The sequence below is a fragment of the Blennius ocellaris genome, assembly GCF_963422515.1.
Source record: "Blennius ocellaris genome assembly, chromosome: 10".
In the NCBI taxonomy this organism is placed as follows: Eukaryota; Metazoa; Chordata; class Actinopteri; order Blenniiformes; family Blenniidae; genus Blennius; species Blennius ocellaris.
In genome coordinates, this window is record NC_137659.1 from 13,677,673 (window position 1) to 13,741,063 (window position 63,391).

General features: G+C 43.8%; 4 protein-coding genes across 5 annotated transcripts; 2 read left to right on the plus strand and 2 right to left on the minus strand.

Annotated features, from left to right (window-relative positions):
* Positions 1 to 269: 269 nt before the first annotated feature.
* On the plus strand, positions 270 to 21,731 carry LOC308135654 (TSC22 domain family protein 2-like). 2 transcript variants are annotated; one of them, XM_080503733.1, is made up of 4 exons: positions 270 to 1,196; positions 1,400 to 2,175; positions 18,861 to 18,912; positions 19,576 to 21,731. In XM_080503733.1, the coding sequence occupies exons 1-4, from the start codon at positions 345 to 347 to the stop codon at positions 20,014 to 20,016; spliced, it is 2,121 nt and encodes a 706-aa protein (XP_080359859.1). In that variant the 5' UTR covers positions 270 to 344; the 3' UTR covers positions 20,017 to 21,731. The 2 variants fall into 2 exon arrangements, with proteins under 2 accessions (XP_080359859.1, XP_080359860.1); XM_080503734.1 differs by having other exon boundaries at positions 1,403 to 2,175.
* Positions 21,732 to 21,853: 122 nt separating this feature from the next.
* On the minus strand, positions 21,854 to 26,597 carry LOC308135661 (UAP56-interacting factor-like). Its single transcript, XM_080503743.1, has 9 exons — positions 26,413 to 26,597; positions 26,151 to 26,276; positions 25,508 to 25,671; positions 23,661 to 23,809; positions 23,429 to 23,501; positions 23,081 to 23,136; positions 22,806 to 22,880; positions 22,583 to 22,709; positions 21,854 to 22,408 (listed from the first exon to the last, which is right to left on the minus strand). Exons 1-9 carry the CDS (start codon positions 26,483 to 26,485, stop codon positions 22,307 to 22,309), a joined length of 945 nt encoding a protein of 314 aa, XP_080359869.1. The 5' UTR covers positions 26,486 to 26,597; the 3' UTR covers positions 21,854 to 22,306.
* Positions 26,550 to 32,269, plus strand: cpdp (CPD photolyase). Its single transcript, XM_080503737.1, has 10 exons — positions 26,550 to 26,687; positions 27,201 to 27,565; positions 27,667 to 27,815; positions 28,542 to 28,724; positions 28,908 to 29,066; positions 29,705 to 29,903; positions 30,974 to 31,126; positions 31,406 to 31,527; positions 31,644 to 31,803; positions 31,884 to 32,269. The coding sequence occupies exons 2-10, from the start codon at positions 27,301 to 27,303 to the stop codon at positions 32,030 to 32,032; spliced, it is 1,539 nt and encodes a 512-aa protein (XP_080359863.1). The 5' UTR covers positions 26,550 to 26,687; positions 27,201 to 27,300; the 3' UTR covers positions 32,033 to 32,269.
* A 5,817-nt stretch (positions 32,270 to 38,086) lies between these two features.
* Positions 38,087 to 40,303, minus strand: LOC308135173 (neuromedin-U receptor 1-like; the record flags this gene model as incomplete). The annotated part of the gene is made up of 3 exons (XM_080503048.1): positions 38,087 to 38,397; positions 38,904 to 39,131; positions 39,592 to 40,303. The coding sequence occupies 3 exons, from the start codon at positions 40,301 to 40,303 to the stop codon at positions 38,087 to 38,089; spliced, it is 1,251 nt and encodes a 416-aa protein (XP_080359174.1).
* Positions 40,304 to 63,391: the final 23,088 nt, after the last annotated feature.

Here is a 63,391-nt window from a genome sequence, read left to right on the forward strand (position 1 = left end):
CGGGACGTTCGCGGGCCGGGCCGGACCTCTTCCTCCTCGCGCAGGCTGCTGCTTTGAACAGTTTGAAGTTTGAAGCCGTTACTGCTGGACGAGACGCCACGAAGAGTGGCGGAGCGTTATGAGGTGGTGAAACGCAACAGGAGACCGAGAGAGGAAGAAGGTTGTTAGGCTGGGGGGGGGGGGGGGGGGGGGGGTGAAAAAAAGCCCTGCTTTCTTTTAGTATGATCTGAGCTTTTCTTTTCTTCTTTTTTTTTTCTTTTTTTTTAAGCGGCGACCAGAACGTCCCCCCCCCCCCCAACGGAGGATAAACAGAGCCATACGGGGCTTGGAATCAGGCCGCCAATATGTCGAAAATGCCGGCCAAGAAAAAGAGCTGCTTTCAAATCACCAGTGTGACTCAGGCCCAGGTGGCGGTAATGGGTGCAACCGACGACACGGAGAGTCTGGATGACCCGGACGAGTCCCGGACTGAGGATGTGTCGTCGGAGATCTACGACATGTCCCGGGCTGAGTACGAGCCTGCGTGTGACAGAAGTTCATCTGAAGAGGCCTTGAATAACGTCGGGGAGCCGGAGGGGATGGCGGCGTCCAACGCACCACTGGCCGGTCAGTTGTCTGGGCTGTCAAACAGTCGGAAAGTGGGAGTGTCGAGCTCGGCTCAGCAGCCGACGGGCACTGGCGTCGCACCCGCGGTACCCCTGGTGTCTCAGCCTGGAGGTGTGCAACAGCAGCAGCAGCAGCAGCAGCAGCAGCCCCCCTCCGCAGCGAATGTGTCAGTGAACACATCCCGGCCAGCTGCAGTGACCAATGCGGCCGCCCCTCCCGCCACCTCCACAGTGAGCTCCACTTCACGGTTCAGGGTAATTAAACTCGATCATGGTACTGGGGAATCTTTTCGAAGAGGCAGATGGACGTGTACAGAGTTTTATGAGAAAGACTCTGAGGGCTCTGTTGCCAGTAGGACTGTAGATGGCATAAGGCATGCTGGTGGGTTGCTGGATGCTGCTGCAGATAGAGACAGTGGGATTGGGCTGACGGGAGGGTCTGTGCTTGCTCCCTCGGCCCTCTCAGGTCAGGGTTTGGGTTCCACGGTGGACCCTTCGATATCCTCAACCCGAATGCATTCAGTGGAGCCTCAACCGCAGCAGCAGCAGCAGCAAATCCATCATCAAAGCTACACCACTCTGCAGCAAGGGGTGAGTGGCTCTGTCACACACAGTCCTTTCTCCATCATCAAACCTACAGCCGTCCAGCTCAAACACACGCGGGGAGTCTTCAGCCTCCTGCTACACATAATGTGTTGCCTGTTGGTCAAAATGGCCTGCCTCAATCTAATGCCCATATACAGAAGTCTCCAATCATGCCTCCCTCAGCCCAGTCCATTGTTTATCCTCCACAGCAGCAGCCACAGGTTCCTGGGAGCCACCACCTGACCACTCAGTCACCTGGCTTGAAGCAGAACCAGACAGAGTACTATCAGCAGCAACAGTCTACTTCCATGCCGCCAGGGCATGCAACCGGCCAGGCCCTCCCCGTGTCCAGCCTGTCTACAGTCCCGCAGCCCGTGGGACAAGGACCCACCTCCGCAATGCCTCCAGCTTCTGGAGGGGCTTTGATGCCAAGCCAGATTGGAGACGTAGGAGTGGGAGCATCTGGTAGTAAACCAGCTCCATCCGTCTTGCAGCAGCAGACTGGTGGGATCGGAGGTGCTGGAGGCTCCATGCTCGTTGGTGGAGCCGCTTTGCAGCAGCAGACTGTGGGTGCGTATGCCACCACGGGACAGCCTCAACCCCATGGTCACCCTGCATCCTCTGGTGTACAAAACGTGCCTGCCTTCACAGTGAGCTCCAGTGTCCCTGCCACTGTGCCCACTGCTGTGCCCAGTGCCTCCAGTGCAGCCATGCCAAATGTGACAACCTCCAGTTTGCCTCAAGGTCAGACACCCCACAGCAAGACCCCAGTGGCTTTTGGGATGCAGGGGCTCCCAGTGACTGGATTTGGACTGATGGAAGCGGTTGGTGGAAGGAAGTCGGAGGGTCTCATCAACATGCAGTCGCCTGCTGTGTTTGGGAAGGAACCAGTGAAGCCCCTGATGCCTGAGAGCCTGCAGCTCACTACTCCCACTGTCAACAGCCTATTTGGTATCCACATACCTGTCGACGGGGAGGAGGACAGGTAATACTTTTCTCTTTCTTTGTGTGTTAACATTCCTATCCCCATCAAGCTTCACAGCATCACTGTCATTTCTGTGCAGGATTACCCCATAATGCACACGTGAGAGCTCGCTGTCTATTTTGCTGTTAGTTTGGGAGAATGTAGCCATTTGCTATGATCACAGGAAGGTGAAGGACAAAGTGGAGTCATGCGTCCTGTCGTTCTAGTCAATCAGATGGACTGGGTTTTCCCCTCAATTTCAGGGAAGTGTGGTGGAAGGGGAGCAGATACCGAGGAGGAAGACAGTATTGGTGCACAGGAAGGAAATACAATGTTTGTTGTTTCTTATTAGGGCCTACAGAAGTAAGTGAAGTGCAGCTGACGAGGCATTCATGGCTTCCCCAGCACAAGCAAAAACTTGTTAAAACACACATATGACTCCAGTATTACTGACTCCTTGTGTGTATTTGTTTGTCCGTAGAAGTACTTTGTCTGAAAGTCTGTAAAGTTTACTCCTACTTTATCATCCTGTAAGAGTGTGTGTGTGTGTGTGTAGATGGCCTGGGCCTCGAGCATCAAAGTACTGCTGCTCATTGCTACCGTGCAGAGCAAGTCGTCTGTTAGCTTGCAGCTCCGAGTGGCTAGCCTGTAAACAAGGTGATGCTTGACCTTTTAACAACTCATTTCCTGCTCTGGAAAATACTTTCAAACACAAACACAGTTGAGGCTTTTAATTTTGTGTTGCTGCATTGATGACATTGTGGCTTTTCATTCACAGCCTCTTCCAATACTGCTCATTGAAGTATGTGTACAGGAGTGGAGTGCTTTTAAAAGGAGCAAACTTTGCTTCATGACGTTTCTCTGGATTGCAACTACTGTAAATGTGAGAGTAGTTATTTGTTTGCAGCATATTATTTAAATATGACTGCATGTTGATGCTACGCATGAGGGGAAATGATACAGTGCCTGAAATCTGTGGTTTTCAATTGCAGTTTATGCATGCATCCAGGTGGTTTGTGTGACTGTTTTCTTTGAGTGGCGTCTTACTTCAACTTGTCAATATGTCACATGCAGCTCAGACAAGTTTTTACAGCTCTTATCACAAGTTTTTGTTTGTCCATCCTGTGCCTTCAAGCAAACGATCTCCTATTGTTCAAATTATTACCCATGCATAAGGTAGTCTTTGAGTCCCCCCCCCCCCAAGGGTCTCACCCGTTCAATCCAGACTACACCCCACTTAAATATGATTCTCTATAAGGTTTAGTGACGTCTATAAAAAAATCGACACATCAGTAAATGGAATAGAATGTTTTAAACCAACAAGGATTTATTTTCCACTGCCTCCAAGTAGTTTATTGCCGAGTGCCACAACAATAAGCAGTTTGCACCAATGGGTCGAATACAATGGCAAATATCAGCCTGTGCCTGTCACCTTTCATCTCATGTGGTGTCTCTGCCTTTTGATTTTCTCCTGCTGTCCCTCCCATAATTCTCCTCCTTTGGGAAGGCGTGCCTATAGAACTGGCTTCCGAACTGACCTTCAGTCTGTTTTTGAAGTGCCCGCTTTGAACTGTTAAAAATCCGTGCTCTCCTCCTCACCTGGTCTGTATGTTTCTGTTGTTAAAACCAGACCAAATAGTTTGCATCCAGTCTTTGTCTTCCCGTTAATCACTTTGCCAGGCTTAAGATGTGACAATGCTCACTGGCTTCAGGCTGTGTGTTTCCGGATCACCTTCATTTACTAGAAGACAGAGCTCCCATGCTGATAAAAGCCGGGGTCTCTTACGACAGCTGAGTCCTATCAGACATTGAGCAGTAGTCTTTCCACTGTGCCCTTATCCCGCCGATAAGAGCCCTGACAGTGGGGTGTGTCGACTGTGCTCGTTGTCGCGTCACTTGCTCTTCTCTTGTGCAATGATAGGCTAAATTACAGTGCTTTTGTTTATGGTCTGCAGATGTGGTCAAATCCACCCACCAGTTAGACTCGCGCTGTTAATTCATTCAGATCCCTAACTGACTGCTGCTGGTTTAAAGTGTCCCAGTCCCCCCCCCCCTCTAATTTCTGGTGCAGCATCATTGTAGTGTGTGTTTCTTTCTAACAATCTACCCCCCCTTTGACTAGCAGACAAGGAATGACAGTTGCTCATGTACAAATGAAGTGCTGAATGATCTTTCTTTGCTGCACCAACTGAGGTGGAGGAAGCTCTGGAGTGAAACTTTCTGTGCCTCTCTTCCAAAGGCATTTTAGCAATGCTCGATGCCCCCGGGCCCCCTCTCTTCGAGTTTTTTTTTTTTTTTTTTTGGTCATCTTTTACGTTATCTTTTTTCTGTTCAAATCTATTCTTCTGGCACCACTTCCCAGTAGCTAAATATAGAATAATGTACGAAAGCAACATTACTTTGAGGCCTTTCTGCAACAACTGATGCTGGAGATCAAGTGTCTTGGTCAGAGGGCAGTAGTGACACGTCAGCTGTGGGATTCAAACCTATGATATCCTAATCCCAAGTCTGCTTCTCTAACCTCTCCACCGCCACTGCTTGCATAAACACTAACTTGGGTTAACAGCTCGTTAGTTTAACCCAGAGTTTTTTCTTCAGGCTCAGTGTGCGTTCACGTGAACTGTGTGGAGTTTGCAGCATCTGACCAATCACACACACGTGGAGAAACCCTGCAGAGCAGCATATTTTACCATAGAGGTGCCATTATTCTCTGAAAATGTGAAGAATTAAAACACATCCACCAGCCTAAGAGCAACACAGTTGCTGCGTCCAAAGCCTGAAAACTGCCGACGTGTTATTGTGTGACTTGTTGAGATTATACGATAACGATATAAATTAATTGGACAGTGTAAACTGTCGGCACTGCACTGTGATCACTCATTTTCACTCTATAACTGCAGAAATGTTTCAGGCAGAGCCTCATCACTGCTTTTCTTTTAGTGTATATTTTTACATCGTGTTGTTTCTTCTCTGTGTGTGTGTGTGTGTGTGTGTGTACACGTTTTGTGTTAGAATATTATTTCCTCACCGTGACGACAGGAGTAGATGTGCGCTCCATAAATTCTTGTTTCTGCAGTTCTCTTCGGGGTGACCATTGTTATCAACCTCATTATTTCAGATGCGACCCTTGTGGAGCTAAACAGACTTGGGAACAAGTCAAGAACAAAAAAACACAATTCGAGCCTCAGTGATGAGGCTTTATTTTATCATGTCAAAAAGATTGCTCTAAAAACAGTTTCTCCTCTCTGCTCCGCTGCGCTCGGCTCTAAAACTGTGTTGTTTGATGAATTCAAGATGAATTCAATTGAAACAGTGCACCACTCAGGATCATTTCAGAATGGGCAGGTCATTTCCCAAGAGATCTGGTTGGTCAGGAGGCCGAGTTTTTATACTTGCTGTGATCTTATCCAGAACATAACCTGGGCTGGAGTAGATTAGAAATCCAGGGTCAATTACCAGGGTGATTTATCCCAGTAAGAGGTGAATGAGCGTTGCAGTACGGGAAACCCAGGATTAATCCTGAAGTTGTTTTAATAAGAGAACATCGAGAGTCGTTGTGTAATTTGTTATGATTCTCCAGGGTCTCTGAGGTCTTTTCATATGTTTTATTCGTTGATTGATCCTTTATTCATCTCGTAGATGGAGAAATGTACTCTTGTCTTTAGCTTTACTTTAGCTTTGCAAGTTCCACATGGCACTGTTTGTTGCTGTGAATTGATTTCACGGGGTGTGTAAACTGTTTCAATACACATAGTGACAGTCTTGTTAACTTTGCATAGCTGCATGTGTAAGTAATGGACCCCATGTTGGATTTCATAGCTTCATAGCTTACACACCTCAAATATATGAGAATTTGTTTGGTCCGAATATCTGTCTACTTCATATTTCACCACTGTACTTTTTTTCTATAGTAAAACAATAAAGCTGTAGACTAGAAACAGAAGATGTTTCTACTCTACAGCTTTATTGTTTTACTATAGACATGTTGTTCTCACGCCGGGGTTATGGTTCGCTCAGTTTAATTTTTCCCAGATGGCTTCAATGACCGAACCCGTGAAACGCCGGTGGATTGTCATAATGTTCTTGTGTTACTCCCACAGACGTTGCTTCTATTTGGTGCCATCATTTGCATAAACATATTGCATCTGTAGTCTGTGTGGAATTGAAGTCTCACTGGGAGGTACGGTTTATCGTACTCGCATAATGGGAGCTTATGCATGATTGACCTCCTTTAGGAGGCAGGACAGACGAGGGAGTCCAGATCTGCAGTGTGGTCTCTGCCACTGTGAATCAAAACACTGTGTGTGTGTGGGTGGATGGAAGGGGGCGTGTCTTCAAGGGGATGGGTCAACTATGTGTGCGCAAGTGTCCACGTCAATGGGGACACTTGCTGAGGAAAGTACTGTGGCAATACCCTCTTGGACAAACTCCTTATCAACACTCCTGTTTTTGTAGTGGTGCTGGGCATCTGGGTGCAAGGTGTGTGTGTGTGTGTGTGTGTGTGTGTGTGTGTGTGTGTGTGTGTGTGTGTGTGTGTGTGTGTGTGTGTGTGTGTGTGTGTGTGTGTGTGTGTGTGTGTGTGTGTGTGTGTGTGTGTGTGTGTGTGTGTGTGTGTGTGTGTGTGTGTGTGTGTCACATGGGGAAAACATGTACCACAGTCTTTCCCTCCCGTCAGTGACCTCTGGTTTACTACCGTATCCTGTTTTTTTCAGAGTTCCCCATACTGCTTCTCCACCTTCTATTCATTTTATATTCCTTGGCTCACTCTGGGCTTCCGCACCAGGGCTCTGTGGCCATATCATATGACATTTGGTTGGCACATTATATAGAGAACGCTTCACAGAGTTCAGCTTTTTTTTAATTTAATTTTTTTATTTTTTAACCTTGGTAGCAATAACAATAGAATAAGTCAGATACTTAGATGTAAGAACTTCTCTTTCTGATCTAAGCTGTTTAATCACAGATTATGCATGGAAGCTCTGACCCTGCCCACCGATCAGCCTTTTTTTTTTTTTTTTTTTTTTTAAAGAAAAAGCCCCATTGTTCTGGGTTGACTAACGCTACTGCTCAGTGTGTCTGTAGACTTTGCTTCAGTCATCACCTCCAGGTATGGAGGCCCTCCATTGTTCCGACAGGAGAACGTCACCAGCAGTCCAAGGCTTTAATGGCCTGTTTAACTGGGGAGGTGCTGCACTGTGGTGGAGATAAGCTCGGCTCAGAGAATGTTTGTTATCTTGCTTTTGGTGGAAGAAAGTGGAACCTAAGTGACTCTGAAGGATTAATGAGGCTCACTTTTACAACTACTTTAACTTCTGTCTTTTTACCCACAATGCGGGAAAACGTAGTTCAAGGTATTTGCATTCGTCTTGATGAATGTTTTAACTATCCATTCAAATCTTGAAGAAGTGGAGTCCTTTTTCTTTTCTGCTCAAGTAGTTACCTGCTTGCTTCAGCAGATAGCCTGAGGTAAATTCCTGTCACTGCTGCTGTCAGTTTTTTTTTCTCTTTCTTCATATATATAATCCACATAAAAATGTAGGTAATTCACTGAGATTAGCAGGGTTATATAGGTGTTAGGGTCTAAACTACCAGCTTATTTGGACTCAAGGATCATAGTCATAAGTGATTTGTTGCTTCACCTGGTAGTGACTCACTGAATAGAAAACCTGTAGGGTAAAATGTATTTGAAGTAAACATTACCCGAACTGCAGCAGCACTACAGTTGATAAACTCAAAGTCAGATGTGTTTTACTGGTGGTTTCTAATCTAGTGTCGAGCCACTTGATCACACTGGCCTTCAGATGAAGATCAAAACACTTCTAAATCAGTGACTGGAGTTGTCACCTTAACCAAAGAAATCTGACAGACGTTTTTTTCCCCCTGATTGTTCATCGGTGTAGTTTTGATGAAACTCCTCTTTAATCCATAATTGAAGTGAATACATTGGAAGATAAAAGATTTATAGAATTCATCTCCCTTGTCTTGCTCATTTAGTTTCATTAAAAAAACAGAACTGGGTTCATGTGGTCACCATAGGGAGGAAGTTCCCGCTTTTTCCGAAGCACTGGCCGACATTAGCACCCAGTTGTCCCATTGCCTGGGGGGGGCGTGCTGTAATGGTGCAGTTGCTCCGGGTCTCCCTGTATTCCATCTTGCACAGCTCCAGCCCAGAACCTGCAGAAAGAAACCCCAGTGGGGGGCCGCTGAAATCTAAATAGTTTTGACCTACTTCTGCTCTGTGGAGATATATAGATGTGGCTGAGAACCTGACTCCTAATGCGGCCCAACAGGCAGCGCTTTCATCACCCTCATTTTAGCCTCTCCCCTCTCCCCTCTGCAACCCGGGCCTCCCAATTACTATACCTGTCCATCTACTGCCACTCCCACTTTGATTGTAATCCCTCAGCCTTCTCCCCTGCACCTCAACACACCAAAGCTGTGCGTGAGTAGCTGAGTAAGTTAGAATTGAGGTGATCTGCCGTGCACCTCGTTGCCCCTGTTGTTTCAACATAGTAGCATCGCAGCTCAAGTAGCCCTTTTCTGCAGCAACGTTTCGGTGCATCTGTTTGAAAGTGAAAGTCACTGAGGCGGGACGCCTCCGCGACACTTCAGGAGAAATGTAATTGACACAGTTTCTGTGTGCAGGTCCCGCGTGTCGCTCTTTTACTCAAAATTCTCTCCTGACAACCCCACTGGTGTGTTTTCACATTTCTTCAGGGTGTTGTGGGTTTTTCACATGCTCAGTGAGCGAGCAGGGTTATTAAGAGGTTCAGCGTTGTGAAATTGAACCTCTGGCATGGCCACTGGTTTGCAAAAAAAAGAAAGGTGGAGGGGAAAAACCCATATGTCATGCTCCAACAAGACGTGTGACATCAACCAGCAAAAATGCACGAAAAGGTTATTTTCGTCCGCCGCCATATTGTGCATTTGCTTTAGGGCAGTATCTGGCTATGCGTGACCATGCAGGGCTATGGATGGTTTTGGTCAGGTTAGCTTATGGGCTTTAAGAGAGGTTTAGCAAAAGAACGGGACAGATTTCTTGTCTCCACATATCAGTCCTCCTCATGCTCAGTACTTGGGGTGTATAAAGTGGACTGCACTTTCTTCATCGCTGCAAGTATTGACTCAATGGTTTTTACAAAGAGGGGCTTTCATAAATGGATATTGACATGTAACATTTTCGACTTACAAAGAGAGCCATTCAGAGCCGAGTGTTTGCTACTTGAAAACAGGGAATGATGACTCCTCTGGTTCTTACCTCATTCTTGGAGAGGTTGCCAGACTCCAAAGTCATCTGACCTTGTTGATATCGACCGACAGTAGGGTTGTGCAGAGCCCAAGACTTTCAGTCGTTAAAAACAAATGTTTTCTGCGGAGGTGTGTGTGCTTGCCACACGCGTGCATGTGCAGCGACTGCCTGCCAAGTAATTCTGAGCAAAGCCATAGGAGGAGGGTTTGCGAGAGTGTTTAGTCATGAGGTAATGTGACAAAGAAAGGCTGTGCCAGAGATTTCTAGGAAAAGAGCCTTTGCTCCTTTAATATTCACACACATGCTGTAAATCAACGGCTCATTCCCCTGTGCATTGTGTGCACAAGTGTGTCCAAAGCGTCGTGCATTTAACACGTGTGTCTGCGTACTCGAGAAGCAGTTAGTTTTGAAAAGCACAAACTGGATGCAGGAGTTTTTGCGCGTATGGGCGTCTATGCAAGTGTGTGTAGAGGTCAACGTGGGGGTTTCCTTTCCCTTTCCCGACACACATAACTTGGCACAGAACACGGTGTACTTGTTGCTAATCGCCAGGAATATTGAAGGTAGTGTTGAATTCCTTATTGTCAACCAAAATAGGGGGATAGCAACACAGAGAGATACATTGTGAATATGATCAAATGTGTAGGGAAGTAATGTTTGGGGGTGAAAAAACTTTTTGGTTTTTTTGGACTTCCCATAAAAGAGTTAAATGTGATCCATATGAATGCATTATTAGTTGCTACAAAAAAAACTACCGAAGCATGCATGGTGAGCAGCATACTGAAGGTAAATGGCCTGAGGTAGGCCCTTCGACTTTGAGGCTGTCCCCACCTATACACACACATTCCTGTGTTCAGAATCAAGTCTCCCTTTGCCCAGCCCCTTCTGAATGGCTCAAAGACTTACGAGTACATGGTGCTGTTGAGCAAGGCTGCGTGATATGAAGAGGCATACTTTACAGTTTGGTCACTTCACAACTATTCACGAAAGGGGCAGAATGCAATACGATGCCGTTGCAGGCCAATCAAGTGGCATGTGGTGGTATGTTGCAGCGACGCCCACGAGTTATCTCTCCAACATGTTCACCCCCCCCCCCCCCCCAACCGTGCGTGCGCGCGTTTGTAGGGTTGCATAAGAGGGAAGCATTTCTAGGAATGGAGCGATTGGCAATGTTTCAGCTCTTCACTGTCTCTGTCTTTTCTCTTTTCCCCTCAATGTTGTGGATGCAGGAACCCCTCCAAGGCCTTCTACCAGGCCTTCCAATCTGACAGCAGATTAAGAGGCTCAAAGGCGCACAGTGATAGGTACAGTACTGGACTGGATTGGACTGGACAGGCCTGCAAGAGTGCAACAGTGTGTGTGCAGTGTTCAGTAGCAGCAGGCTTTGCTTTCTACCCCGTGCATGGATTGAGTTTGGAAACAAAAGCGCAGGATTGGCAAATAGACGACATCATCTGTGTTTCTTTGTTGTTTCTCCCTTAAACTCTTCTCCGGTGTCTTGAAACATGTCTATCTCCCCGTTTACTGCCTTGACTTCCATCGAGACCACCATCGTGTTCGTATGATGTAATATTATTAGTGCTGAGAATTTTTGCTGCATAGACAAACGATTTAGCAAAGTCCAATAGGGCAAACCAAGTGGTCAGACACTTAATCAGATTATAAACAAGTTTAACACAGTTAGGGCCACAACTAATCACAAACTGATTTAATTTGAATGCTTGGAGACAGTTTGATCAGTAGTGCAATATCACAAAGGAGCCCCCCCAAAAAAAATCCTGAGATGATTTTAGTCTAAATGTCTGTAAAATGAATTCTTGTTACATACTGTCTTTTATTAATGAACTTGGAATTTGAGTGTGAAGCTGGCTGAGACCCAAAGCATTTGTTCAGACAAACTGACCTAATAAAATAATTGAACCAGAATGTATTGATATTGAACCGACTATTGCTTCAGTTTTAACTGTAAGTGTGAACGTACTGTAATTTACTAGAAAAAAAAATTGATGGATTCGTCTAACTGCCATGCAAATATATCTGTTCAGCATTAGCTTCTTTAATGTAAGTATGTTTATATAGCTACATACTGTATTTTGGATCTGAAGTAAGTGACATTTTCTGGTGTACAAAAGTTGAACCAAGTTCCGATACAATGCATTTTCATCTTTATTTGTGTTTAATCACAGGATGGGTTTTCAGTTGTGAAATAGCTTGCAAACATCACAAAGTTCCAATTTGTTCTCTATGTGTGTTAAGTACATTAAAAATGTCCAGAAAACAAAACTGCTTGGCAGCGTTCAAACCAATCAAGCGTGTGTGCATGCTGCCTGTAACACGGATGTGAAACATGGAACCTGCGGACAGTCGGGTTTCCATCGCACTCTCGCCACCATGTCACTGTTTTTGTGAAATGGTTTTCGATCGTGAAGTCATCCCGGCAGGTAATTCACAACGAAGCCTGTGGAAGGCCTGGTGCCAGTTACAAAAAAAAAAAAAAAAAAAATGAAAAGAGAAGTGCATGAAGGCATAACAGGGCGACAGGAAATGAAACTGTTTGTAGAGAAAGATAAAGCTGACACACCATCACCAGCCACTGAGATCAAACTACACACTCACAGTAATGTCAACAGAAGGCAGGAATGGCACAAATATGTTATGAGACTCATGATTTACTTCTATTTTCACATGTCGTGTTGCAATGGTTTATTGTTGCCACAGCAGCAGATTAGAAAGGATTTAAAAGAGTTTAGTTTTTTTGTGAGCTCCTGCTGACGTTTGATTGCTTCATTCAGCTTTGTTAGAAAGGGAGTCATGTGATGCTGATGTTTTGGCCATCGCATGAACATATATTAGTCGAGGAGACCATGAATAACAACTCCATGTAATGCAACTTTGGTGCTCAATCAAGTAACTTTTGGACAAGCAGAATTTATTACAGCCGCTCCCACTGGATCAGTGGGGATTGTACAGATGTACCTGGTGAAGTGAGTGTGTATTTTAAGCTTGACCAACTACCCCACAGTAGAACTGTGTCAGACTGCAGAGGACTGTGTGGTCAGAATGAAAGTTCCCCATTTGGACATCCTCATGGTTCACTTGGCTCTTGTTCCTGGCAGAGGGCCTCATGTAGTGTGTCATCCTCCTTGGCCCCCAGTTTATCAATCTTTTCTCTCTCTCTTTTTTTTTTTTTTGTTGTTGTTGCAAAAACTCAAACCTTTATCCTGCCCCCCAAAGTGCCCATAATAAGGTCGTATACAAAAACCTCTATTGCTGATCTCCTTCATATTCATACCGAAGTCCTGCTCATGACTTTTCATGTTTGCTTTTAGGACTTTATCATTTATAGTGCAGGCCTCACGAGACCAAACGATGCATCCGAGTGTGAAAAAGTCATTGTTTTAGTGTGCACGTATCCAAATAGAAAATGTAGGTTTTTGCCTTCACATGTGTATGTGACAAGTGACTAGGAAAGAAGTAAGACTGCAGCCATGCACCTGTTGTCCTTGGGCATGATCTGGCCTCGCCTCCAAAGCGCTGAACTTGTCTTATCATGTCCCAGACAGGCAATGGCCAGCTTTGTTTTGCGAGTGAAGGAAGCCTAGCGCTCCGAAACATGCCAGTTAGTTCAGCCACAGGCAAGGAATGACAAGCATTTGATGACTTATTTACCCGCACTGCTCCACTTTGCCCACGCTACATGAGACTGTAAACTTTCTGCCTCTAATGGACTTTTTATTGACATTCTCTACTTTACGGCTCGGGCTGCGTGGGGGGACGCCGGGCGCTAGCCGGAGCTAATAAACGTCAGGCCCCGTTAACGTAGACGGTGAAGTTTACAGAAGTGCCGGTTGCATAATCAGTGGCAGGCCAAGTTCAAACCCTCATTAGCATTCCGTTTCATCTCGGCTCGGCCCCCCCTGCCTTCAGGGCTTGACCCTCCATACATCCGTCTTTATGCAGTGTTTGCCTTGTGATGCTGAAAAGACCTGGGTACAGTGAATTGGACATGTTTTGTTTTGAAGTCGGCTGCTTAAACTAGTTCTTGGCTTTGACATGATATCCAGAGGCTTAAACAAGATCATATGTGTCGGGAGAGGCGCTCAACACAAAGCTCCCAAACGGCTCTCACTCATATTGCGAGTTCCAAAATACCCCCCCCCCCCCCTCCTCCCAATAGCCAGTTGTTCTTGGAAATTCTCCTTCGGGTACCAGATGGTGTCCTAATATGGTTTTATATTGACTGTTATGCCTGCTTGATTCTCTATAACTTGCACATTTGCAGCTGAAGTGAAGCGTCGCCGCCTAAAACCATCATGACTGAGCACAATCGGTGAGCTCAGTTTGACTCTTAAGAAGCAGAACTTGCAGCTCTTCGGCCAAATCGAAACGCCACGATTGTGTTCTTGATGTTATCCGGTCTCCATCGTTACAGATCCCGTCACGTGTCCCGCTGACGATGGGTGTTTTGAATTTTCCTCTCGTCTTTATCCCCTGGTGTGATTAGTCGTCTCACTCCACCTCACTGCTGCCTTCACTGAAACCAGCTGCAGGAAAAACCTCGGGAGGAATCGCTTCATACCCCCAGCTTTTATGGCAGTGAGGTCATTGGGAGTCATTAGGACCGGGAATCACTGACCAGCGTCACTTTGAAGCCGAGAGGACGACGAGCGCTGAAAGCGCCGGAGGAGAATTCGACCGGCAGGAGATTAAACCCGCAGCAGGTTTTGATAACTCATTAACAGATTTCCCCACCTTGATATCATTCGGCCGCGAAGCCTCCGTGTGAGCTGTCAAATGAGATTTGGGCCCCTCGTGCACTCATCCTCAGACTTTGTGATGTCTTCCATTTTTTTCTGACGATCCAAAAAGCATCCGCCCCAAGTGGCAAAAGTTCACAAACGCCGTCTCCAGGGCAGCCGCCTCGTACACGCCTTTGTCATTGCACACGTTTTCTCCATCTGTATCAATCACTCATGACTTATGGCAGCAACTTAAAGATGTCTGTGATCTGAAGCACTTCATCAATTTACCGTGCCTCTGGAGCTCGCTGCAACCGTTTCTGCTGAGGGAAACTTATTGCTGCTTTTCTGTATTGGGATATGCTGGTGCTTAATGTGTCAAATGTAACCAAATCAGCAAATATTGGGTTAAGACAGTGTATCAGTCTGTGGTGTGGGACTGTCTGCGTGGGAAGCGACACACAGAAATCACAAAGGGATTTAAACGATGCATCTTTTACATAAAAAAGACTCTGAACCAGGCATGAGAAGTTGCCCTTTTCTGTTATTTTTAAAGGCTCCTACTTTGTCGTGGTTGTGAGAGCGAGCATGGCCGCCGGCGCTCCACTTGGCTCTTGTTCCACCCCTCCTACTGTCCCGAAGGCAGCCCCGGCCTGCCTGCTAGAAACTGGGAGGGTCTTCAGCTAATGCAGCTCAACTGGTCCATCAAGGCGCCATCAGAATCGCCAGAGGGGCCTCTTCTCTCGTATCGTGCATGTCTGTCGCAGTTCCAACTTGTAGTGATTTAAATAAATCTCTGGCTTTTCAGTTACTTTTCTTGCTTCATTTCCACCGTATCATCTGTATTCATTGTACACAAAGTGCATCTAAGGCAGTGTTCTGTGGTTAAACATTTACTGTATTGATATATATGTGTGTGTTTTGTTCAGTCCTTTATCACACACAACTATTATACGTAGTATAATGTGTAGTGAAATCTTTAATTACATGTTCCGCTCTGAAACAACAGTTTTATAGGATGGAAGAAGAACATTTTTGAATTTAAAACAAAGAACATAGCACACCGTATTACAATATTACTGCTAATAAAGTAAAATAAAATAAGGCACATAAAAGAAATGATAAATGTATATATTGTAAATAAAAGAAAGTCTACCGTATTATACTATCATAAATGGCATCTGGAGCCATGTAAGCATTAACAAAAAGTTTAGCAACTTCCACTTTCCATTACCTTGTTAATAAAAGCATCCTAAATAGAACTTTTTAACTTTTCTTTTGAGCCATTTTAGATTTTGTTTTAAACCAACTGGGTATATATATATATATATATATATATATATATATATATATATATAAAAAAGCATCACATTTAAGTTTATATTCTATCTGTGTTCAAGATTTATTCAGCACATCACTTCAAACTGAAAAATGAGCATATTGATGGATTACAACCCGAGTGGCAATATCGAGCAAAACTAAACTTTATTACCTTTGAAAAGTAAAATCACATTTTTTTGAACTGCTGTACTAGATCACATTAAATGGTACGATTATACCTGATGAGGTGACAACTCAACCCACGAATGGAAATCGGCTATTTATAGGAATGAAATAAAACTGGTCCAAGTATTTTTATTTTTTTATTTATTTTTTTACATTTTCCAGAAGTTTCGCAGACAGTCAATGCAATACATGGTTAATTTTATCAAGATGACATCAGTGCTTTCCAGCCTCTGGCGTCTTAAAAAAACAAAGAAATGTGTAGCTGTAATCAAGTGCCCTCGAGGTCTTTAGCTTCTCCCCTGACAAATATACAAAAACTTGAAAAAATGGGATGTATAGGCATGTAATATATACTGTAAATATAAAGTGATCAGAATTGGACCTCCTTCCATCTTTACTTTCACCACATTTCACAATTTTCACGTGTTTGACTTTGTTTGCTCTGATCCTGTTAATGAAGCTGCGTGTTTTTGTTTTTGTGTGTCGTCTGAAGCCATTGGTGAGGCAACAAGGGTGTAACTTTAAAAGTCCGCTCACACTCTGTGTTTTATAGAGCGATGCATTTCTTTTGGCCTATTGTAAACTCCTGTGAGGGCGGAACCTGTAGGAGGGCCAGTGTGTGAGACGCCTCGTCTAAATTAAAGACACATTTGGTGTTGGGTGAAATTGTTTTAAGTGGCTTTTTCTCTTTTCTTTTCTTTTTTTTTTTTCCCCACTCCTCAGTTGTTTGTTTTTCTGAGTTCTGTAACTACTTGCCGGTGGGAGGCGTAGGTCTCGTAAAAAAAAACCGTCTCTCAGGGCAAGAGAGATACTAATGAGTGATGAAGTGGTTGTAATTTATTTCTTGGAGGGATGGGTGTGCGCCTGCCTGCTCGGGCTGACTTGACGCCGACGACGTTCAAACACATGAACATTGTTCATTGTGTGTGATGTGCTGGCATGTAGCTCATGTTCGACATTGACAGATCTGAGGCTGGAGCAGAAGGAGGGGGGGGGGGGAGTGACGGCGTCTCATGGTGGCAGAGGTATGGGTACATTCCTTCCCAAAGTACAGCCTGCTGATAACAATCAGATGAGTGCTTCCGCCGGCCTCGCACACACACACACACACACACACACACACACACACACACACACACACACACACACACACACACACACACACACACACACACACACACACACACACACACACACACACACACATCACACTGGATGGTGCGGGGAAACAGAACATCGTGTCCTCAGGGGAGCAGAACCTTGTTTCTTGAACTTCATACCTAATATTGACATTGATCTTAAAACTTAAGGTCGTTGATTTCCACCAGTATTTGATGCAGAGATAAACTCCAGTCATAATCTGTATGCGGGATTATTTTACCGTTTCCTTTTTTCTTCTTCTTCTTCTTTACGTCAAAACTACATTTAGTCGACATTTGAAAATTCAGATGGATTTCTCATAATTCACAATTTTCAAATATTAATGAGGATTTCTTGAATTCGTTCACAAAGTTCTGCATCAAATAGAGTTTGTCATCACCCTCTGCTGGCAAAAGTCTGAACTTGTTGAACCCTTCATAATACCTGGGAGCCATCCTGTCTGTACTGTACTTTCATAAAGTGAGTATAGAAGATCAGTGTTTTATTTTTTATTATTATAATACAACAGTGGGCGTGTACAATACTGATCAAACATGAAAGCCATCTTTATTGTCTGTTGTTTGTGGTTGTTTACCATCTGTTATTTTATAGTTCTTGATCTTCTTTTTTTTTTTTTTATGTATTTTTGTGATAGCTTTATGTTCATTTACTCTTTGGTACTTTTGTGGGTGTTATGTTTGTCTTTGCAGTTGCTTAAAAAAAACATTTTCTGGTCTTGTAATTGCTCTCGTCTGTTAGCAATTTTGCGTTTTATTTTCCATGGTAATTTGTGTCTGTTTATGGCATTTTCTTTCCTATTCTGTGTTTTTCTGGTGGTACATTTCTGGTGGTTTTGTTGGTTGCTGATGACTTTCCCTCAATGGTCATTGATTGTCTTTTTTTTTGTGTATGTCCCTTTAAGTGTTTGTGGCTCTCAGCGATAATTTTCAATACCTTGGTTCCTGGAATGAGCGTAACAATAAGCAAAATAATGCCATAAATGAGAAGTCCCAGAGGAATGTGTGGCGTTGTAAAGTGCTTCCTGCTGCAATGCAGCTGCTTTTTATCGCACAACAATGTGCTTTGCTATAGACTTCGCTTGACGGCCTTTAACTTCATGCACGAGCTCCTGCAACATGCGCTTGTCTTCACTTTTTCCATTTCATTCAAATAAATAAATAAATCAAAACGCCCCCCAAAATTGTTGTTCTGAGAGTTTCCCCCTCCCACATTGCTGCTCCTGCAGCTCTCGGTTAGAGTAATGCACATGAAGTGGGCGGGGTCAGTGTGGATTGTCCCCACCCCTCCTGGCGGCTCGCGGAGAGAGGAGGGGGGGCTCCTCGCCCCCGACGCTTCATGTTTCATCTTTCTAAATGCGGCCACGCTTCCCCCACTGACCGGCTGTCCGTCCGTCCGTCCGTCCGCCGCTCCCCGTGTGGCTGGAGCTGCCGCTGCGGTGGGCACCATGCCGTGCACGTTCTCCTTCAAGCCGCCGGGCTGCCCCGGAGACCCCAGCTGGCCCCCGCTGCGCCCCTACCGCCCGTACCGCAGGTAAATCCCGCACCGAGAGGCGACCCGCTGGATTTCGCCGGCGGGTGGGAGGACTTGCGGGGTCGATCACGGCTCGCATCGGTGGCAACACGTACATGTGGGGTCACACTGAAAGTGCAGCATGCGTTTTACCTGTTGATCTGCTTGTAGAGGCGCTTCATATTCCTCCTGTTGAGCTGACCTACTTTCCAACTGTAATCTAGTCTCATGCAGTGATGACAGGTCATCTTCCTCTCATGATGGTTTAATTTAATTTAATGAGCAGCATCTTTTTCTTTTTTTTCTTTTTTTTTCTTTTTTGGCTTTTAATATTGATGGACCAGTGATTTTGTGTGTGTTGTATATTGGGACTGCACACCTCAGTGTTTCCTGCCCGTGCCATCTGTTAAGGAAAAGCAGAAAAAGGGCGGAAAGCCCCCCCCCCCCCCCCCCCTCCTCCCTCCCTCCAGGTGGATTTACATCCTGAAATGTGTGTGATTCACTCTTAACATGACTGCGTCTGTCCTGTGTTTGTGTTGCAGTGCCTCTGGAACCAATGTTGTTGCCATTGATAATAAAATTGAACAGGCAATGGTGAGTGATCTGCATCATTCTTATCTTCATTGTGAAACGTATTGAATAGATTTGTTGTCATACATGGGCGCATGACCAAAATTGATACGCTAGATTAGAAATAATCCATTTCAATGTACATGTAAAGTAAAACTATTAAAAGTTACAAGATATGCTGTAAGAGGCAAGAATCGACTAAAAACCAACACAATGGAATATATGTGGGCAGATTTCAAGTAAGCAGGACTGGAACCATTAACAGTAACAGTTGTTTCCGTGACATGTGGTAAAAGCTGTTTGTTAGCTTGTTTGTCCTGCATTTTAAGGATCGGGGTCTTCTCTATAAAAGGCAGTTAAATACAGAAGTGGTGACAGGATCCACAGTATGTCTTCCCCGGCCTCATGTTACTGGATCCAATCATCCCGGATCAGATTTTCTCAATGTACTTTCCATAAAGTGACCGAACGAACAGTTTTTACATCCTGTACATTAATAAACTAAACATAAACATAAAAAAAAACCATAGTAAAACATGAACTTTTGCTGAATACAAAGCTAGAAATAGATTTCCGATCAATCGCTGCCTCGAGCTTCAGTCTGACGTCTTTGTTTGCTTGCATGTCACAGTGAGACAGTCCCGCTGCCTCCTCGTAGTCCTTCTCACAGCCTCTCCTCTCCTTCAGGACCTGGTGAAAAGCCATCTGATGTATGCAGTGCGTGAAGAGGTGGAGGTCTTAAAGGAGCAGATCAAGGAGCTGTTCGAGAGGAACTCTGTGCTGGAGAGGGAGAACGCAGTGCTGAAGTCCCTGGCCAACAACGAGCAGCTGTCTCAGCTGTCCACCCAGTCAGGCGGCGGCTCCGGCGCCACGCCTCCGCAGCAAGGACTCAGCCAGCCTCAGCCTCAGCAGCAGCAGCAGCAGCAGCAGCAGCAGCAGCAACTACAACAACAGCAACAACAACAGCAGCAGCAGCCGCTGCCGCCGCTTCAAGTGCAGCCGCCGCCGCCTCAATCGCAGTCACATCCTCAGCTCCAGCATCACCCCAAACCCCAGCAGCCCCAGACTCAGCCGCAACTCGACCCCAGCCAACAGCAACAACTGCAACCTAATGTCACCTCCGCTTGAAGCGCGTCTGCCCGACAACACACAGGGCAGGGGGGGGGGAGAAAAAAATAATCTAATAAAGAGCATCTTTACAGTTTATTACGATTAGTGTATGTGAAATTAAAAAGAAGAAAGAAAAAAAAAAACTTTTGTCTTCTATGCCACCAGCTTGACCACAAAGTACAGTGCTTGTGTGCGTGTGTATGTGTGTGTGTGTGTGCCAGGGTGTGTGTCAGGGTGTGTTTGCAAGCAAGCGAGACTGTGAATTGGTGTTGGAATGGACATGTGTATGCATCTGTACTGTGGGCCTTTCCAGTGTTAATGCAATCATCAAGAGCGAACGAGAGGAAGAGGGGAAAAGAAAGGCGAGAGACTTCAAAGTTGTACGTGTGTGTGTCAGAGGGCGGAGCATCAGGGAAGGTCTGGCTGGTTGCAGGGTGTATTTAACCCCCCCCCCTCCCCAAACCCCCCAAAAAACCCTCATATCTTGGCTGTGTTCCCGGACATGTAGACTGCTGGATCTGAGCTTGTGGAAGAAGACATGTTTTCTGGGAGCAGGCCTGCACCCGACAGACCTGCCACCTGACCTGAGAGGAGGAGGAGGAAGTGGAGAGTTCACCTCGTATAAGGGAGAGACGCAAGAGTGATTGTCAAAAGAGAGCGATTATTTTTTTAAATGAGATAAGCGAGTGGGTAAAAGGGTATTTTTAGCCTTGCTGTTTCAAGTTGTAAAATAAGAACGAGAGAGAGAGAGTCTTTTTTTTCCGGAGCGCCACACCGCTGCCGTTACTTTTTACATCAAGTCCAACCTTTGCATTAAGTCTCTTTGAGTTCGACTTTCAAGTGTTTTATTTATTACAGGGCTGCTTTTTTTTTTTCTCCCTGGGCTGCCCGTCGACTTGTTTTTTTCTTTCTTTTACAGTGTTTCAGCAGATTGACTACACTTTGCAGGCAATGCTTTATATTTGTTAAATGTAGGCAAAAACAACAAAAAAAATCCTGACAATGTTTAACACTAAAAAAAAAAAAATTCAGAAATTCAGATTTCACGCTGCAATTGCCAATTCATAGCTTGAGTCGAGATCCAGTTTGAATGTACATTTGTGTATAGTATAAAGTATTAAGAGCCTCGATAGGCAACTCTTTGCCTCTTGACATCAAATCTTATCGTTAGCCTGCACGGGGCAGTTGATGAGGATTAAATTCTGTCGGTAGTTGATCTAAAAGTGAATTAGTATTGCTACATACCCCCTCTTATACTTGCATTTTGTTCTCCATAGTTTTTTCCCGAGAGAGGGGGGAGGCTGGGAGGAGGGAGGGAAGGGGGCGCGCGTGGGAGAAGCTGTGAAATCATCCAACTTTGTAACCAAAGATGCAAAGCTGTGTAAAATTGATTATTTTGAAATGCACATGTGTATTTTTTTTTTCCTTTTTTTTTTTTTGTACTTCCTCCTTCACAAATATTTTTGTTGCTGTTCGGCATGTTCTGCATGATCTGTAATCTTCAAACCACTTTCTTACCTCATTTTTATTCAGCACTCTTATTGTAAGATAGTCTGTGAACAGTGTAAATGGGGGCGGGGGCGGGGAAACGACGCAGAGCGGCAAGTCAAGAAAAAAAACAACCTAGTGTTACTGACACTAGTCACAGAAAAATGAAGTGAGCCATGTTTTGTTCATTTAAATGGTGTTTGAATTTCATATGCCAATAGTTTTGTTACATTGCAAATTTTAATGTATTTAAATAAAAGCAATATTCAGATTCCACAACATGGCAACGTTTCGTTTGTTTGAATAAAGGGTCGGAAAGATGTTTTACTCGTACGAATGTCTTAAAGTGATGACCGTGAGACACAAATGTAGACACAAGCTCTTTATTTCATAAAATTTTTACAAAACGCTCAGAAAAAAGGACACAAAAAAAATCGGGTCATTCAAGTTAAAAGAAAAACAACAAAAAAACTTAACATTGACGGTTCAAGTCCAAATGAGTGGAGAGAGAAAAAAGCCACCAAAAAAAAACAAAACACTCTTTCCCAGTACAGGACATCCACATTACAAACAACCGAGTATAATATGGACAAAGAATAGAACCTAAGTTTTTAATGCTTTCATAACCACTGGGGTTCCCACAGTCGAGCAGTTGTGCGCGTTGTTCTCGTTTGTCCTGCGCTCTTAAAAGTCAAGTCAGCGATTGAGCACTGTCCCCTTCGTCTTCTGAAGGTGGGCGTCCCCGTGCATGCTGCGGCAGGACAGAGCGTCTGAACCGTCTCTCTCTCTCTCTCTCTCTCTCTCTCTTGTTGTCTGCCGGTTATCCCACGGTGACAAACCTGCTGCCTTTACTCGTCTGTGCCGTGGCGGTGCGCCGGTCCTTCAGGATGCGGAACCGCTCGTTTAAGGTCATCGACGTTTGCTGTGCAAGAAAAGAGGGGACGGGTGACGGATGGGCACGCTGGATGGAGTTCAAAAAGTCTGAAGAACGTGGGAAAGAAGCTTGGGAGTCGTGCAGTTTGACTCTGATGGAGTTGGTGGGAGAAGTCAGCGCTCGCTCTCTCTCGCTCGCTCTCTCTCGCTCTCTCAAACTCACCGGTTTCCCAACACTGTTGATGTCAAACTGCAGAGGCACTCCTTTTGGTATCTTCTTCTCTGCTGTTTCTTCTTTGACAGGAGCTGTGCTGACTGCGGGGGGGTGCAGAGTCCAAGCAGAGGGAGGTCTGACATATAATAAAAAAAAATAAAACCTTTCAGATTTACTAACTTTCTCTGGTGTGCAGTACGTGGCTCAGCTGGATGTGAGCTGAAGGACTTACTCAGGCTGCGTCCTGGCTGTGGGGTTGTCGATCGATACCGTTAAGATCCCACTGCTCGCTGTCGGTGTGCGCCACCTGGTGGTCAAGGAGCAAAAGTGTCTCGTCAGGCAGACTTGATAAAGAGAGTGACCTGAAAACGCCAAACAATGGCTGCCGCTGCCTTCCCCCGTGATTCACATCCTCTTCCTCACGCGTGCACACACAATATTATCAGACAAACGAATTGGGAAGCGCGACAACAAGACCCCTAAACGGACGGAGAGACGAATACTCACTGCCGTGTCTTGACCAGGGGAGTGTGGGGAGTCGGCCTCTGCACCTGAGCTTGTACCTGCGTGAACAGTGTTGCACCATTGAGCTCAGGAGAGGAGCCAAGAGTCACCAACAACTTGAAACGTGACCATATTATCGACTGGAGGGTCAAAGAGGACTGACTGTATTCCTTTTTGTCCCCCCCCCCACCCCCCCAAGACAGAAAGTTGTATTTAATATTGCTAGAATAGAACGGAAATACTTTAATATCAGTATTTAGATGATGTTAAATCTATTGTTTTACAACTCCCCCCCCTGCAGCCCAGTGCTAGAAAGCCTGCTAAGAGAAGACAGATGGACGGATCAAGTACCTTGAGTCCTCTGCGAAACAGAAATGTGGCTTGCCGCGCTTCCCTCTGAGTCTGCTGGACAGGCGGTAGCGGCCTGCAGGAAAACACCACACGGACACAACCACTAAAACACAGCGGCGCGTTAACCTGCAGACGTGCGAAAGGGTCTCATGGGGATCTTCTCCAAATCAAACGTCAAAAGAAATCTGGTCCAGCCGTCGGTGCCGTGGCGTCAGCATGCGTTTGTCCTCACCGCCGGCGCAGCTGGAAAGGCCTCCGGACGGCTGTTGCGTTCTGGACTCTGATTGGGTCGGGCTGCCGGTACGGCCGCCTCGGCGCCTCTGGCTTCCTGTACGGGACTTCAGAACGCTGAATGAACGGTCTCGCTTTCGGTCTCGTTTTCTGCAGGGAAGGAGAATGAAGGCGGTGGGGTTTCAGACATCGGGGGGGGGGGGGGGGGGGGGGCAGGAACACTCGTCTGGAATCAAGCCACGCCTGGAATGCCACGCCGGGATGAGACCCGACACCCAGCAGACTAACCTTTTGAACGACTAACATACTAATCCGTGAGACATGTCGAACAGTGCGGAACGGAAACTTAACAAACAAAGGTAGAAGAGACGACGCTGCCGCGCCGCCGCGAAAGATCAACACTGGATCCACGCCCACGTCCAAATCCCGTCTTCAAACACGGATGTTTCTCGGACGAAACGGGAAACGAGACTGAGAAGTTATCCATGTCCAGCACACAGCTGGAGACGGAGCTAATGAATCAAAACTGGGGTAGCGGACAGCGGCGGCCGGTGTCGGTTGCCGGGCAACAGGATGCAGAGAACGGCCGTGCATTGGGGTGTGACGACGGTCCAGCGAGCGCAAGACGTATTGTTTACTGCAGCCATAAATACAAACATGGACTATATCAGAGCTTTATTTACTGTGTCCTTGGTTGCCAGGGGGTGTAGGCAAGAGGCTGGAAGTTGATCCAGCTTGGCTGCGACGCCAGCAACTCATAGATTACATTTTAGAGTCACCTCAGTTCAAATATTAACGCACGGCTACAGATCTTTTACCACATTACTTTTATGCTTCTTCTTTTTTTTTTTTTTTTAGTTCAAGAGGGTATGTGTCGTAGCTCACGCCGCAGCACAAGACTGCAGCCATTTGTCAGCCTAACTAGTTCAGTCAAACGTTGACAGCCGCACGATAAAAATGATTTTCAAAGTACACTTTGCATTTAACAGATGGCGCCTCAGAGGTCGGCGTGTTTCCAATGCTGTGCAAATCAAACTATGTCGGGAGAAAATAGGCCCAATGAAGAGGGGCACCAACAAGAAGCCGACAACAGGAGAGGAGGGATGGAAGTGGAACAACAAACAAGGAAGGGGAACTATGTATTCCAAAGCATTTCCCGGCTAAGAAAAACCCTGACCGACTCTTCTGCAGATGGGTTTGCTGTGAGCAACCATCTTTTACAAAATCAGCCTCATAACCTGGGAAGTGGAGTCAGGAGTCACTACTTTTTTTTTTTTTTATATGTGAAAATATTCGGCCATCATTACCCAAATTACAGCGACACCATGCTGACCTCAATTCAAGCTGATCTCAAACCACCAGTAAGACTTAAGTGAAGATGCAGTTTATTACAACTCTATAAATGAGGACGAGGAGGAAAGACACTGGAGAAGGACGATTGTAGATCGAGCACCCAACGCATGGGAGACGCCTATATAATCCTAGATAATTTTGCTTGCTGATGACGTTGTGACAGTACAATCACGCAGCACGAGGACATACTTTGGTACAGGTGAGGTTTAAGGCAGGAAAGGCAGTAAGGACTCCCATACGCGTCTTCATTTCTTCATGCACGAATTGAACTGGGATCTGGAGTAACATGTAGTGCAGGGGTAGGGAATCCTGATCCTCGAGATCCGCAGCCCTGCATGTTTTCAATGTCTCTGCAGAAAGCTTGATAAGGAGCCAATGATTTTCGGTTTGCTATGTTGATGTGAGGACACATTGAAAACATGCAGGACCAGGACTCCCAACCCCTGCACTACATGTTACTCCATGTGTGTGTGTGTGTGTGTGTGTGTGTATTACCTGGTTGAGTGCTGCTCTGTTGAGGGGTCCGGCTCGTTTCAGCAGTGCAGCTGGCCTTCGGGCTGCCAGGCCTGTGATCACGCCTTGGCCTCTCCGTCGACCCAGCAGGGGAGGGACTCTTCTGGTTTTTACTTTCGCCGCTCCTCCTCGTGGTACGCCAACACCTAGTTTGTATATAATACAATGCAGAAACAATTTAGGAGGACTATTTATGATTGAGTGAGGTAAGGAGATAAGATATATATACATAGAGAGAGAGAGAGAGATGCCTTTCAAAAAAAAGCTGTAAAATACAGAATACTTCAGATTTACAGTTGATTTTGATGATGGGAGAAGTATAAAGAGAAGATCAGTCACTATGGTATAGTTTCGTCAGCTTCTACAGTCCTTGTCTGTTGTTTTGGGATTTTTGTAAGTTGGAACTATTCTGTTATTCCATAGCATTTATAGATCAGGCATAAACAAGCCACTGGAATCAGCTTGTTCGTTCTCTTTGCCATTTAAAATGAACAGTTATTGCTTGGCGTTTCGACATTTCTATGCGTTGAGCTGTGCCCAGAAATAAACCGTCCGTCCATATCAATGGCTCGGTATAGAAATAACATTGCGAGGTATTCGGGTTAGGGAGGAATCGTGAAGGAACCTCTGTGAGCAGCTCCTGCAGTCCTCTGAGGAAACATCTTCCCTTTCTTCTTCACTGGTCTGCGGCTCACGTTGGCCTGTTTCCTCTTTAACTGTTGCTCCTTCTTGTTCAGGCGAATGATGTCGTCTGTGAAAGTTACCACACGAACCAACAGAGAAACTCGATTGACAACCATGCACGGGCTCGGCCAGCTGCTGAAATCGGGCTAACGTGAGCTCCCGAGTCTATTTTCGTGCCGCTCGGAGCAGCTGAGCCCCCTTACCCAAGGACATGTCCACTTTATCGGGCACGGCTGGTCTCTTCCCCCGGCCTTCTGTCAGCGCAGCTCCGTTCATACTTAAAAACAAAAAAACAAACAAAAAACCAAAACAAACCAATAACCCGGAGTGCAGAAAGAAACGCAGTAGTAGTTAGCAGCCCTGCTAGCTGATCGGAGTGTTTGGTGCGCTGCACTACAACTGACGTCACCGCTCCCCCCCTCGACGTAAACACGTCGACGGTGCGCCCGGTGCATCCTGGGAAATGTAGTCACACGCGGTAAGAAAAACGGCGTTACAAAACCTGGATACATAACCCGGTTGTGTAAAAGGAAACGCCGTCCACGTTTCTTTCCTTCAGTTTGCACGTTTGGCGAGCGGAGCCGTGTTTGAAGGTGCATGCCGCGCTGTGTCACGAGTAGGTAAGGTGTGAAACCACTGGACGATGCCTTCCCGTCCAACCCCGTGTGACTGACTGTTTTTAACCACTCAGATGTGCAAAACGCTTTCGAGCGATTCGCGCGACCTACCGATTGATTGTTCTGTTATGCGCGCAAAGATCCCGCGATCGCTTCAGCGCTGATGTGCCGCTAAATTAAGGATCCATCATTTGCGCAGCCCAATCGGTCGATCGCGCCCATCGCCCGAAAGCGCCGGACAGCCTTAAATAAGCCTTTAATGTTAAACACCTTGTGTTTCACTTGTGTTTGACATTTCTGTTTAACTACGGTTTCTTGTACGTGTTTTGCTGAATCAAAGTTTCGTTGAAATTGCTCACTGTTGTTCCCTGCAGCTCATCCTTTGCGCTACTCTTCAAGACAGTCATTGACCAAAACATCAGGTCCAGCCCTGTACTTTCCTCCTCCATCCACTCATTCGCCAGTGAAACCATCATGTCTGACAAGAAACGCAAGTCAACATCAGCTGCTGGGCGGGAGACCAGTGCCAAGCAACAGAAGCTGGCTCCCAAGAAGAAGGAGGAGGAGAAGAAGGAGAAAACTGAGGGATGGATACTAAACACTGTGAAGCAGCAGAGAACAGAGAACAAGGATATGAAGTTCAACAAAAAGCGTCTGCGTTTTATATCTGAAACCGAAAAGATAAAGCAGGGGTCGGATGGTGTCCTGTACTGGATGTGGAGAGACCAAAGAGTACAAGGTAAACACCACATACACACATACAGCAGCAGCAGCGCAGGAACAGGAGAGCTCTCTTTTGGCTTTCAGTGACAAGGTCTGTGTTTTGTGTTTGTGTGTTAGACAACTGGGCACTGATCCATGCCCAGAGGCTGGCTGTGAAGGAGAACCTCCCTCTGCATGTCTGCTTCTGTCTGATGGTACCTAAATCACAGCTGTCCACGCTGAGACACTACAGTTTCATGCTCAAAGGCCTGGAAGAAGTTGCAAAGGTAAAAAAAAAACACACAAAAAACCCTCCAAACCCCCAAATAGTTTTATCCACTTCTGGACAACTAGGTGTAGTCATTTAATTAAATGTGAATAAATCCTCTCTCATTAGATCCAATTAAGTGATACCAGCGCTTGCAAGCTCAACCAAAGGGTGTTACATTCAGTTTGCACATTTATTTCTCGTCTATGCTCATTTCAACATTTATAAATCTAAGAGGGAGGGCTAATACAGTGTGCTCAAACAAAATCTGTAGCAGCGACAACGTAGAATCATAAAATAAACTAAAATAGGTCGGATCCAACAGCCTATCTGCTGTAAAATGCCAAATCGGTGGAAGTGCACATCATACATGTTATAAGTTCCTGCCTGTGAGAAGCCACATGCTACCAAATTATTTACGACTTTTCAATCTTACTACGAGTCCTTATGGAGCTACTTGGTGCATTTCTTAACCAAACCAGCAGACAAGAGAAAATTCATTATAGGAACTATAAAATCAAATCACCAGAGACTTCCTACACAGACGAGGATCATGGACTGCTGGAGCTTTGTGAAAGTGTCCCCACATGAACAATTAATACTAAACAAAGAACATTGTGTTCAAGATTTGTCAAATAAATCTGTTTCCGTGTTCGTCAGATAAAATCTCGATGCCCTAGCAGGTCCTTTTATGTTGCCAACCTGCACGTCTATAAGGCTCAGCTTTGCTCTTCTGTCCAAACAGGAGTGCAAAGACTTGAACATCCAGTTCCACATGCTCCACGGCGCTCCGGGCGAAGTTCTGCCGGGCTTTGCGTCTGATCGCAGCTTCGGGGCGCTGGTCACCGACTTCTCCCCCCTCAGGGAGGCAGTGCAGTGGCTGAAGGATGTCAACAAGGCGCTTCCGAAGGACATTCCCATCATACAGGTGGATATATTCATAGTTTGTTTCATATTCTGACTATTTTCTGTTGGATGCTTCAAGGTTTGCTCCCGCCGATTGTTGTGTTTTATTACCAGTGGTGGAAACCAAGTGTTTGCTTGTTATGTTTGGGGAATTGTTGTCATCATTACCGCTTCTGGAGATAATGGTCGCACTTTCCGCTTCCAGGTCGATGCTCACAATATTGTTCCATGCTGGGAGGCGTCGGTGAAGCTCGAGTATGCAGCGCGGACGATCAGAGGGAAAATTACCAAACTTTTGCCCGAGTTCCTCACCGATTTTCCTCCAATTGAGAAACACCCACACACTGCAACAAGGACTGCCAAAGTAAGCAACCAAACACCTATTCATATGCGGAGTGGAAACAATGCAGATTTCTTTTTTATTCACACTTTAAATCAGTCAAGAGTACACAATCATAGTTTCCCCCTCCCCCAGAACTGTTAGTATTTTTAATGAGGATTGAGATCATATAACTTGTGATATTTAGATTTAGGTTTCTGCTATTAGTCACGTCAATGATGAAGGCTGGCATTAACGGTGAAGTTCGGCTTCTTGCCTCAGAACACCTTTGCAATGGCCAGAGTGAGATGATGGAGACCTCACAACCTTGCACTTGAAAAACCCATTGCTCTGCCAAACGATCTACCGCTGGCACATTTTGTGAAGTTTGAAAGTCGGCAACATCCAGGAAAACGCTTACTTTAACCTTCAGCTGTTTCTTCTTCATTACTTATTGATAAGAGAATAAATACTTATAGACTTTTTTTTTTTTTTTTTTAGACTGGTCCAAACGTTGAACATTTCCCCTTGTTGATTGATATGCTGCGCACTTTCCACGAACCTCCTGATATTTAAGAACTTTTCCACACTCCTTTTGAAGCGGCGGAGGTCTTTCGGTTCATCACTGTCAGCTGTGACCTCTGCTGAGTTTCTCTGCCTTTCGTACTTCCTTCACCTCGCAGGCAGTAGACTGGGAGGAAACGCTGGCCTCCCTGCAGGTGGACCGCACCGTGGGAGAGACGGAGTGGGCGGAGCCCGGCACCAAAGCGGGGTTCGCCATGCTGGAGTCCTTCATCGACGTGCGCCTGAAGCTGTTCGGCACGCAGCGAAACGACCCCAACATGGCCGCCCTCAGCCAGCTCTCCCCGTGGGTTCGCTTTGGTCAGTAACGCCGTTAAAAGCAGCGTGGGCGTGGAAATCAAGCAACGTGATTGAAATCAAGGTTTATTGAAAAAAAATTATAAAGTTCTATCCTCCAGCCTGAGAGATCATCCGATATGCCGTCGGCAATACGTTACATCCTGGTTTTGATGAAGCGTGCGACGTTAGTTTCAGGGTTTCTGCTGGACACACTACGACTAACTCAAACGGCACGTCGTCGTCAGAGCAGAGTGATAGCTTTTGTTCAGTATGTAAAAATCTGATATGCTATAAATGTGAACATATGAGAAGTTTTTCAATATGTTTTAATTGCACAAAATTTGTGAGTTAGTTGCGAGTAGCTGCACTTTCCTTTCACATTTGAAGTCCTGTCACGTTGGATTTCGATCTACTTCTGGAGAAGTTTCCTTGTAAAAACCTCAGGGAGGCGGAATACACAGGGATCAGACCGAGATCGATTAGAAAAAGCTTAAGGCAATTTTATTGCATTATTCTTGCAAGAAGAGACGATGTCATTGACACTGGTCACCCTTGAACACAGACAGCAAAATTACACATCATGCTTTATGAGACAAAACAAGATTTCTCTAACAATCAACTTCACTGCAGATGTGACCGAGCATTTCAAGCTGAAGGCTTCAGGAAGATAAGATTAGATTAGATTAGATTGTGATTTTCAGCACAGAAGTAATCTGTTAACGTGCTCAACGACTAAAAAAAACGTGTTTTTAAATTGAACTTCATGAGTGAAGGACCACATGTACCTCCATCTCAGAGGATGAGGGTTGAATCACCAGATGCATGCTGCTGTGTCATTATTCAGTTTTCACTGAACTCGCAGCCCGACGCCTGAAAAGCATCCGCGTGCTTCGTTTCATGTTTTTTAATGCCGAGCTTTCACAGTCACGTGTTGTCTTTTTAGGCGTTCAAAGTGAACGGCCGCGGCACAAGATCCCAGAATAGCATTGCTACCTTGACAGCGACACTCGCCATCTCAAACTGGGGAAGTCATTTTAGTTTCATCTTTCTCCATCTCATCCTGTCAAACCATGTCTACTTCCTCCCACCAGGCCACCTTTCAGCCCAGCGTGTGGCGCTGCAGGTTCAGCGCGGCGGGAAGAATGCCAGTCAGTCCGTCGGCCCCTTCATCGAGGAGCTGGTGGTGCGGCGGGAGCTCACCGACAACTTCTGCTTCTACAATGAGAAGTACGACAGCGTGGAGGGTCAGTGGAGAGCTCATTAAAAGGACGTCCTGTTCTCTCCGATGTCGTTCCCGTACCATTAGTGACGCCATTCAATTGAGGCACAAGCTGATTTCACACTGTGCGCGTGCGTGTGTGTGTGCGTGTGTGTGTGCGTGTGCGTGTGCGTGTGCGTGTGTGTGTGTGTGTGTGTGTGTGTGTGTGTGTGTGTGTGTGTGTGTGTGTGTGTGTGTGTGTGTGTGTGTGTGTGTGTGTGTGTGTGTGTGTGTGTGTGTGTGTGTGTGTGTGTGCGGTTCTCAGGTGCGTACGAGTGGGCCCAGAAGACCTTAAAGGATCACGCCAAAGACGAGAGGCCGTACATCTACACACGGGAGCAGCTTGAGAACGCAAAGACACACGACAAACTGTGGAACGGGGCTCAGGTACAAAGGCTAAAAAAAAAAAGAAAGTCAAACCGTTGGGTTCACTCACGCCACAGGCGCCGTCATCAATCTGGGATGTTTATAGTGTTTCATCATATTTTTTTTGTTTAATTTAGTACCAGATGACCAGTGAGGGGAAGATGCACGGCTTCCTGAGGATGTACTGGGCCAAAAAGATCCTGGAGTGGACTTCCTCTCCAGAGGAGGCGCTGTCCATCGCTCTGTACCTGAACGATCGCTACGAGCTGGACGGTCAGGACCCCAACGGCTTCGTGGGTAAGGACAGGGACCAGCCGATTTGAGCTCCCGCCATCTTGCGAGCAGCGAAACTGAACACTTGTGTTTCCCTCCTGCAGGATGTATGTGGTCCATATGTGGCATCCACGACCAGGGCTGGGCCGAGAGACCCATTTTTGGGAAAATTCGCTACATGAACTATAAAGGCTGCCTCAGGAAGTTTAACGTCGCCCAGTTTGAGAAGAAGTACTGTCCCAAACAAGTTTGAGGGAAAACACGTTTTAAAAGCGTACATCTGCTACACGTTCAGCCTCAGGGAGCATTTTTATAATGTGTCTCGCCTTGAATGTTCTTCTTTGTGCTTGTCTGTTTGATAATTACTCAAACATATGTTACAAGACTGTAAACACTTTGTGGCAGTTTGCAGAGAGTCGTTGTCACTTGATATTTTTTGGATAATATTTCTTGGTGCTATTTTAGTAAGTAGCTTGATTGTCTATTTTACATGTCTTATTTTACTGTTATTATGATTCATTTTATTATCCATCATGGATTATGTCAGTTTTCACAGGTCGACAGTGTTGCTGTCCATTATTAAATTTACATCCAAATGTAAACAAATATTTTTGTTTTATTACATTTGTAAGACTTGAAACGCAACATCATTACCGGAACAAGCTAAAATGGTTTTTTTTTTTTCCTTTCTTTTTTTTTTAACAGACGCTTTCTAAATACAACTTGCTTAAATGTGAATTTACCGCAGATTAACTCTCATCACAGCTTTAAGTGACAACAGGCTTTATTTAATTAAATCTGTCCACTCAAGAGATGCTGTCATGAATAATTGACAAAAATCAAATTACAATCAGAGAAACGTGAAAGCAAAGAAAATGGTGTATGTTGGAGCACAGTTTGAGTTTCGGGGATATTTAGTTGTCACCAAATGATCTTTTGAGACGCAATTAAAGTGAAATAAAACCCACTTCTAGCCAAGCTAATTAACGGGATACTCAGTGGAGAATAAAAACAATCCCTGTAGGTCACATTGTGCCTAACATCAATTCGCAGTTTCGGATGTAAAAACCTCATCAGGCCTCTTTGTGTTTGTTCATTTCAGAAGAGAAAGAGATACATCTCCCCAGAATTATGCTTTGCAGAGCTAATTAGCACTCCGCAGTAGGCAGGTCTTGTTGGAGGGAACAAGAACAGCACAATGCGGTATTGTACTTGAAACTGTAACACAACAAACTCCTAAAATCATAATTTTTTTCCCAAACTGTGGTTAAAAACAGGGTGAATATGTTGCTGCCGATTAGCGTCGGGGGTGGAGACAGTCAAACGCACACTGGGGTCCTCCCTTTAGAAACCTCAGGTCTGCAAGTGACTGTTACAACCAAATCTTTGTCGGTGACCTAGTTTGTTCTAAGAATGTGCAAAAGCAGGGGAGACACGAATAATCGCGATCCACACATCGTAATTAAACCAAAGTTGGTTCATTCATGTTTAGTGATTCTCAAAAAATTCTTTCTATGGAAAACATTTTGCTATTTGACAAGAATAGAATACACTTTATTTTCATACAAACATATTAAAAAACAAACAGCAATCGGTAAATAGATTAGTTACATAAAGTGCCGTGGTGTTCCTGAGAGTTGTGTCATTCAGGTGTTGTGACGGTGCTGGGGGTGATATGGAGGTGATGGAGTGCACGGCTCGTCTGGGTGAGAGGTATCGGTTAGATGCTGCTGAGCTTCTTCCTCAGAGCATCAGGACCATGGAGCTCCTTCCACTCAGCAGCTGACGATGCAGTTTGTGTGACTAGTTTCTGACTGGTGATCCTCAAGAAAAAACCGTCTGAAGGGCCTTGTCAAGTGGTTGAAGAAAGTGGCGTCATTAAAAAAAAAAAAAGTAATCTCTCCCACGCGTTCTACTGCTACTCCGTGTACATCAGCTTGTCACATAATTAGTTAACATTCAAAAGCAATTTACTTTATGGCCTTGAGACAAAAAAAAGAGAACCTCTAATCCGAGGATAGTCGTTTCAATCATGACACTATTCTGTCTAATCGTCAGTGTTTCGTCACTGTGCCTTTGTTCATCGGTCCAGTTCAAAAATTCCCCAAAAAGATGCAAAGAGCAGCATGTTTGACTGGGTGGTTTTGCAGATAATAATTACATGATATACATATATCACAAGAACATTTTCAATTAGTCACTATTACAAGAGAAAACGTCTTTCAAACATTGGCTTTTTTTGATATACCTCGCCCAAATCATTGTAAGAATTGTCTATCTGAGACTGACGGGTGTCGGTAGCTTTACATTAAGCACTTGATCATGAATGAGAGTTGCTCCTTGCAGCTAATTGTGCTCAATGAAAAGCAGACGGGACGGCAGCTAAGATGCAGTGGAAACAACAACATAAACCTTGTTAGTTGAAGATACATCCTCTTGAGACAATGAGCGTCTCCATAAAAGTGTAATTGAAGTTACAGCTGTTAAATATGAATTTTAAGTCAAATCAAAAGCAAATGACTGCGTAAACTTTGTTAAACATCCCAAAGATAAAATGCAAGACTTTGTTTCCCCCAGCTTTCCTGAGGACTTTTCACTTTGCAGGTGTACAAGTCTTTCCTGTGTGTAAACATTTTTCTTTTTTTTTTCGACATTTGAGCAGAATTCCTGCGTACTGGGATTTACCTGCCTTTTGTGAAATCCCTTGCATATAAATTGAGTGGAGAGTTAATCTTCGCCACTAAGACTGTTATAACAAGGGGGGAAAATGAAAACTGTGAAGTGGTGGCAGAGTTCAATCAATGTGCTGCTGATAGGCTTTTTTCTCTTTAATCTTCCAATATTTACTGTCTACAAATTACTTTTTTTTTTTCTGCTAAGGCTGACATTTGCTGCAGTGTTTTAAGTAGACTTTTCAGCAAACTCTCCTCCACCATGCGTCTAAATGATAAGAAGACACAATCTTAACACTCCCGTGGTCGATATGTGCTTTTCTTCTGTAGAGTGAGTAGAAGTGTTGTGTTTCTTCACTAACTGTTATTTTTCAGTAAGGAAATGCATTTTTCATCATTTGACATTTGAACCTGGAGCGTCTTTCAGCTGATATTTGTCATTTCATTCATTCTTTCTTCAATACGGTTTGGTTGATTCATCAAAAGCTTTACACTCTTTCAAAAGAGTGGCACCTTGGATGTTTTTATATCATAATGTCTCGCTGAAGGTCACAGGAGAGGCCGGTGATAGCACACTGGACAGAAGGCTGGTGCACTTGACTGACTTTCCTTCAGTGCTTTACTAAAGGTGCACTCACAATCAAAGCAAGGCTTTAATGGACTGAAACCAATTCTGGTGGAACTGCTTTGTTGCTGAAGTCAGTGTGACTGATGAATTGATGAATAAGAAGCATAAGCAGTACTGTGTAAGCCTTGGTGAACAAGATAGGTGTGTGAGCCTTTATCTTATGCATTTCTCATAAATTGTCGTTCACAAGAAGGCTGTTGATCGAGGCTGTTGATAGCTGTGTGGAGTTTGCACGTTTTAATACATGGGCTTTCTCTGGGTGCTCTGGTTTTTGTCGCACCATCTAAAAAAAAAAATGTGTTTAAGGTTAATTTGTGACTCCAAATTGCCTGAAGGTGAAATTGTGTGCGGTTCTCAGTCTGTCTGGACTGGTGAGTCACCAGTGAGTCACCAGTCCGTCACTCTGTACAGTGGTGACCGGTACATGGTGTACTGCCTTTACTCAGACCCAGTGACAATTAGCTCCCAGCCTTCAGTCTAGAAGATGGATGAATGGATTTGTTTTGCATTGTGTTATCAGTCTTCATTATGATGTCTTATAATTTCTTTCATTCATTCATTCATTCATTCATTTATTTTGGAGCTAAATTCAGCCCTTGGTGCTCTGCTCTGCCCTTCACACATCAGGTCAATGACATGGTATCATGTCCTCTGTCTTTCTCTCTCACTCACTTTTAATGCAGATGCTATTTGTGTTGTTGAAATTTCCATTTGGACCATCATAAGTGTCAATTCCTGTCCTCACAATACACTTCAACTCATCTCACCATGAAACACTTGAAGTTTACTTTTAAATAAAGTAAGTAAATCTTATCTTTTATTAGTGACTGCCAATTAAAATTCAAAAATTAATACTTTTGTTTTCTTTTTTTTTAAATCATGACACAAGTCAAAAAAGTGTCATGGTGATATATGTAAACTACTGTTTAAAAGCTCCATGTTGCTTGATGAGAGAAAATTCAGTAATGCGAAGCCGAAAACTTTCCAACTGGGCATCGCAGCAGCTTTTTGTTTTTTTTTATCTTATTGCACAAGTATCCCAATGTATTTTTTATATCTATGTGTGGAAGTGAAGTAAAATGAATTGCGCGTCTCATCTGGGTAGATTTAAAATTTAATTTCAGTTTCCACATTCTGTGCTCATAACTCTTTAAAAAAAAAAAAAAACATGTGCTTCCCATTGTCATATCAAAGTGCTGCAGGCATTCAACACAGCCTTGCCCTTGAGTGAATACTATTACTGAGATGGAACTGTGAGGCAGCTTTTCAAATGGGACTATTCGCAGAGCCAGCGTGTAAATAGTGCATTGTGTTATGGTGATGGAGGTCGTGGGTAGATTGCCCTTCATTAGTGCTGGTGTGGCACACCGATAACGCTGTCATTGCAAAGTGATTTGTCAGAATTTAACAGCTGTAGAATCTTTGTCTTCGGTCATGTCCTGCCTCATCTCCTCATTCATTGCTTCATTGTTTCCATATTATTTGCCTGCTGACACCGTGTTCATCCACAGCCTTGTCTTCCCATAATCACCATTTCCACGGATACAAATTTGTTTTCCCTGTTTTATGTGTTGCCTGTACTTGAGAGGACACATCCCAGCAAAAAAGGAAAAAAAAAAAGAAAAAGGTTCTTGTGGCTGTTGGCACGCCTCGTGACTCGTAACTCACTTTTACAGTGATGTTTACACAGAAGACTCCTTTGTCCGGAAGCTGGTTGGAAATATAAATATGAAAATGAGTGCAGAGACTCAATATGCCTCTTCCTCTCTGAGCTGAAGCAGTAATAAGAACAATGGATCCACGGGCACATTTTACCAGCAGCACTCATGTTCAAAAGCAGTGGAGTCTTTTTAAGAGTATGGAGAAAAATTAATGCTTTGATCACATTAAAGATAAAAAAAAAACAAAAACAAAAGACAAACAGATAAAAGACCATCAGATGTTTTGCATTATTTTAAAACACACTTTCTATATACAGTACTCACTGGAAAATGGTAAATGACTTATTTCAATAACTGAACAACACGGTTTACACCAGCAAATCAACAAATGTCCTTAAAAATGACCATTCATCATTTCTAGTCTAATCACTATTCTGATCTATGCACATAGTTGTTTTTGCAGAAACAAGACGGTTTGAATATGATCATAACATTATGGTATAATTATTTTCAGATTAATGAAATACTGGCGAGGGATACAAATAGTGTGTGCTCTGACTAGCTTCCTCACTGGTTGTCAGTACCACAAACAAGCCGTCTTGTCCACATTTCCCCTTAACTTTAATTTTCACCTCCACAGTGATTATGTTCAGTCTTTGCTGTGAGGCCACATTATTCCTGGAATTCAGTCCTATTCAGCAGTAAATTGAAAGCCCGTTTCACTCTATACAGTATATACAATAAATAAATTAACCTACATTACACATAGACCGAACGTTCTTTCGAGATAGCTGATGGCTGATATTTCCTATGCATAACTATCCTGTTGTATCATTTATATGGTAATTTCCTTATTCATCCGAACACTGACCTCATGTTTTCAATTTACTCTGTTTTTTTTTTGCATTCGTGGTTCTTCTTTTAAATTGAGTTTCTGTGGTTTTTCCTGCAGTGTGGAGTCTTCAAGATACCATATGCAAATTGTGTGGATATGCTTGTCTAGGCTTGTCACGTAGCTTTTAGTCACACTGGTCCATCAGTTATTTGTGGAAATTATTTGTGTAGATCTGATCACACTCTACTACTTCATGTGTAATCATTTCATTTCAGTGTCCCTGGGTTACATGGATCAGTGGCATATATTGTCTTTTATGGTATTTTTTTTTCCCTCTTCAGGTCATTTGACTCCACCATGCATTCATGAGATACTCTCTCATCCAGTCTGTTGATGGTGGTAATATTTAGTCCACATTCCAGTTCAGTCAGTTGAGAGTCAATTGAGTCCTCTATTTGCTGTAATTTCCACAGTCCCCCCCCCCCGTAACTTCACATTGTTTTCAATGGGCCTAGGTCAATTTCTTACTGTTGGACATTTTCTGACTCAGCATGCTTCGTTGGGTCCTCCGTGAGCTGGAGCTTGTGGACCACCGTTTAGAAGAACACGTGATGTGACTGAACATCTCCCTGAACCTGGTGGACATGAGGTTGTAGAGGATGGGGTTGACGGCGGAGCTCAGGTAGAAACACACTCCGGAGATGACGTGGACTTGCTCGAAGACGGATCGGTGCCACGAGGACGACATGTCGATGTAGCTCCACATTAGACGGTCCATGTGGAAGGGGGCCCAGCAGAGTCCAAAGACGACCACCAACACGCCTGGAGAAGATGGAACAATAACGGCTTGGTCGGAAAATAGTGATCCAATAACATATCATGCATGTTTATGTGGTCTCATTGTTTTTGATGTATGTGAAAACAGTCGGAGATCTGCAGGGCCGCTGCCTCTCACTGTGTTGTCCATCCAAGTACCTGCATTAGCTTTCTCATTAGCATATAAAATAGTTCAAGAAACCCAAACATTCAAATTAATGAGCATTTTCCTTCAAATAACTGATAACAGCTGAACTTAACACCTGAATTTGAGATCTGACCCACTGCTGATAAATGTCACAGTAATGTTAGAATCATTGTGCAGAATGGATTCCTTGGCGGAAGCAGTTAAAAGCAAAGGAGGAGATACATTCTAATAATTATTTTTTCTTCACAGTAGCTGAACTGTACTGCACTTTCTTGAGAAGCAATACAATATTTTCCCTTTAGTGAATCATTCCGCTGTTTTATTACTTCTTAGCTTGTGAGAGAAATGAATGACGACTACCCACACAGCATTTTTGTGATCTGCACATTGCGTTTGCTCAGCCTTTGACTGTGAGAACTGGAGACGCTTTCAGGTCCAAAGCCGTTTGCGTCGACCCAGGTCGTGAGTCTTTCTCTGCGGAGCTGCAGGCCAATGAGCAGGTAGAGGATGCTGATGATGAGCATGGGGAGGAAGAAGAAGACCAGCGTGGAGATGAGGATGATCCAGTTGTACACCCAGGTCTGCTGGATATCTGTGGACATGTTACAGTGATAGAAATACTGAATATGGGACACATTAAAAAAAAAAAAAAAACTTGACTGAGAAATGACAACGTTAGCTGCCAGACAATCTACATATTTGTTCTAAACTAAAATATCTCAATATCTATTAGGCTGCCACATCATTACTTACTACAACTTATTGACTTTTCCTCCATAACCATCCTCAGGCTCCCGCATAATGAATTGTATTGCCCTTGGTGATCCTCTGACATTTTATTATGTGCTATCAATAAGTCAGGGTTGGTACTTACAGAACAAAATAAGCAGAAAAAGTGTGGTTGCCTGCAGACAATGTTTATCATCCCCAACTATGTTTCCTAAGGATTTTTAATTCTGCCAACTTTGTGATCCATATGAAACTTTCAGATTCTAGATGGTGGGGGGGGGGGGGGGGGGGGGGGGGGCATAAAATGTGAAAGTTGTGCATACAACAGATAGCAGATCGGGGGAAGTGTCTTCCAAACTTCGGCGGCAGGACCATGATCCCGTGCACGCTGGTGTTCGGCGCCGCACACAGCATGGACAGCCCCCACAGAAGGAGGATGACCCTCTTGACATGAGCTCGGGTGGTCATGCGTTTGACCCTGAGGGGGTGCACCACGGCTACGTAGCGTTCCACGCTGAGCGCCGTGACGTTCAGGATGGAGGCGAAGCAGACGGTCTCAAAGAGGAAGGTTTTGAAGTAGCAGCCCCCCTCGCCGAGCAGGAAGGGGTAATTCTGCCACATCTCGTAGAGCTCCAACGGCATGCCGAGCAGCAGCACCAGCAGGTCGGACACGGCCAGGCTCAGCAGGTAGCAGTTGGTGGGCGTCTGCATGACCTTGTAGCGCAAAATGACGGCACAGGTGAGGGAGTTTCCCAGGACGCCCACCAGGAAGATGGCGAGGTAAGTGACACAAATGGGGAGGAACACGGGGGACCTCGGCGGTCCCAGCTCCCTGGCCAGGTAGTCGTCCTCGCTCAAGCACATCTCATCCAGATCTTGCTCCGTGGCATTAGCCAACACCCAAGAAATATTCATCCCACACACCACGGCAACTTCTGGACAGCCGGCGGCGCTGAAGACGGAAGAGCGACTGGCGGAAAGAGCTACAGGAGAGCAGTTCAGCAGAGCAAGCTGGCTGAGTGGGAGGACGTCCATCGCTCTGTTAAACCTGAGGGAAACGAAAGAGAGCAAGGCGACAGAAGATGGACTTTAACGGACGAGATCTCACAAAAAAACCCCACAAATAAAGACATCCTGAATATCGTCAGGGGTTTGTTTTCTCGTGTGATTTGAGACGTTGTATTCGTTTTGCATACAAACACAAACATTGGAGAGACATTTTAGTTTCCTCCCACATCTCACATTGTTTGTTTTTTTTAAGAAGTCTGAAGCCTTTCTGTTGCTCAATTTGTCGTGGGATTTGTTTCTTTGTGTGTTCGGGATTCTAAATATTGTTTAAAGTATGAAAACACTTCTGGGAGGAATATACATTTTTAATAATTTGGATGTGATTGCTTACGTCTTAAAAATGCACAAAAGACATTTTCCCCTGTAGTTCTCTTTTATAGCAGAGCTTTGTTGCCTCGGCAGTCACAAAGCCTCTGGCAGTGATGGTCACATTCATCCATTCATGTACACATTCACACACCAATGGTGACAAACGGTGACAGTTCCATGCAAGGTGACTGACCTCCATTGGGAGCTAATTGTTGGCTAATTGTGTTGCCCAAAGACACTTCCACACATGGGTACATTGAGATATTTGAAATGGGTAAGACCTCGGCAGCTCCAAATGTACAAACTTCTAAGTTTTGCCAGAAGTGGAAACATTGAGCCAGGTCAGAACAAATGTCATCGATAACAGACAGACGTCGTCAGTAAGACCTTCACACAGGGACAGTCAGCAGAGGAAATGTTCGTTTTTGTTATTCTTTGGAGCCACAAAAGTATCAAAACATGCCAAAAAAAAAAAAAAAATCAAAAGTAGAACCCTGTGGGGATTACTTTAAAGACTTCAAATAACAATATATTAACCCGTTTGCCCTCTAAACAAAATGAATGTTTCTGAATTTAGACGATTTGATCAAAGTGAGCCCCAGTGGGAGTTGTTACATTCTGATTTCAAACATTAAACGCCTTTGAGGCTTATATACTTACAACATCACTATTGTGGAGGTTATGAATGAATAATTGGTTAATGACTCCAAATGTCTACAACGATAGGGGATAAATGTGATTTTAATTTGGTTTGAGTGCCCAAGATGCCTGACTTTGTGAAAACTGTTCACTTATACAATGTGTTTGTTTGATACTATAATTACAAGAAACCAGCGCACATACAGCAGAAAGATGCTTTTTTTGTTTTGTTTTCTGTTACCTAAACTAATTGTGGAAGCAACATACTGACAAAACTATCACGATAACATTCAAATGAAATTTCTCTAATACCGGTATTCAACACAACTTGTCATGTTCTCTTAGCAGTACATGTAATTATGGTGGACAAATGTGACCTCTTTTTTACATTTTTTATAACATTGTCAGTATCCCCTCCTGTCTTCTCGCAAAGGAAAAGAAAAGCACTTTGCAATTACCCGGGCTGTCACATTGTTGTCTTGTTAAGAATTAATGCAGAATACAAGCTCCAGAGAGGCTTCGTCAGACTCACCCACACTGGATTTGTAAACACAGTCAACGTGCAAGAGAGTCATTCAGATCACTCAAAAAGAAAAAGAATGAGGGGAAAACACCCACCTGCAGTTTGAGAGTCCTGTTTTCTTATTATTTACAAGGAGGAAACTTGAAGAAATCAGAAAGACGTGTGAACATTGTGTTCTTCAGCATCCCACACTTTTTCTCCTCACACTTGGTCCTGTGTGCCGTGGTGCTCCAGTGCGTCACAGCTTCCTTCACTTCCCATATTTGATGGTGAGTCTCTCACCCCACCTCTCTCTCTCTCTCTCTCTCACTCTCTCTCTCTCTCTCTCACTCTCTCTCTCTCTCTCTCTCTCGACCTCAGTAGACCAACTCAACTGCATCTTTCATCATTACCTCCTTGTCTCTTTGTTCCATCGCTGTGATTCAGCTTCTTTTCACCAATATAGTTTTTTTTTTAAATTATTATTATTATTATTATTCTGTACATTTAGGGTCCTATAGACACACAGGTTATTTTACTGACCATGGGAGATTTTAAGGTAGCACTATATTATTTTTAGTTATATTTTCAACAATGAAGCACCTTGTATGAATTCCACTAATGCAAAAGCAAAAGGTTGAGCTCATGGCCGTGTGATGATTACGATTATCAATCATTGGATTTGTTCTCAAATCTTGTGAAAACCCATAAAGTTCTTGTGAAGTCATGTAACTTCAACAATGGTTATTGGTTGGAACAAAAAAAAGGGAAAATGTTGAGACTTAGTGGGTTTTTTTACAATCAGGAGATAGGTCCTATAAAGATAAGTTCGCCGGGGTCGTTTTCTTAGAGATGATATTTCAGTAGGTTTTCCTCACAAGAATACATGATAAACCTCAGTTTAATATGTTGATGTTGTGTATTGTAACAAAATTGAACTGGATGTTTCTAGAGCTCTGCTTTTTGCCTAGAAGGGCTATACAGAAAAACAAAATCCAAGCTTTGGCCTGCATCCCTCTGGCTCTGCGGCTCACTGCTACATTAATGTTAGAACTACTCAAACTGCAGCTCGCATTTCCCATGGTTCGTCTTGTTAATGCCTTGATATGTCGATTACCATTATTCACACTTTTCCACCTATTACTTACTGCCACCCCACACTACACTGTAGTGATCGAGCGACCTTACATCTCATTTCATCATCAACATAAAGTCTGAGACTGAAAATCAGGATAAAAATATCTCAGTGTGTGAACAGATGCTTTAGTTTCACGTGACACGTGCAACTCACCACTGCGTTTTCCTGCGTTAAATGTACAGGAAATGAGTCACCATCAGGTCTATTGTCACGTTGTTGGAAGAAGAAAAGTTACAGGCACAGAGGGTGTATATGTGAACGGGTGTGCAACAACTATACCAATATGTTCCTCACTGAGTGTAAAAACTCCCAAAACTTTCAAGCCACATTTTATATAATTATTGTATGCAGGAAGAGCTGAGGAAATTTTTGATATTCCGAGGATGGCTTCAGTTTTGCACTCTGTGGAAAATGTCATAAGCAAAACATCAATGGAAAAAGTAGGATCGAAATAGACAATTCAGAGCAATAAGTCATCGATAAATCTTCTGTCAGGGAGCAAAGATTTCACAGCTCAGGCCTGCTGCTCTTGTTCGTTTGACTGCGTCGTATACCTCCACTCCACCTCATAACGCACCCTCCCTCAGCGATGATGTCTAATTCAATCACCGCTTTTAATCCCTGTGCAGGGGCCCCAATAGTTCCCAGCAGGAAACTGACATTTCTCCTCGCTGCCTCCATTTAGTTCGGCGTTAATTGGGCTTCTGCATTGGACTGACTGAGACAAAACGCTCCGATGGTGACGAGACTCTGCCAGCATCATCCAAATTCTATGGGTATCCAAACACATCTCAGTATGATCTGACATGGTCTGATCAAAACAAGACTTTATCTTGAGTTGTCCGTTTATTTGGTTAGATTCATTTTTCAGCTTGACCTTCCGGTTTTCCTATTCCAGGTACTCTGAGTAATGTAGCTGCATTCACTCATGACACAAATCTCTCACAGACCAAAATGTCAAATTCGCATTGACGTATACTGGATAGGGAAAATGGTGGTCGTGAAAGTGACAGATGAATAATGTGGATGTTAGGAGTTGTCGTATGGTTGAAAATGCAATGATATACAAAAACAAGTTTGCAAGGATGTTGGAAGTTTGTCTTTACAATATTACAGCACAACAGTTTTTCCTATCCAATACTAATCGGTCAGGCTGATTTGGAAATCATTTTGCCAGAACACAATGCAGGGAAATGATATTTTTGATGCTTTCAGCATGTGTTGTAAGTTGACTGCCTGAAGCCATTTGTTCCCACGTGACACATTTCTTGCTGATCGTGCTTTGTTGAGTGTGAAATATGAGCGGCTGAAAGGTCAGCTTCACTTGTCGTACCGTGCAGAGACCACTGATCTCTACACGGTATGTACATTAGGGCAACATGACTGTCAATTCGGGTTGTTTGACGTCAAATGATCAAGCAATGTTTTCATGCATTATTCAACTAAAATCCATAAAGATTCAAATTCACGATGCCGCAACAGCTACAAGCAAGAATCAGCCGTATTTGACTTCTGAGGATCATAACTGAATCCTTCCGATTTAGTTATCATTTCAGATTCCAGATTGAGCAAATTACCAGATGATAAAATTGCCAGCCTGATTTTTGTTGTTCCCATCAACTCACTGACACCAGAAGTTACATTCTCTGCTGCCCTCTAGTGGCTGTAGTAATCATGACAGCAACAAGAAGGAAAGAAACAGACAAAATATTTGTTACTTTACTTTAACATCGTTTCAGTGCCGTACTTACATGTGTGGTGGTGAATAATTTATTGTATCCATAAAAAAATATAATATAATGACAATTTCTTAACTGCATCAAATTTCCTAACTTCTTTCAGCCATAAAGAAAGAGCCAAACTATGATGTGATTCTCAGAGGTCGCCCTCTCTCTCTCCACTGTTAATTTGTATTGCTGTGTAAAGAGGATTAACTGAAGGATGTGGGTTCAGGGCAGGTCAGTGCTGGAAGATAGTTCAATTTTTGTTATTTCTTCCTCTTCTGCCTGCTGCACCTCGGGTCCAGCCACAGCTCCACGTCTACTTCACAAGCAATGTTGTTTTGCCTGTCCCAGGGAAGAAGAAGAAGAAGAAGAAGAAGAAGGAAAAAAAAACCATACAGATCCTGGAGAATTTTTTTTCTTGCTCATATTAAATTGTGTCACGTTCCCTCCTATACTATCCTGAGAAAAGGCTTCTCTTCGTGGCTGAGGAATAACAAGCCGGACGGAGCACAACATATTTGTGATTCTGTGATAGTTTTGGGTTGCCGTGCTGTGGAACAAGACCATGAAGTGGAATACAGGGCCGCGATGTACAAGCACTCTGTCTCTGCTCGTGGCGCGTTGCGTCGTACCAGGAGGCATGAAAGAAAACCGCCACATGTAAGATGGCCGGGTCATGGAGGAGTCCAGAGTGGCCGTTAACCAACAGTGGGAGTTCCTCCAAAATGCCACCACGGTTTTGTTTACAATGTCGCCTATAATTGTGAAATCTGGAGTTTTTTTTTTTTTTGTCAAGACAGATTATTTGAAGAAGAATTCATCCCTCTGAAGCAAAATACAAGCTTGCAATTGTTCTCTGTTGCATCTATTGGAAACTCACTCCTTTATGATTGAGTTGCGTTGAGTTATGAAGCAACAGTGAGCTCGTATTATTTACATTCACAGTGAATTGTGTAAACCTGCGTTATTTCACAGTGGAGACTTCATCTAACTATTGACGTATCACCTCTCTTTTTCTTTCTTTATCATAACTTAAACCGTAAATAACAGCATTCACTATCTTTCTGGGGTTTTTTTGTTTTTTGTTTTTTTTTAACCAGCGGTTTAAAAGGCTTCATTCAAACACTAATAGTAATGTCTGAAAGCAACTGATTGCATGTTGCCAGGCTAATTGAAAGGTCATAAAAAGGGCAAAACGGCACCTTCTGGAGTCAAAGAGACACGTCTGGCTTCCGTGGATAATATGATAGGAAGAAGGTAGGAAGACAGAAAATGAAGGAGAAATGGGGAGTGAGTCATCGTCAAGGAGCATGTTGAGATAGAGATTAGAATCATTGCCAGCTATTCACAAGTATTTTTTTTCTTTTTAAAGTAATTAACGTAATTATTAGAGCTAAAAGTGCAAGCGCTATTTCAAGCCAAAACAAGTATTTTGGGGCGCCTTAATCAGCTCAAACAGCCACAGTGTGGGTGTGATAACAGTCTTGGGTCTGATTAAAACGAACCCTGGTGTGATTGCTGCTTGGCGTGGCCATTTGTGCATGTGTGGACTCTGTTCGCCGAACCCTGGTGCAAATCCAACAAGCAGACCAAGACTGTTTTAAATGCAGGCCTCGGTCTGCTTCCAAACGCTTCCTGGTGCCGTTTAATTGAAGTGAGATTGAAGTCTGAATGCAGCATGGATGAAAGAGCTCCAAACGAACCAGACACAGGCCGCGGTGGGCTTCAGAGGCGCTGCATGCTCACAGTAGATCATAATCACTGTGTAAAGGACAGATTTTTTTGGGGGGTGGATTCCATCACACTATTAATGCCTTCACAACATGTAAAAAAAAAAAAAAAAAGAAAGAAAAAACACCAAGAGAATAATCTCTCTTGGTTTGCTCCTGTAGAGAACTGGTTGGAAAGTTACAGGTCCAGTGAGCTTGAGTGAGTTACTTATTGAGAATAAAAGAATGTTTTTCCCATATACATTTAATGCGAATCAGCAGGATAATAACACTGTAATCATCATCATCATCATCATCATCATCATCATCATCATCATCATCATCATCAATAGTGTGTTAGATATATTGCATGTGGTGCTGATGTCCACAGGGCTGACCAGAAGATGAGCTCAATGAACCTGTTAGTATCTGTGGGGCTGGTAAATAGTCATGATGGCTTTCTGTTGTCTTATATTCAGGACACCTCTCTATGCTCCTATCTTTGTATCTTCTTACCCTTGTGGTACTTTATTAGATGCACGGCAGACTTGTGGCGTCCGACCCGCCACCTTAAAATATATGCAGCAAAATTCATGTTGTAAATAATCAAGGGTTGAGATGTGATCGTCACGTCCAATCCTAGCAGTTTGTCTCCATAAAATGTGATTTTGGGGACCATTGTCACACAGAATTTGAGGTTAAAGTTAGCGTTACACTCTTTATTGAGGTTGCTGTGGTTTTGGTCGGTTGTTTAGAAAACACATGACGTGTGCGTATGTACTGTTTAATGAGTCTGAAGCTCTCCGTCCTGTCTGACCCTTGACGCACAGTCTTTTCTCAGCAGCACGTCTCTATGGATGGAGCCACAGTAGGAGAGGCTGCTGGAGTGCTTCCTGTGTCACACAGCGTCGTGACTCCTCTGATATACAGCTCCAGTAGACCGTGATGAATCGCCCACACGGTGAAACAGCTTCACCGTTTACATTTGTTTTGCTGTTCTCGACTTGCCTTTGCTATTGGACACACGAATTGCCGCTTTCGTGTCAATGTGTCTTCCTTTCCTTTGTTTTATGAATTTGTAAACAAATGAGTTCGTCATCGTCAAATGTTGGTAATAAGGCACTCTGGGAAATCAGGGCCATCGTGTCTTCAGTGGTTTTAAACAAATATTTCAAAAAAGATTACCTCAAGAATTGAGATATGTGTCTCTTTTTGTACAAAGCAATGCAAAGCAAAGCAGATGAGACGCGGCGCGTATATCTGCGAGTCGAGCACCGGAATGACACGGACATGACCGACGACGTCCACTTTCAAGTGTTGCATCAGTTCATGAATACAACCTCAGATGGAGCTGAAGAGAACATGTAATTGGCTCGGGGACAAGAAAAGTCTGCACAGATAATGAAAGTAAGTGCAGTATGGTACATTCTGTACAATTTACTTAATCATGCCTCTCTTGTTGAATCAATTTAAAGGCAGGATGTGCAATGCGTGATCCTAAGTCAGTGGCGAAGGATATTTGAATACAAGACGACAACAAACGTCATTCAAATGACACAATAACTTGTATGCGGCCAACTTCAATTAGGTGTTCTTGTTTTGTTAGTCATATAGCTTAATAATAATTTTAAAAAAGCCTCACTTAAACATCTACTTGTTTCAGATATTTACTTATTTCAAGCACATCTGATATTAAGTGCAAGATTCTTGCACAACTGTTGATGCCAAACGATCTCATTATGACATCCCAGTGTTTTTTTTTTTAACTTATCAAAGATTTTACAACTTCTATTCAAACTTTCACATGACAATATTCACAGGTCTTGCATCTTTATTCAAACTTCATGGGTGAATCTGGACATCATCACTGCTACCACTGAGCCCGCTTGCTGAAATAAAATCAGCAAATGAATAAAGTGACAAAAAAAAATGCATTCTTTCTTCCCATCAAGTGCTGTTATACTTCATAATTTACAGATATGGTACAAATGTGCCACCCAGCAAAGAAGCAAGGAAGAGGACTTTGATTACAGTCCCCGAGGATCCTGTGTGAGCCAGAGTATTCTGAAATTAGTTCAAGCTTTCAGTGACTGGTAATTTATTTTTTTACTGATAATGAGGATTCTAATATAGGAATTTTTTTGTCTTTCAGTGGATATTTGAATTGGGGCTGACTGGGGTAGCCACTTTGACTGTGTATGAAACGCAGAAGACAAGGAAATGCTTTACGGAGCCACCTTACGCCAGTGACATTTTATTTCCACCAAATCTATGACTTGATTGTTATTATGAGGTTTCTTTGTTCTCGTTTGTCAAAAAGACTATTTCAGCTCACAATTATTATTATTTGACAGGTTGAACCTGAATTTATCTATCCATCCATGTTCTTTCCCCGCTTTATCCAACTTGATGTTGTCAGGGCCAGGGAGATGTCCCATCCAGCCAATACTGAGCAGAGGAAAAACAACAAAAGCATTTGTCCAATATAAACACTTCTCTTTGAAGGAACTGCAATAAGCTGTTCCTGTGATGTTTTATTCTTCAAATCACAAGAGGTAATGATTTACTGCTGCCTTGATCAGTTAGTTTGGTGTTGTTGTTACTGTGAGATTTTGGTATCCCGTCTTTTAGTTTGCTGCGCCGCCTCTTTTGGCACTAAAGTGACTGTTTGTTTTCCCGTAACAGTGAATGCTTTAAAAATATACCATGCTTTTGGTGGTGTTATTTCAGGTGGCTGTAATGCACTGAAGGCCGTCGATCCTGAGTACAGTCAGTAATAACAATCTACAACCATCCGTCCTTTAAAACCCACTTTAAGCAGGGTATTGTCTCAACCTGTCACCAGTCCATCACAGAGCAAACACAAAGTGAAACACAAACTCATAACTGCAGCTCATTCACAGTCATTAACCAGACAAACAAGAAATGAATTATGAAAAGAACACATCGGAAATCCATGGAGGCACAGTGAGTACGTGGAAAATCCACAGTTCAGGTTGGAATCAAACCGGTGTCTTCTTGCTGGTAGCTGACAGTGCTAACCACTGTGGTAACCCCCACTCTCCAGCACGAGCAATTCAGAGCACCGAACTTAAGTTAAGGCTTCACAGTGCAAAATGAAAAAAACAAAAACAAACCCAATATCTAATTGAATCCCACTTTGGATGTAAACAAATTGCAGGCTACATGTGCAAGAGGTTTTAAATACAAAGAAAATCATCCTTAAACCTTAAACTGCTCATTCAAATGCATATATAATTCATCTTAATAGCAACAACATGCTATTTGAGTATAAATTATACATCTGCGTCATGCTGGTAGGGCTGCTGGTCTCGCAATGCACAACAATGCTGGAGTCAAATAAATTCACAGCTGGCTCATTACACAGACATTTTCCAACAAGGACTGCATCTGCATTCAAAACAGAGAAACGCTGCTTGACAGAGAACAGGCCGATTTCTGAATGATCTAACGTCGCCTCGCAGTCATGCAGGATATATGCTGCAGATAAATTACTCAGCGGGTGGCAGTTCAGATGTCTGCGTGTTGCAAACGCTTGAAACCTTGTAATCCATAATTATGTTTATCCCCTCTTCTGCAGGGGCTCTCAGACTTTCTGTCATCGCGACTGACTTCATGGATGGGGCCACAGTGACACTCTGTCACACTATGCCTCTCCAAACTTGTTGTGTACGCCTTTTTTCAGGTTCACACACAGTTTACTGAACGGCACATAGTAACGGTACCAGGAAATGCAGCACCGTCAAACACTGTGGAAATATGCACTTGAGGCAATACTTTAGAAAGGTCTGTGAGGGGATGCTTATAAAACGGAGATGGCAGTGCAGTCTGTCTTGCTGGTGTTGTGCCACTGTTCCCATCTTTGGTAAGACACCATCATATAAAGGGTGGGATAAACAACAGAATGACAAGCGACTTGCAGAGGGGGTTACAAATAGCAACAAGGTGGGAAGTATTCGAGGGGTGGAAACTCTGTTAATTATAGTGACGGTGTGTCAACACTGGAGAGCCATAGAAACCCAGATGAGGTAATAGTATATAGGAAAAACAACAACAAATGGAGTTAATTCAATAAAATACCATGGTTCAGGCTAGTTTATGGTTTATATACCTCCCCTGCCTCAGCATATAAAACAGTTCCTGGCCTCACAATAAGCTTTTTATATGTCTTCCAGCAGTGCGGGCCAGGGTTCAGCAGCCATCATAATAACATGACAGGTTTGTTTACAAGCCCACTTCTCAAGGGACAAGGCCCTGGAGGATCTATTGTGAACGTGTTGTTGAGTTCATGCTCAGAGAAAGCCTCTGTTTTAACATCCATCTGGTCTTTTCAGTGTTAAAAAAACAACAACATGTATATGTATCGCACTGTGTGACAAATGCACGTGAAAAGGTAATGATATGGTGTTTTGTTTTTGTTTTTCACAGAAAATGTGCATAAAAAGTTTATTTAACAGCCATAATTTACTGCTTTATCCAACTTGGGGTTATGCAGGAGCTGGAGGCAACCCAAGCAGGTCCATCACAGGGCATTCACACACTCATATTCACACCGAATGACAATTTAAAGTCACAAATTCACAGGATTTTTGACTGCGGGAAACAAAGTCCATACGGGATGTCTTTCTTGGTTTTTGATAACTTCAGAAATAATAACCAATAATCTTGTGAGTTTAGAGGCAGAAATAGTTTAAGATGTTGAAAAGAAATGCCGAGGTTGAAGAGCATTATTATCCCTGAATGTATAATTGTTGTATCCTTCAATTAGGTGACACTCAGCTGACCTTCTCATCAGAGTCTTGTTCAAGAGAATCAACCTGCGGCTAATTGTTCCCTGCCGTCGACATGACCCTGATAAACAGCATTCTGAATGTTGGAAACATGTCATCAGAACTAAGTGAACGTGTCACAAGAGGAATTGTTATTCTGAGCAAACAAGCCAAATCACAACTGCGCTCAAGGTTTTCTGAAGGTGCAGTGCGGGCAGCCCTTGAGCCACACTGCGGGTACCGGCTGAGTTGTATCCAGGGCACGAAGAGGCAGACGAAAAGTGAGCCAACCATGTAAAGATCAATACATCAAGCTTTGGTCAAGGAGGGATAGTCAAGCAACTTTATCACAGATTCAGAAATTGATCGAGAAGGCGAGACTCTGCTCAGGAAAAGTTTTGCCAAAGGAGGCTGTCCAGATGTGGTTTTCAGCAGCATTTCTACACACTTATTAGGAGGGGAAAAAAAACCCAGAAGTTTTGGTGAGATACTGTATATTCCAACATCACACATACGATAGAATGCATCCATGCAAGACGTCTCTTTTTGAACTTAGAGTAGATCAACACAGGGACACAATCACACACATTCTCTCCTACAGTTTCTTTGTCTTCAATTTAGACATGTCATGACATAACATGGATAAATCCATCAAAAGCCACATGCAATGACGCTTCCCACCTCAGTCACACCCTCTCATGCAACATCCGAGCTGGTAATACTGCCCGTTGCCGTCATGAACACATTTCTTCTGCTTCGCTTAATTATATGCACTTTATCTGAGTGTGTCAACCTTCTGACAACAGTTATTATGTAATTATGTAACACCTTGCATGGCTTTTAATATTGATAAAACTGATGCATGCATACGGAGAACATATAAAGTACATAAAGTATAGGCCAGATCCAAAGACTGAGAAAGACTCAGCAGTCACCTCACTGCTTAACCCTCAACTGCAGGCAAGCAGAGCTGCTGTCCAAATATCACAAAAGACTCTTCAGGAAAATCCTACCACATGAAAGGAAAATGTTGACTTTATATTCCAAGCTATGTAAATCAAAGGTGTTTTCACTGCTGCACACTTGTCAACTAAAGGTTGGAACGACCTTCTCATATTGAAAGTTATTCAGTTAAATCTGTTCAAATTAGCCAATTTAAGAATAAATCATTCTATGGGGTCTTATACATCCTCCGTGTACCTTATTGGCCGTGTCTTCTATTAAATGTGACAATGTTTTGATGAGAAAGTGGAGAAATACTCTCAGTAGGATCAGAGTTGGGGTTTTTTTTAGTGTAGCCTCCCTCTGTGGGACCGTGCTATCATGTTAATCATTATGAAGACTTTGTCCATTGAGTAATTATTTTGGCAGCACATTCTGAATCCATTGAACTGCACAAGTAGAGAGAGACGGCAGTAATTATGCTGCATGAGAGATAAGTAACGACATGCAGCAGAAACCCTTGGCCAAGACATGATCCTTGGACACCAGTTACTTTTCCTCGAGTTCAATTTATTTATAATCTTTGGCATGGTAAGTTATTTTAATTGTTTAATCTACTTTGAATTAGGTCCCTCTGCACAGTGCTTGCAGAAAAATACTGTAACTTCACTATTTTTCAGTTTAGCATCCTGGAAATATAAACTGAGCCTCGAAGAATATGTGATTTTTGTTCACTTCCACAAAGTAAATTCTGCCTCATAAATGCAAAAACTCTTACAGGCTCAATAATAAAATGAAAAACAAAATGACCTGAGTCCTTAATGGTAGCTACAGGCCTGTTTAGAATAATGAATGATGTTTGTGGACAAAAGCACCTTGTATGTTGCTGATTAATTACATCTCAGAGTTTATTGGGGGTAAATAAATAAATAAATAAGACAACTAAACAAAACCAAGCAACAGCCTTGGGAGCGTCGCTGTGCAGCAAGAGCAAACATTAACAGAATACTCAAAATGAAGTGGATTTAAAACACAACCTCTTCTTGTTTAATGGTAATTTTTCGTCAGTGAATAGCGTTCATTTATTTCAGAAGACCTGCTCAGAATAGATGATGGGTTGGTCGCTGCACTCCACCTTCCTGACACTGGGGGGCACTCTCGTTCCACAACTTATTGATCCTCCAGCAAAAGCATGAGGAGCAAACCTCCTGAAGCCTACACCAGATTTCATCATGGTGATTTATTTCCTGCGTTGTCATGCCGGATAGAATTACACAGTCCTAACCTTAATCTCAGCCCGGGTAACAATGAGGCTTCACCATGTCCTCGCTCTGCGTCACCACCTGTCACCGGGATAAGGAGAAGTCGATGGCTCGGAGGCAGGAGACAGTCACAAGTGCTCACCATCATCATCTTCATTGCCACCTTTAAATTTGGCTGTAGAGTAATTGCTGCTATGTGCGAGCCGCAGCAGCCTGCAGTCCCCTCGAGGGCCGTTGCTCTATCCCTCAAACATGAAATGAACCTTTCTGAAGGCGTTTAGTTTGACTCATACACATAGGCGGGGCACATAGCATCACCCTGACCTCATTATGAAAAGGTTTCACAGATTCTTCAAACCCACATATTGACTCCTCTTGCTTTTTCCTTCAAGATGAGGCCCATGGGGTCACGCTTGTGTGCGTCTCTGGGGGGGGGGGGGGGTGGTAATGTCTATGATGCACGGCTGCTGTTGCTGGTGGAGGAATTGAGCAGTTCTATTATGTGGATATAAACCTAAAGCTAAGACAAGTTCATGGAAGAGCGGTGAATCTGTGTTCATTAGGGGGGCCTGACAACCAGAAAAGAAGAAAAACGATCCAATCCAAACAAAAGTTGGCACTCGCGGGGGTTTGCCACACCAGATCCTGTCACGTGAACATTTGACTTGGCACAATTATTACAGCAGATATCCGTCTTCACACAGCACGAGGGCTTTTGGTGTTTGCTTCGGGACCAAAAATGGTCACCCATCAAATAAGCAACTTTTCAGTTCCTCGCCTGTATTTGTGAAAATATTCAATCAATCTTTACTGATCGCACCTGTCATTGATTGCAATTTACCTTTTTTTTTGTTTTTTTAAATACAATACTTATTTTACCAAAGTCACAGATAGCTGAGAGTCCCAGCTGGCTGTGAGCGTCGAGCCTGCACTGACTACCAGTCCAGAACAGGACAAACACATGAAGGCAATCTCACACACACACAGACACACGCACACACACACACAGACACACACACCTACCAACTATTAACTATGTCTTGAGATTATGGGAGGATTATGAAAGGACCCGAAGCAAAATTTGCAGGGTAACAAAATGAAAACTTACAAAGTCAATTTAAATTCAAATAGTGCCAAGAACAACATCAAGTAGAAGCAGCCGGTCACTGCCTCCATGTCCATAAGATCCACTTCTTCCTTCTTCTTGGCAGAGGTATACCTCTATTATTAGCTCTTTTTTTTTTTAGCATGAGCCTTTTTGGTGATACTCCAGAGGAAAGTGGGTTTTTATTTAACCTCATATATTACAGTTGTTGGTCATCATCTTGTGAGTGTTGCACTTTACCAGAGTATTTACAATATCAACACTTTAATATCCACCCATCCATCCATCCATCCATCCATCGACCCATGCATTCACATGTGCCATTAGCAAACAAATAGAAAGCTACATCCATTTATTCAAGCAGCAGTCACGGGATAAACTTCTGATCCTATTTGTGTCACATAGTTTTCAATTAACAGTTAAAAGCAGGTACAAAAATTCACTCTGCTTATTGCTCTGTTTTAGTCTCCACCATCTCCTGAAATAACAGTCGCTGCTAAATGCTAATCTTCCATGTGGAGTTGGACAGGCAGCAAATGTCATGGCTTATTATAGGTCGAAAGTTACAAAGTGCTCGTGCCTTTTCAGTACTTTTTTTTTAGCATGGTTGCCAATTCTGCAGGTGGAAAACTAACAGACACGACTTTTACATACAATTATATGATATTGCTGTGGTGAGTATGAAAATATGGATTTGCACAGTTGCACAATGTTGCAGTGGTTCGCGTTGCCTGAAAGCGTCGATGTTCCCTGTTTGAATCCATGTCAGGCTTGGGCTCTTTTTACCGTGAAGTTTACATTTTCTCCCTGTGTATGTGTGGATGTGTTTCCTCCCACAATCCGACAACATGCCTTTGACGTTAATTGCCGACTCGAAAATTCCCTGTCGGCAGCTTGGATCGTGCTCTGTGACCCTGAGATGGACTGCGTGGTGTGTTGCAGCTTTCAAAACAACCCCACTTGAAAAAAATAAATAAATGAATTCAACCCTGTTTGGTTGTAATAATCTGAGACAAATTTCAGTTGCATGTAGTTTTACGTTTCATATTTCAACATATTACTTTTAATCTAAAAAAAAAAAAAAAAAAAAGATCTGTCTGAGGCCTTTGTAGATGAGCTGTGAATACATCGCTGACTTATCACCCACACAGCATCCTCATCCTCCCGTTGAAATGTACAGTAGCTGCTGGATGAATATTCACTCTCCTTTTCTTTGGCCTCTTCCAAATCGAGAAGAGAATACCAGGCGAAATGTTGCACCTCGTTCACACACAAGCCTGTAATTCCCCTGTCTGCTGCTAGGTGTTGAACAGGTGGATTCTTCGAGCGCTATTGTTAAAAACAGCTGCCAACCTTGGCTGAAAACACTGAGCTGTGATAACAGTGAGAGTGAAGCTCCACATTCCAGTGATAATCCTCTCTGGTGGTTTGTTGCTGGAGGCAAAATCTTCACATGTTTTTATTCTGTTTTTTTTTTCTTCTCCTTATATTTATGTCATTATTTCTGCTTCTTAAGTGAATTATCTAAACCACGCTGAGAAGAAGCATCCTGTGACCTCAGTGACTGATTCTACAAGATCAGCAGTGATTATGGAAATCAAAACATGTGATATTTGCCTGGCATGGGGGGTGTGGGGGGGGGGGGGGGGGGGGGGGGGGTGGTTGGCCTATTTATGACACTGCACCCAAAATAAGGTCAGAGGACTTGTTTGCACTGGTTGAATGCGGCCCCGGGGGAACTCCGGGAGCTGCAATCTGCTCGGCCTGTCTGATCATTTTTGTGGTTGAGTGGAACCTGACGAGGAAAGCCGCGATGCTGCCCGACGAAAATCATTTTTGCAGCCTGTGCAGGGTGAGGAAATGTTCTGCCAAAGTGTAGACTTTTAGCTGGATCGACTGCCAGACCCCGGCTGGAGGGCCAGACAGGTTTTACTCCAAATGAGAGGTGGAAGAAGCAAAACTGTCTGACACCAATTATTTCACCTGTGGAGGGGCGGAGGTGGTGGGGCTGCTGGAGACGACGCTTACCTGGACACTCTGTCAAGGAAAATCCCACATGATGAAGAGGCCAAAAAGCCCCAGGTTATCTGGATACAGAGCATTGGCAGGTGTTAATAATTGATGCAGAAGGAGCTCGGTATGCATGAGACTCGGGACTGAGGCGCTACCGGCAAGTTAATTACAAGAATGGGGGAGTCTGCATTAAGACATTTGCATTTAGTGAGTAAACACGGTAAAGTGACACAAATTTAATGACAACAAGCTCACGCAGCGACCTTCACTCTGACCCGCTGTGGCTGCATAGAGTGAAACCGGCATCTTCATCTGAAGCTACGTGGGGGGCCAAGCATTTCATTAACAACCAGCACATAGTTAAAAGTCACAAATATGTTTACAAGACGGAGCAGTGGCGGAAACAGCAGGCGTGCCGTCTTTCAGCCTCCGTCCTCTATTATCTAATTTGTCTCAGTCCTGTTTGATCGTGTCCCTGCTCCATCTCAGCTGATGAAAAACAATTGTCTGTATTCATTTTCTGCCTCGCTATTCCCTCGTCCTCTCTTGGCCTTCCTGTGGGAGCCCGGTTGGCTGCGCTCTCGGCTGGTGAGGGACGTGAACACAGAAAATTAGTAAACACACCAAAGCCAGTAATTGTTAAATGGCAGCAAATGGACCCCCATGTGAACCAGGCAAATAAACTCAGAAGATCAACAAAGCCTACACAGACCCAGTTTATCTAAATTCCAATAGTATGTTCAGCAATGGAAAAAAAAAAAAAAAAAAAAAAAACATTGTGGAAATGCCATTTCAAATAGGCCCCAATGTAATCCCCAGCCCACTGGGGTCCATTTAATCAATGGTACAGACATGAGCATAGAGGAGGAACAGTCTGCAAATGGAAGTCGAGCTCTGAGTCAGCTCACAGGAGATTAAAAAGTAGAGGTGGATGAATAATGGAGGAGGAGAATGGTGGGAAAATTGCCGAATGTGGCGAATCATCAATAATGCCTCCTGTGAATAATTCTGAAGGGAAAAAGACTTGTGCTGAAAAAACTGTCTGTGCCCACTAAAATGAAATTGTTCTTAATTAGTTTTTTGCTGTGTGTTGCCCTCACTCCCCCCCCCAAGATGAGCGCTTCATTATTTCACAGGCATTTGTGCCTCAGATTACGGCGCAATCCTGAAATCCTCCCCATTTTTTTGAAAGTTCTAGAAAATAAACTGACCAGCTTTCCACTCATTAGCCCGGAAAGTCTGGGAAGTCTGGGAAAGTGCAGCCTGGCTTGTGTTGGGGGAGCGACGCGCACCCGAGAACCTGCTGGTGGTGACAGCTTCATGAGCCGACTCCATTCAGGAGCAGTGAAATAAACACAAGGTGCTCCTCCAAACCAACACCGACTCATAATCAATCAGAGGTGCACGACACAACACGCTGACAGCAGTTTGTGAAAAGCTCAGCTGCGGCCCCGGCCCCCTGAGCACCAGCCAGCAGCCAGCTCCCCGTCTGAGCACAATCATGTATCATTACTTCCCCCAATCAATGAAGTGAACCCCCCCCCCCCCCACCCCCCCACCCTCCTTGCATTGCTTTATGTCATGTTTCAGTGGCGCTCACCAGAGCTCTGAGCTCTTTATTTGGGCCTTGTTAGCAAACAAGGAGCTCAGACGGAAAGAGACAGATATTCAAATGTAAGCAGAATTATGTGAGAAATCTTTGGGCGACGGCTTTTTCCAGATTGTTTCTCCCCACCTCATTATCTGTCAGCGCCGACACCCATTAACTTCGTCTCCCAGTGTTTGTTGACAGATCATTTTCTGGTTTCCTCACATGAGCGGCGCAAAAAAAAAAAAAAAAAAAAGATAAATAAATAAATACAAGTAGATTATGTGCAGGTTTTTGGTTCTGGGAAAAGATGGACTTTTGGCTTTTCACAGTGGCTTTAATAATCTGATGGCTTTTTCCAATCACTGCGGTATTTAAACAGAATCGTGTGACATTTGGGGAATTACAAGATTAGAGTGAGCAAGAGTGACACGGGATGATTTATACCACACTCCTGACTGCACTGTAGAAATGAAGCTGCAGCCAGTTACCTTTTGCACAAAAACAAAGAACAGCCTCCCAACAGCTCTAAAGCAAATAGTGCAATAATGAAAATGTGTAGTTTTATGGCTGGTCTGTATGTACTTGACTCTTTCTTGGCTGGCTGCTGCTCCCTCCTGCTAAACAAAGCCAAAGCTAACAGAATAATATGAGCACAAATGTGGCCAGAATGCTGAAATGTCAGTCCCCGCAACAAAGAAATCCCTCCTTAGCCACTATTCAATATGAATGTCATGTTCAAACCATCAATATCTGAGGCAGTATTTGCATTTCCTTTTATGATCCTGTGCAACATATGTGCAGTTCTCCCATCAGAGACGGACGCAACATGGTCTTTTTCCCTCGCGTATTTCCGAATATCACAATGCATTTCATTGATCACAGCTCTTTGTAATGACGGTGCTTTTTCATTTCCCATGCAGCTCTGCGGGGAGGACGGTGTACGTGTTGCTCCAGGTCTTAATGGCTTAAATGACTCTCTGCAGGCATCACTAAACTTTAATGTTCTGCAGAGGTTCATTGTTGGCGCGCAGTAAAACACACCGAGTTCATCATTCACTCTCCATTTATGAAATAGGTTGGATTATTTGAAGGTGGTCTGAATGAAGGGCGGGTTGATTGTCAGTGTACTGGTTTCAGGAGTTGTTTATATGACTCCGGTATTAATTCAGCAAAGTCATTCGGGGAACAGAAAATAATCGACGGGCGTTAATAAATCTGCCAGGTGGAGGGACTGTTTTAATTCTCAGTCGCTGTGGCCCGGCTGTTCTGAGCTGACACTAAAGTATTGCGACTGCCTCCACTGGAGAGTTGTCTGATGACAAGAAAGACGCGTCAAGATATTTGATATAATACTGAATATGATACTGGCTATTCAATGCTGAGCTGACTGTTTTTTCTGAAGACACACTGACCCTCATTTACTGCAGAAAGAACACTAACAATCCTGCAGCAGCTCATGCGGCACATGAAAAAAACAAAACAAAAAAAAAACAACCTCTCCCTTTAAGTAAAAGTGACTGTATTTCGAGGATTTCTTTTGAAACTCAGCCTGCACATGGAGGCTTCAGTGTTGCTCCACAACATAAAAGACTTTAAAGGTGAATTAGATTCAACTAAATGTCATCAATGTTTTCACGGCGTGAACGGTCAAGTATTGGAAATAATCACGTGATTAGCTAAACCATGTTCTGCACTGTTTGAGATCCGTGTGAATTATGCATGTTGTGTGAATATGGACTTTCATTTTTTTTTTTTTTAATGCTCTGCCTTTTTATGATTATGACTTTTGGGTGCTCCTAGTGAAAGCAATAGACAGTATACCATGCACAGAGCAGAGAGGCTGAGGGTATAAGAAACTTGCTGCATTCATGTAATTTTAATAGAAAAACCGCAGCATGTGTCTACAATAAATCCGCAAGCACCACACTCACAAAATCTGTGTGCACACGGATGTTTCTTATCCATACACCGAGTGGTGAACTGGACAGACTCTATAATTCACAAGTAGTTTGCAGGAGACAGTCGAGCTTTGTGGAGATGTTCTGTCATCTCTTCTTGTCAGCTTAACACTGCTGTCCCACAGAGCTAGTTTTCATTCCCTCCACCTCATCCTTGGCTCTTCTTGTCTTCACTCCATGCTCTGTGAAATATGTATTTTCCCCCCCTGAGCCCGAGAACTGATTTCTCATCTGCAGCCGGATAGGAAGACTCTCCAGAGCAGCAATTCTTTATTCCACCTGTCGCAGCAACAACTGAAGCACGCACAATCCCAGTCCAGCCAGCAACTGTAAAGCTCCGGATTTGACTGCCAGTTCATCATGTCAGAAGGAAGGGGGTGGGAGGGGTGGGGGTGGGGGGGGGGGGGGGGGGGGGGGGGGGTAGGTTGCTCAGAGACAAACACCTGAAAAGACAGTGCAGATGAAGTGCATTGGCCATTTACCAGTCTGACAGAAACAGCCAGACCATTTTATTTACCCGAGGAACAAAAGCAAAATAAGCTTGGCACAAACTAGAAACCCTTTTGGTGAAATTGGGCTTGCCAGGAAATTTGAGACCGAATTCAAGGAGTATTGCAAAGCTGAAATCAAATTCACAGTTGTCAATTCTGTCCAGAAAACACTTACAAACCCCCCCCCCAAAAAAAACACATGCAAACAAACAATCCTCGGCTGATTTGGGGACATTTACTAAGGATCTGTTAGAAAGAGCTAAACGGCAGCGGAGACTGAACCCGACTGTCACACGGCATTATTTACGTCAAGTCATGCATGATGCATGTGGCCACGAACTGTCTTCTTCTCTCTCTTTTTTTTAGTGTGAATCTAACTTGTTAAGAAGAGTTGTCCATCAGTGGCTCCAGCGGGCAAAGCTGACCCAAGCCTGCTGGGAACTGAACTGTAGTTAATTAGTACACAAAGCTGGAGGGACAAAAGAGACTTAGCAGGGTGGAGGTGATAGGGGGGCTCTTTGGAAGTGGTGGGTGTGTGAAGATTTGGTGGTGGTGGTGGTGGTGGGGGGGGTGGGGGTGTGGGGGTCTTAAGTCTTCAGCACAGAGGGACTTCTGGGAGGAAACTTTGTATGTGTGTGTTCCTATGCGGGGTGGGAGGGAGGAGGCGGTGTAGCAGTGGGAGCTGAGGCACACAGACGGATGAATTAGCGGTGTGAAGGGGAGCCTTGTCCCTGAGCTGAGAGCCACCACCAGCCAGCCAGCACACACATACACCCTCTCCGCCGGAGCCCGTCGGGGGACAAAAGAGCGGGTGGGACTGGTATAAAAGGACGTAAAAGGGCGAGAGCGCAAGACCGAGTCTGCAAAAGGTCAAAGTATGACATGAACTAATGAGGGCCGGCGGTCTGTCAAGACACCGCTTTGGTCCTTAGATATCACTTTGATGAGTAGTAAACTGTATCTCCTTTCATAATCCCCACTCCTCTCTCTCAAAGGAAATCACTATATACATGCATTTCTACACTACAAAGCCCAACAAATAAGTAGAACTCAAAGCAATTAAAGAAGCAAGCCTACTCCTAAATCTTAAGTTTATGCACTTAAAAACATGTTTTCAGAACTCTGACTTTTTTTTGGGGGGGGGGGGGGGGGGGCATGTTCCTCCCTCATCAGCCTCCTATAAACACCCACAAATGTATGCAGGTTCATTAAAATTTTAATACTGAGCTCCTGAACTCCAGCCATCCTAAGTTCTTCTTTAATATGTTATCTTTCCTCATCATACTCAGTAAAGTCAAGGAACGCATACATAGTAGTCTTCTTATGCAGTAGGGATATTTTATATCATAGCTCAGTGCACGTATTGGTTTGTACCCAGCATAACAAGACTTTGAGGTGATGCTGACTTATTCGAGTGGTTCAAATGTAATCGAAATGCATCAGAATGAATAACCAATGAATTGTCTTCAAATTATATGTATGCTCTTTATTAATTTCTTTACATTTGATGTTTTATAGTTTGTGAAATTATACCATAATCCAAGTGGAATTGATCAAGTGGGCTGTTCGTTCAGGATAATATTGGGTGCGCACAATTCTGATGAGCCAAAGTAAAATCCCAGGTTGTGTTAAGTCACAAGTGGAACCCGTCATAGCTGTTTATTATGCCGTATCAGCCTCAAAGGCCACTCGATAACCCGCGGGAGGCGCTGTCTGTCCATTGTTATCAAAGCTCGTATCGACGTTCTCCACCGATGCGACCACAGTCCATTTAATGCCACCATTGATCCGCGTTTTGCGGGACGACGCGGCGCGGCCGCCCGGGCCGGGCTGAGCTGCTGCCTGCACGGACACACGGGGCAGGGCTGGCCGCTTCAAGCACCGACAAACAAGCCAACCAACCAACCGACCAATCTCCCTCCCTCCTCCTCCTCCTCCTCCCACCTCCTCACTCGCCTGTTCCTCCACGCGCCCCCTCCCCCTCACCTGCTGCGTAAAAACGCTGCAAAGCGTCAAGGAGCGCGCAGGAAGCTGCGAGCGTCTCCCTTCACAATAAGTGCTTCGTGCTCGAGCCGTTTGATGGAAGCGATAATGAGGTATGAATTAAAAATGAGTTTGTCTTATGTGGAGCTCGACAGCATCGGGCTGACATCAAGAGGCTGACAGCCAGCTGGTGTCACATCAATGGTGGGGATCCGGTCATTTCCAGTTCCTTACAAAACTCACTGATGAGTTCCAAGAAGTGTGAGTCACCTTTTACTCTCAACTGCTCATTACGGTTCCCATTCCTATTCTTATTTCGTTACAGCTGTCAATATCAATGTTTAATGAAAATCTTTTAACGGGAATTTAATGGATATTGGATTTTAGACTCCACTGCAGATATGTATAGATATACAGAAAAATAAATTGATACTAAAGTTATCCTAATATCCAAATATGTACCGTTAAAATAATTGGTTAATAACAATATAAAATATATTTCTACAATGGGTACGTGATATAAATATTCCAACAAATACATTGCAACAAAAACAGAAAATATATCTTGGTGAAAATAAGAACTTTGCCTCTTCTGCCCATTTTCGTCATTTATTTATCTTCTTTGTGATATACTATATACTATAACTATACCTTAATTGATGTATTGTTTTTGTTTTTTGTATTCAATTATTTGACGGGAAGGATAGTGCAGCAGGAAAAAAAAGTTTACACTGGATTTTTTTTTTTTGGCTAGTTTTTAAAATTGTCAATCTGAATCAAAGGTTTCGTCACAAGTTCATACATAAACAGAATAAATACATACTAATGCACAAATTCATTGAATAAATGCCAGGGATGTGTCACAAATGAAGTCGAACGAGAGGATTAAATAACAGGAA

Excerpts from the sequence above, each read along its gene's own strand:
- LOC308135654 (XM_080503733.1), top strand. The coding sequence starts at position 345 with ATGTCGAAAATGCCGGCCAAGAAAAAGAGCTGCTTTCAAATCACCAGT. Across the intron at positions 1,197-1,399 it reads ACACCACTCTGCAGCAAGGG|CAGCAGCCACAGGTTCCTGG; the intron begins GTGAGTGGCTCT and ends TATCCTCCACAG. Across the intron at positions 18,913-19,575 it reads ATAAAATTGAACAGGCAATG|GACCTGGTGAAAAGCCATCT; the intron begins GTGAGTGATCTG and ends CCTCTCCTTCAG.
- LOC308135661 (XM_080503743.1), bottom strand. The coding sequence starts at position 26,485 with ATGAACGGAGCTGCGCTGACAGAAGGCCGGGGGAAGAGACCAGCCGTG. Across the intron at positions 26,277-26,412 it reads TAAAGTGGACATGTCCTTGG|ACGACATCATTCGCCTGAAC; the intron begins GTAAGGGGGCTC and ends TAACTTTCACAG. Across the intron at positions 25,672-26,150 it reads TGCAGGAGCTGCTCACAGAG|GTGTTGGCGTACCACGAGGA; the intron begins GTTCCTTCACGA and ends TATACAAACTAG.
- cpdp (XM_080503737.1), top strand. The coding sequence starts at position 27,301 with ATGTCTGACAAGAAACGCAAGTCAACATCAGCTGCTGGGCGGGAGACC. Across the intron at positions 29,904-30,973 it reads CTCCCCGTGGGTTCGCTTTG|GCCACCTTTCAGCCCAGCGT; the intron begins GTCAGTAACGCC and ends TCCTCCCACCAG. Across the intron at positions 31,804-31,883 it reads GGACCCCAACGGCTTCGTGG|GATGTATGTGGTCCATATGT; the intron begins GTAAGGACAGGG and ends TCCCTCCTGCAG.